This window comes from Ruditapes philippinarum, unplaced genomic scaffold (assembly GCF_026571515.1).
Source record: "Ruditapes philippinarum isolate M1 unplaced genomic scaffold, ASM2657151v2 ctg501_1_1_1_1, whole genome shotgun sequence".
Classification (NCBI taxonomy): domain Eukaryota; kingdom Metazoa; phylum Mollusca; class Bivalvia; order Venerida; family Veneridae; genus Ruditapes; species Ruditapes philippinarum.
This window is the reverse complement of record NW_026854871.1, coordinates 383,596-448,917: the sequence shown is the minus strand read 5'-3', so window position 1 is coordinate 448,917 and position 65,322 is coordinate 383,596. Positions and strand designations below refer to the sequence as shown.

Sequence of the window (65,322 nt, the reverse complement as noted above, 5' to 3'; positions counted from 1 at the left end):
ACCCTACAAGCTTATAAATTATGGTATAAACTATATGCCTTGAAAGAATAATTCAGTTAGTTATAGGATCAACACGAGTGTCTTTCCGTTATGAATTTATATAACTTTCGTAGAGATTCATTAGTGATTTTTGAAACTTTTTGTTGAAAATATTCTTTTAACTGCAAATTTTATGTATCTGTTTGAGAAATGGAAACCAGGTCATGATTGCTTTTACAAATGCATAAGACTTGACAGGTAGGCCCCCATTTTGCTCTCAAAGACATCTGTGAAGTTACAAGCAAATGTCTTTAGTGGTTGATGAGATATTATGTTGTACAAGAAGTTGCACTTAAAACTTTAACCAAATTGTTAAACACACACCGACACAAGGATGAGTAGAAAAGCCCAACTATCCTTCAAAATTCAAAAAGTAGAGCTAAAATTGGCATCCCTTACCTGGATATATGAAAAGAAACCCATCATCACAATAACAAGTTACAGGGTAAAAGCATTGCACCCTGCATGCTGATCTTTCCCACGAAAACTGTTTCAGCTTTTCTGCATCAGAAAAATGAAGGATTCTACCAAGCTCTACTATTTGTGGAGGTGCCAGCTGAAGAGGGTTCTTTTCATCTACATGCTTGAGTAGAAATCCACTAGCAGAGGTCCACTGAAATATCCAATTTAACTTTTATGAATATATTGATTTGATTAATCTCTTACAACATTCTCTTTCGTTAAGCTTAAAGCATTACTTTCAGAATGTGTTGATATACATTGAAACTTTTATTTTCAACTTGTTACGGTTAATGTCAAAGTTACTTATGAAAGTGTAGCACTCACAGTCCAGCAAACTTCTATAACAACTAATACATGTATGTTTTTTTAATATAACGCTTCTTGTAAACCATAAAAGAAGGCACATTGACCTAAATCAATTATCATCACATACAGGATTTAGCTCCATTGAGAAATGAGTTACCATTTTTTATGAATATATACATGTATCACAACTTATTAATCATAACTATACCACTTCAACCAAAAAGAAGACTCAATGACCAAAAATCACTTTAATATCACTCAAAGTTATACATGTACTCAGTACATAAAGAGTCAATGACTATTAGTGATGTTGAAATCTTTCAAGACTATAAGCTTAGTGCCTAAACACTGTGACTTTTCTCTGACAGAGTTAAAAATATTGCAATATAACTTAAAGCAGTAGGGATGTGATTGACATGGGGTTACATGTATATAAGGAGAAATTTAAACTACAATGTACTAATATCCAGTTATCGCTTATATAAGTTATTACATCAAATGTGAAGTAAATTGTACTGATCAATGTTTGACAACTTTTGAAGATAGTACGAGAGCTGTCTTCAGCATTATAAAAAGTCCCTTCAGTATTCATAATAGTAGAAATTTCCTTTTTATTACCTGTAGACCATATAAAAAAAATAGTTAAAAAAATAGTTGAGTTCTACCCATAAGTCCTATGACTTTATTCTTGTGAAAATAAATACTTCATTTTGTACTAATTAAGAACAAGTAGTGTTTCATTACTTCGAGCTCTGTGGTTTCTTTGGCACAATGTTCAGCATTAGGTGTGTAGTCAAGGACACACAAGTAAAACGCTGTGTCATATCTCCTTGCAGTTGTCTGTCCATGTTGTCCAGGGAGAATTGGTGTGAGCCAATTTGACCATTCATACAGTGACCATATGTCTGGTAAAAGATTAAGCTCTTTACACATAGCAATAAATTGTGATGCATCATTGTCTACCCTTTCTCTCCATGGTTTCAAAATTGTGTCAGACAGTACTGACGACTTTCCAGAAATAGGATGATCTATTCCAGTGATTTGTTGATTTCTAACATTATTTAGATCTCTAGCAATTAAAATACCAGACTCTTCAAACGTCTCTCTAATCGCACAAATTCTGAAAGCTAGTTCACTGTGTATTTTGGAAAATTCTTCTGGTCTAGTTCGACTGAACATATAAGCCCCTTTCCCACCACGTTCAAGGAAGCTTTGCATATTTTTCACAACATTCATTTCCAGCTTGGCTAAACAGTTCCAACCATTCAGGTGAAAAATCAGAGTCATGAGCAACACCCCCTGGAAAAACGTGCAATTTTGGCATAAATTTTGACTTGCCACTTCTCTTCAGCATTAGCACCTCAAAGTTCGCGGTCTGAAACGACGTGACAACTGGCACCCTGGCTTTAGCAACTAGCAGCAGAGTCGCAGCTTCTCTCCAATGCTTCAGGACATGTGACATTGTTTAAAAATATTGTTATATTCATTCAACAACAATTTCATTTCCTAATTCTTGAACTTCTGTAATCTAATTTCTGCAGACGCTTTTAATTAATTAAAATGCTACTGTTTTCTGTAAGCGTCACAAAGACGGTATGCCTAAAATACGAAAGTGAGATTTTTGACGAAAGTGAGCAAAAGTGAGCGAAAGTGACATTTAAAATAGTAATTATAGCATTTTAATAGACTTTTAAAACAAACTTCAGTTTGTAGACGTATATTATTAGAAAATAATTATATTTATTAACAGAAATAATCATAATGATGATTTAATCGCTACTAATTTGCATAATTTCTATACATAAGTTCTTATATCTTCCTTTCGCTCACATTGAAAAATACGAAAGTGACTTATAAAATATTAAATATTCTGTTTTAATTGAAATTTTTACTAAAATTACAATTTGTAGATGTATATTATCAGAACTTGATGATAATTACTTTTTAAAATAATCATTATGATGATTTAATCGCTATTTATTTGCATTATTTTTATACACAAGTTCAGATTTCTTCCTTCGCTCAGATTGAAAAAATACGAAAGTGACTTCAAAATATCAAATATAGCGATTAATTTAAATCTATATTAATATAACAGATTGTAGACGTATAGTTTTGGAATTTGATAATATCTATTTTTCAAAATAATCATTATGATGATTTAATCGCCATTTATTTGCATAATTTCTATACACAAGTTCAGAAATCTTCCTTTCGCTCACATTGAAAAATACTAAAGTGACATATAAAATATTAAATATACTGGTTAAGTTGATTTTTTTACTAAAATTGCTCTAAGTAGACGTATATTATCAGAAATTGATAATATTCATTTTCAAAAATAATCATTATATATATCGCTATTATTGAAAAATACGAAAGTGACTTATAAAACATTCAATATACCATTTATTTTGAATTTATATTAATATAACAGTTTGTAGACGCATAGTTTCAGAATTGAATAAAAAATACTTAAAAATCATTATGAGGTTTTAATATTCATGCATTTTCATTACTTCTATATATCTTACTTTCGCTCACTTTCGTATTTTCAATGTTAGGGAGAGGAAGCGAAAGTGATTTTAAAAATATCAAATATAGTGTTTAAATTGCATTTAATATTAATAATGCAGTTTGTAGACGTATATTATCAAAACAAGTATCTTTAATCAATATGATTTGATCTTCAGTTATTAGCATAATATATTTATACACAAGCTCAGACATTGATCTTCCTTTCGCTTACTGTGAGCCTGACGAAAGTGACTTACAGAATATCAAATATAGCGTTGAAATAGAATTTCATGATAATATTGCAGTTTGTAGACGTATGTTATAAGCTATAGTAACTATCATTTTTATAAAACTTAATATGTTAAGATGAAAAATGTAATTTATTATGTAAACTATAATTGGCAAAAAAACATGAATTATACAATGTCTGCGTTAGGGCTCTGATTTACAGTTCTCAATTTCTTACATCGTCTTTTTCGGGCAGTTTTTAATTTTTGATTAACGATGGTGTTACCTATCATTATAATATTCTTTTTATATATTATATTGTAATTATACTGTTTGATTCTAATCTAACAGTAATAGGTCTTGAATGTGTTTCTCATTATTATAATGTCTCTTGAAATTCTTAAATGGAATGGTCTTATGTAGGTTTTATGTAATGTTGTATATATGTTTAAAAATGCATGTATACGAATGAGACAAAATAAAGTATGAATATGTTTACGTGCAAACACGTGTTGTCATATCATTTTCGCATCCACTTTAATTGATAGTAATCACGACGGTGACCGCATGACGCTTTAATCCCAGTTAAGTATTATTATAATCCAATCATCGGTATGTAACTGATGACATTTGCCCGTTGTTTATTGAGTGGACAATTGAATTAACCTTCCTTCTGCACCACCATAGATATCTTGCACGGATTAAAGTGGCAGTTATTATGCTCACCCAGGTGTAGATGAGCGATGTACATGTTAATTTGAAAAATAATTTGGAATTTCCCATCATTGTTAAAATAATAAGTAAGTAAATTGTTTATTATAGTGACATTGTGCATTTATCATTTCACATACATTATAAGAATACATACAAAAACACCCGGCCCATTGGACCTATAAGTCACCTTATTATATATATACAAATATACAAACTGTGAACAGTACATATCTTTTAAAATGGAACATTTAAATGAGATTAAAGTTGCTGCTCGATCTGTAAATTACAGTATCACATTTCAGAAAATGGACAGTCAATATATCATCATGTTGTCACTATTGGCTCGTTAAAAGTCAATTACCTATTATACAGAAAATTTCTCCTTAACACATATGCTTTAACAAGAAATTTTATTATTTTGTTCTGGTGATTTTTAATGAGAAATACTAATTTTTCCGTGTTTGTCATGTTGTTATATACATCATTTATAATAATGTCATTAAATGTCATTGATCTTATATCATTATATACCGGGCACACAATTAAGAAATGAGTTTCATCTTCTATTAATCCTGATTGACACAAAGTACATTGTCTTTGATTTGGCGCTTCTCCTACATATCTTCCGGTTTCTACACGTAAGGGCAGAATACCACACCGAAATTGTGCATAGATTGAGCGTTCATTTCTTTTAAGATTTAATGACAAATAGCTTTCACCTGAAAATTGAGTCTTAAATGTTTTGTAAGTCCGTAATTTAGGGACCTTTTCATAGTCGATTGTCCATATATTTGCATAATACTCGAAAATTTTCAATTTAATATAATCCATATTCACTGTTAATTTATTGTCAAAGTGGTTGGATAAGTCTAACTTAGACATAATGGTTTTCACTTCACTGCACCAGTTACTTGTTGCGCTTGATTTATCGTAATTCATATTAAACACTCGTTTAGTAATCCTATCATCACTTAATTTAACCAGTCTATTCCAATATCGGACAATACAAATCCATCTTCTATAGGCGCACGGTATCCAACCTGTTTCTCCCAACAATGCTAATTTAGGTGTAAATCTGTGAACGCCTAAGAAGTAACGAATCGCACGATGTTGTACATTTTCCGCCGCTTGAAAATGTTTGAAACCCCAAACGGAAGCACAGTAATCCAAAATAGGAACAACACATGAGTAATATAATTTTTCAAATGTTTTAAATCCACAATGTTTTAGCCCATGTACTTTTGAAATAAGGCTGCCAAGAGCCCGTCCTGCGCTTTTTGAAAGTGTTTCACAATTGTAGTTAAAGTCGTGTTTTTCATGGAAAATAACACCAAGGTATTTATATTTGTCGACTGTTTCAAGATAATTAGCTCCGATTTTGAATTGATAATCACTGCGGTTCGTTCGTCCTTTCCGGAATAATAATATTTCACTATGAAAAAAGGAAATAAGTAATCCACGAAAATTTCTATAAATATCGTACTATATATATCGGTAAAGTTCAATCTTTTAATAAGTTAGGATTTTTTTTTATATTTTGTGCTAGTCATTTTCATCATCAGTTATAGGTCAATCACCATGAAAACATGAATAATAATGAAAATGACTCATTTATTTTTTTATTATAAAAACATTAATATCGTGAATATTGACATTGACTTTCGTCCGATTAAGTCACTTTTGTATTGTTCAATGTGGGCAAAAGTAAGATATCAGAACCGTATACAGCAATATTTTTTTATGAAAATGCATGGATATTAAATCATCATAATGATTTTTTTTTAATGATAATTTATTCATTTCTGAAAACATGCGTCTTTCAGCGCTATATTTGACATTTTTTAAGTCACTTTCGTATTTTTCAATGTGAGGGAAAGGAAGATCTTTTAACTTGTGTAAATGCGGTTAAATCATCATAATGATTATTTTTAAAAATAAATATAATTGACTTCTGATATTGTACGTCTACAAATTAATTGCAATTTTAGTAATAAATTCAATTTAAACAGTATATTTGATATTTTGTAAGCCACTTTCGTATTTTTCAATGCGAGCGAAAGGAAGATCTCTGTATATAACTTGTGTAAATAAATGGCGATTTAATCATCATAATGATTATCTTTGAAAGTAAATATTATCATTTTCTGATATTATACGTCCACTTTGTGCAATACTAGTAAATATAATTTCAATTTAAACGGTATATTTTATATTTTATAAGTCACTTTCGTATTTTTCAATGTAAGCGAAAGGAAGATATAAGAATTTGTGTATATAAATTATGCAAATAAAAACCGAATAAATCATCATTATGATTATTTTTTATAATAATTATAAGTCATTTCTAATAATATACGTCTACAAACTGCAATTATATTGTAAAAGTCTATTACAAGGTTACTATTAATATTTTAAAAGTCACTTTCGCTCACTTTCGTCAAAAATCTCACTTTCGTATTTTAGGCAAACCCTCACAAAGATACTGATTGGACTTCTGACGGGCGATCAAAGTCTACTTTCACTTTTATTAAATTGTATTTTTTCTTAAATCATGGCATCTGGGAGAGTTGAGTACGTATTCTGATATACATTTTTATCATTCCTATTCTTTTTTTGCGACTGTGTAAATTCATGTTTTTGTGAAAAACTTTTAAATGTAAGGATAAAGCATTTTATTTGGTATCATTTTTTTCGCCCCTAGACATTTCGTCCCTAGACATTTCGTTCATAGTAATTTCACCTCATAGTCAATAGCCAGACTGGAATAATTATATTATATACTATTATATTTAAGAAAATTGATATTAAGTGAGTATTTTTCTCGCTTTGTAATCAATAATTGTTTAAAAATGCAAGTATAAAAGACCCCTATGTATTTTTCAGGAGTAAAACTTGTATATAATACACTAGAGAAAACGGAATGAACCTTATATTTACTCCAGGTTTAGACCCCGGGGTCTTATCCAGGATATAGCCATTATTTACATGTAAATGCACCAATCAACTGGAATCATATATGACCCATACAACCTTAGAGAAATTTATAATGATTCGTTGCATTAACAAAACGCACCCACAAGGAGTCGCCGCACTTTAGTGACAAATTACCACAGATTGGTGACAAATCCCCCCTATTAAAACGATTTTTGTATTTTCTGATCGCAGATCAGTAAATACAAAGCTAACATCCACGGTCTAACACAAAATTTCCTAACAGACCTAACAATGCAAAGTAGTTCTCACTCAAAACTGCTTAAAAACCAGCAATTTAAAAGAGGGAACAATTTTTTGTTACAAGTATCCAACAAATTACTACGTATTCAGAGTTGAAAAGTAGCGTTGGCTTATAGAATTGTCAATAAATGCACACTCACAAATTACCCGGATGAATATAATTTTAATCAATGAAAATGCTATTTTTAGCGATGTTGATTACCGAATACTACGCAAATAAATCTGACTGTCGAGTAGTTGAATATATAGATTCTACATGTTGGACTGTTTGGGCGAGAATATTTTCGCTAAATTATTTACTTCAATTTTAAACAACAGGTTTACCCTGAACAAAATACCTCGAAATTAATAAGGATTACAAACCCGAAATGCAATGGAAATTCTAAATTTAGAATCACTTGATTTTATTCATACTTTGTTTGTATAACTTCTCCGTGGTGCAGGGATAACGCGCTCGTTTATTGTGTGAGAGGTCAGTAGTTCAAATCTCAGTCGAGTCAACATTTTTTAAAATTCTTTTTTAAGTGTCTTTGTTAAGGAAGTAGCCACGATATGAAAGGATAAAGTGTAGCTATCATAAAAAATGAACATAAATGATTATTTGATGCAACTCTAGTTATGTAAAATTCCGTATGTATCAAACTCTGGTTCCTGCAAGATGAATTATAGTACATAAAAATAAACTTATACAGGAAGACACATACAGATATACAATACGATTTAGATTGCAAAGATCAGAAAATACCACAGAGCTTGCAGCCCTTTGATTAATATTAAGAAATGGTAAGATTGCTGGTCTCTAAAGTTGGTTGAATCATCCATTAAGTGGGGCAAATTGTTTTGGGGTGAATTGCCAATGAAGTGAGTCATCAAATTATACTAAAGGGTAGTTCTGTGGAAAACAGGGTAATTGTAAGAATTTTTTTCATCTATCATTGGCAGTCAATGCTGTTTTCTTTTACAACGTAATACCGGGTTGTGATCACAGGCTTTCCATTTCATCTGTCTTGTAAATAATGGTAAAACTATTATAAAATCATACCCTGTTGTTTGTGTATATTGGGTAATTACCCCCTGTTTTGTGATCTATTGGGTTTTTTCTATTTTCTTAGAGTTATTTCTGTATTTTTTACCCTACCCCCTCTAACCAACCACAAGTTCATGTATTTTACCCAAAATTCCTGACCTACATTGTAGACTGTTGTAGGTTTTGTATGGTTATGAAAAAGCTACTTACTCCTAACTTTGCTTTATGGTTTATTGGCCTAAGAGATTTCCAAGCTGCCTGATATAATTTAAAGGTTATAACAGTCTGAAACAGTATGATCTGCCTGATGTAAGCATTAAGTAATAATTTACGTTATTACGCACCAGTTCAAATGTCAGTTTGCATAAATAAGAATTCATTTACTTTTTCTTACCCTTAGTTATTACTTCTATTGGGTTTTAAGACATTTTAATTGGGTAATAACGCAAATACACATGTTATCTGCAGCCCTGTCAAGAACAAAATTTCCAACAGGCAGCCACTATAACATGTAATATTCAAGGTATATAACTCTGAAGAGAACTTCCCCATATTTGCCTCTCTTATTTTTTTAAAATAAGACATGTGTCACGGTTCAGAACTGTTCACTATTAAGGGGAGAAGATGTGTAAGCGGCTTAGATAGCTCAGTTGGTGGAGCTGTGGAACAGTATTCCGAGGTTTCCAGGTTCGAGTCCCTGTCAGGCTGCACATTTTTCTCACCCTGTGACATTTGGCGCCCAACGGGGGACCATGACTGATAGCTCAGAGTTTAATTCACATTGCTCTGTAACTCTGTGAAATTCGAGGACGAATTTTATGATAGCAGGGGAGTAACAATAATGTCACGGTTTAGAACTGTTCACTATTAAGGGGAGAAGATGTGTAAGCGGCTTTTTCTTACCCTTAGTTATTATTTCTATTGGGTTTTAAGACATTTTAATTGGGTAATAACGCAAATACGCATGTTATCTGCAGCCCTGTCAAGAACAAAATTTCCAACAGGCAGCCACTATAACATGTAATATTCAAGGTATATAACTCTGAAGAGAACTTCCCCATATTTGCCTCTCTTATTTTTTTAAAATAAGACATGTGTCACGGTTCAGAACTGTTCACTATTAAGGGGAGAAGATGTGTAAGCGGCTTAGATAGCTCAGTTGGTGGAGCTGTGGAACAGTATTCCGAGGTTTCCAGGTTCGAGTCCCTGTCAGGCTGCACATTTTTCTCACCCTGTGACATTTGGCCCCAACGGGGGACCATGACTGATAGCTCAGAGTTTAATTCACATTGCTCTGTAACTCTGTGAAATTCGAGGACGAATTTTATTATAGCAGGGGAGTTACAATAATGTCACGGTTTAGAACTATTCACTATTAAGGGGAGAAGATGTGTAAGCGGCCGGATAGCTCAGTTGGTAGAGCCGCAGAACGATATTCCGAGGGTTCCGGGTTCAAGTCCCTGTCATGCTGCACATTTTTCTCACCCTGTGACACATGTTTTTCATATCTATGTATACAATGTACATGCAATCTAAATAGCACAGTAGATTTGTCTTTTAATCAATGTTTAAAATATTAAGTCAACTACCTTCATGGAAGATAGATAAAGTATCAAAGTTGAAAAATCATTATTTTAGTATTTAATGTCCTTTTTTTGTTAGAACAAAAACAAATTGTGCTTTAACAGCTATCCTATGATTACAAGTGAGTGAATATAAATGTTGATTAAGTGCTAAGATTCATTTCAGTTGGACCAAAATTTAATACAAATAAAAGTTCTTAGTTATACAAATTATTGTTTTATGTTATAATTAGGCCAGCGTATTGCAGAGGTAGCCACACATTGGTTGTTCCTATGCTGATGTTTAAGCAGAACAGGGAAAAACTGTGTGCACGACTGAGGCAAAACAAAGATGTGCCAAAGGGGGCAATGGTCCTATTACAAGGAGGGGAGGCTGACACAAGAAATTGCTCTGATCATGAACCCTTGTTCAGACAAGTAAAATGTTTTGATATTTGTTTTATTTCTAATCGGACAAACTGTTATAAAAGGTATTTTGATGACTTTCTGGCTTTACTGGAAAGGAAGAATAATGGACAACCACCAATCATTATTTCAGAAGGCATCGGGGTAGAACTGCCAAAGTTCAGGAAGCTTGATCCTAACATTGGTGGGATTTGAGCTCACATAAATTCCTATCATGTCTAGTGCTATGTTGAACTAATTTTGGGTGTCCGTGACTGAGTGGTTAAGGTTGCTGGCTTCAGACCACTTGCCCCTCATTTCTGTAGGTACGATTTCTGGCAGGGACTTTGGATTCTTTAGTATATACAAATTTATTTTTGCAAATTTTCTGATTGTGTTGGAAGCTATAAGCTTATTGAAAAAAAACTTCAAATCCTTTCCTTGAACCAACCAGTACTAAGCAATGAGTGTGGAGTTTCTTGCTCACAGAAACAACGGCTTGCCTCTGATGGTTTTTGAACCCATGAGGCTGTCCTGCTATCCATAGATTACTTAATGTCTGACATGTCTGTATCAAAGGCTATTGTCATCAGACTTGGTCAGGATGTTTTTCTAGGTAATTGCTCGAATGAGTTCGAACATGGGTCATCTTGGATGAAAAACTAGGTCAAAGGAGCTAAAAATAGAAAAAATCTTGTTCAAGCTCTAAGTGGCTATTGTTTTGATCAAAATATCCTGAAAATTGGTCTGAAAGTTTGTTCTGATGATTTCTAAGTCAAGTTCAAATATGGGTCACCTGGGGTCAAAACTAGGTCACAGGGCTCAGATATGGAAAAACCTTGTTAACACTGTAGAGGTCACATTTTCGACTCAACTGTCATGAAACTTGGTCAGGATGCTTGTCTTGGTAATTGCTCGGATGAGTTTGATGGGTCAGGTAAGAGATCAAGGGTCATCTTGGCCCTCTTGTTCTATTTTTTTGTGAAAAAGCCTGTGGCCCTTTAAATTATGGAAACTGTTAATGAATATAGTCCTATTTCATACTGTTAAAATTTAGCTATTTATTTAATGGAGGAAAAAATTAAAATATGTGTTGGAAAATGCCTTGATTCATGATAAATACCTTCTAAAACAATGTCCCATAGTTCAATGTCTCTGTTTCTCATGTTTTTAAGTCATTGGCAGTTTTGTTTATGACTGCAATTTGAAAACACAATATTTTTTGGCTTTGTGAATTGGGCCCTATTTTGACACTAAAACTGCAGAAAACCCCCCAAAAAAACACACACATAAAAAAGCCACTGACTGATATAAATGGACACTTTTTCAACAATGTATGTGTGTAATGGATTTTTCATTCAAGTATAACTAACAGTTTTGAGCATTAATTTTTACTTTGGAAATTATATGGTCTCTGATTTTTGCTTTATTTTAATAAAGAACTTTTAATCATTTTTTTGAAATATGTCATAGGTAATTTTATTTTATTTAGGGAATCATATGGTCCTACCCTTTAGGTCAAGTTTGTATGAGGTTGTTTTTCAAATTTAATCTATCCATTTATTTTTATTTTAAAGGAATCATTTTTTCACTGGATGTTTGGAGTTGAGGAACCTGATTTCTATGGGGTTCTTGAGGTAGATACAGGAAAAGCTATACTCTTCCCACCTAAACTACCTGATGCATATTCTGTTTGGATGGGCAAGTAAGTTATTACCTCAAATAAGAATTGAGCCGCGTCATGAGGAAACCAACATAATGGGTTTGCAAACAGCATGGATCCAGACCAGCCTGAGCATCCGAGCAGTCTGATCAGGATCCATGCTGTTCGCTATCAGTTTCTCTACTTTTAATAGGGTTTGTAAGCGAACAGCATGGATCCTGATCAGACTGCGCGGATGCGCAGGCTGGTCTGGATCCATGCTGGTCGCAAGCGCACTATGTTGGTTTTGTCATGACGTGGCTCAATTAAATTTTAGGTTGCTATAGGAAACCAAGGCATATAATATGCAACTGGTTAAAACAAACAAATGAACAGAAAATAACAGACTAAAGTCAACTAATATCACAATAAAAGAATACAATTATGACTAGCTAAATAAACAAAAAATAGGAGATCATATTGTTTCATTTCAACCAATGAATTTAATACTACAACTTTACATGTATTTAACATTGTAACAAATGGGAGAGGGAATGGATAATGAGAGGTTGTATCTAAATTGTAAAATAATGTTTTTACAAAAAAAGATAGTTTTAGTAAGAATGAAAAAAGAAGTTATAATCTTTAAATAGATACATGCTCATGGGTTATTTTTCCTTGCCTATACTCAAGCTTTTATTCAGAATAAAAGTTGAATAGTCTAACATGATATAGTACCTAAACTTATGACCTAATTATAAGCTTTCATACATAATGTTGAATAATTTCAGACTGTTAACGGAAGAAGATTTTAAAGTTCGCTATGAGGTAGATGAGACCTATTTTATACCAGAGGTAAGATATACGTTTACTTAATGATATACTGTGCTTTTAGATCATGGTATTTTACGCTTTGACGCAAGTAGGAAAACAAACAATTAACTACTTGTTTTGTAGCATTTGAAAACAAACGCACATTGTTTGATTTAAGAATAACCAAAAAGATACAAACAAAAAGAGGAAAATACCTTAACTTCCTTCTTCATTTATTACTTTAACTAAAAGTATTTGTTTAACAAATTAGCCGTGTCACGACAAAACCGACATGGTTTGCGACCAGCATTGATCCAGACCAGCCTGCGCATCTGCGCAGTCTGATCAGGATTCATGCTGTTCGCTATCAGTTTCTCTACTTGTTATAGGGTTTGTAAGCGAACAGCATGGATCCTGATCAGACTGCGTGGATGCGCAGGCTGGTCTGGATCCATGCTGGTCGCAAACCCATTATGTTGGTTTTGTCATGACGCGGCTCAAATGTTGTTATGTCTTTCTTTTCATAAAGATGTGCTTTATAATTACATCTGTTTAAATGGTTGAGACTATATACATGTATAACAGTTAAGTTGAATGAAATAAAATGGTATATATGCAATGAAGTTAGTCTGATGTACAAATATTTTTATATCAAACTTAGAGACTTTATTATATATTTCTTGTGAAATTGAGTCACTGTCATTTATGTAATCTAAACTGTGTATATAAAGAAATGATGTAATGATTTGTGATTGATATGTGTTTTTTTTTCTCCATTTTTTTTTTTCAGATCGCCAATGTGCTGAAAGAAAAATCTCCCTCTGTTTTGCTGACATTGGTATTTTGCTTATTATATTTTTATAATAGTTGAACACTTATATTACTAATGACTTACAACTCTTGATAGATGGTTCATTAAATTAGTTTTAACTTTTTTTTCTATTATGCCTTAGAAAATATTTTATTCTTTAAAAAAGGAAAATATGAAATTTTTAAATAAAATGTTTTAAATTATTTAAAAAGAAAAGAACAAGCAAAGTAACGATTTTTTCTAAACGAATGCATAAGAATCCCCAATACCATTAATGTTAATCTCTACAAAAGCCGATAATGATACATGGTTAAGTAATTATACAATACCGGTAGTTGAAATATTTGACGGCCTCCGTGGTCGAGGGGTTAGAGCCGATCATCATACTTCTAATATAGTTACCTCTCTGTTCGATCCCCGGGAGATGCTTTGGTAGTTTAGCACGGAGGAAGATAGTCTAGTACTGGTGTAACTCTCCAGGAACGATGGTTAGGTTAGGAAACTACCAGTCTATATGACTGAAATACTGTTGGGAACAAACAAACAAATGTACATATACATAGGGGAAGGCTTAATTTTCTGCGGTTTTTAAATCTGCGGTGTTGGATTAACCGCAAAAAAAGTAGAAATAAAGTTCCCGCAGAAAAAAGTACTTATAAGGTATATGGTGCAAAAAAGAAAACCACCATATTTTGGGTACCTTATTCATGGCCTTAAAAGAGTACCTGCTCTTATTTCCATAAATTATTTTTGTGCTCCCTTACCAAAATGACTTTAAGTGACTTATATGTTTCTTATATGCAACTTATACTTGACCTATAAGAGAACTATAAGTTACATATAAGTCACTTATAAATCACCTAAAAACCTGTCTAAGTCAGTTATAGGTATATGCTACATATAAGTCACTTTTGGCCATTTTTTATTCAACATATAAGTCACATACAAGTCACCTATAAGTGCCTTATACTGGTGAAGTTTGGAGTAACCAGTTTCTATGTTAGATATAAGTGAAAACTTTTGCAAGACTTTTTATTACTGAGCAAAGCTGAAAAAATTACTAAGTACAAAAACATGAGAAAAATTGATAAAATTTATTGAAGTTGATTTGTAATTCTTTGCTTTAACACAATGGGTATCAAAATACTCAGAATTTAAAATACTATAATCTTAGACCTTAATCACAAACAATTTAGATTTTTTTTTAAATGTTGCTTATTAATTTTTTATCACAGCTGGGGGTTTTTATATAAGATAAATAGGAAAAATGATTATCAATTAAGTATATTACCTGTAAAAAATTTTGGTACATATTCTGTGCGGAATTGGGACAGAAATGGCATTCAATCAGTGATTTCTAGGCTACCATGGACAGAAATGAAATTCCATGTCATTTCTTCTCACAAGGAAAATATTTCACATAAAAGTCACCCAAGGCATAATTCTACTCTTGTTTTTTTTCTAACTTGAAACAGACATTGAAATCTATATGTTTTTACCAACTGTACTTCTTACAGACCTAATTTCTGGGAAGTAAGATATTCTAACAAGAAAAAGAGGTGTATTTTTTTTAATATACAAGTTGGAGTGTTATTTTTAAGACATTTAGGCCTAGTGTATTTTAGATATTTAAACAATAAAAAAAACAGTGCTTGAAATAAACAGTTTATATTGCCTTTTTAATCTATATAAAATCAAGGAACCAATATGCCTGAAGATTGCTTATATTTTCTACATCCACTGATACACCACATAGATCAGAGGTCTGATAAAACTGGCCACCTGCCTTTGCCACCATATGTGCATGACTAATTTTTTGACTGGTCATTCCTACAAATCAGACTGTTCCATGTGATTATTTTGGGAAAGATAACATTTCCTATCCTGAATTTTGTAAAAAAGGACATTGCATTTTCTTTTTCAAAAATGTATAATGATTTTTAAACTTTACATATCTATTTAGTTATTTGATTTTTTTCACATTCAATGATTGTAAGACAGAACTGATGAGTGCTTTGATTTTTGGATATACCCTGTTTTACATAACATTGGACCTGCCCAGGTACACAGTTGTAAGTCCTGAAAACATTTAGGTTAGCGAGCTGGTGAGAAATCACAGAGAATCTACTTGATGTTTTAGGAATTTTAGAGATATTGTTTTGTTTAAGATGTTTAAGTATAGTTATGGTAAATAAGAATGACAAGAAGAATCACCTTGGACAAGAAGATATACAACAAAATCAGGTAAATACCTTTGAGTTACATTTATGCAGAATTGATACAGGTTATATATTAAACAATCAAAGTAAGATGGCAGCAAACTAAAATTTGTAACTTGAGAGATCAAGGCTGTTTTTATTTCTAAGCTTCATACATTAGATTTACTAATACAGTCATGTAATTGATTTTTTAAATCTAGATTTAATAGTCAAATTAATTGAATTTTTAGAACTAAATAGTACAATCAGTAGTTTTATGCAGCTGAATAAGACATGGTCATCATAATCATTTATCATTTTATTGTTGTTTTCAATGGATAAATCTGATATTACAATTTACATACATTGCAGGCTAGTGGGACCAGTTCTTACTTTGAGATGCCAGGTGAATAATGATATGCAGTATTGAGCCAGAAAAGGTATATTTTTTAATCTCTATACTTACTGCTCTAAATCTTTCACAGAAAAGAGCATAACAAATGTTGTTGCAAATAGTGCAGTTAATCAATTCTTATAGAGACTTTTAGCAATTCTTAAACAACACTGTTGACTTGTGCACTAAAATGAGATACTGTGTAACTTAGGAATTTTGTATATGCATAAGCATAAATAGCTAATATAGTTTGATGATATAAAAAATATGAAATATAACTGCATATACAATAGTACACAATTTATTCCACATCTTTTTTAATTAATTATGAATTCTATCTTTAAAGGTGAACACAGCCACATGAAGTTCTCCGAGGAAATAGAAGCAGAGCACTGAAACAGACATCAATAAAAGAAATAGTAGTTTGAATAATCAGAAACATTTGATCAAATTTATGATTTGAACAGTTCCTCACCGACAGACTTCCAGCAAAATAATTGTATAAATAAAGTGTTTGATTCCAAGAAAACCAGTAAAAAACAAAAGACTTGCTGCTAGAAATGAATATTGTTTTTGTTATAGTGAATGTAAGATGATTGAACTGAAGGATATGTATGTTGAATTTTGTATTTTTGCTCATTTATATGACTATGAATATAAATTAATAAACATTTTTGAAATTAAATTACTAAACTTTTATTTTATTTCAAGCTTTTTTGACATCAAGCAACATATATGTGACTTGTATGTGACTTATATGTTACTTATAAGTGACTTATATTAAGTCACTTATATGTAACTTATAAGTCACTTATATGTAACATATAAGTCACTTATATGTTACTTATAAGTTGAGCATATCTTTGACTTACATGTCACATATTTGTGACTTATATATAACTTATACTTCACTTATATGTCAAAATGCCAGACATATACTGCACTTACATCTAATTTGCATTTAAAATACATATACTTGACTTATAGGTGAATTGACTAAGTGAAGTATAATCTACATATAAAATAGCCTATAAGTGACTTATAAGTGAATTCCGTAAGGGCTGTGCTGTTAAATCTTCTTACAGAAGTTCATTTAGTTGGGTCTTAATTGTAAATGCTAAGATGATTAAAATATTGCAAAAGAATTGTGATTTAGTATCAAGGTTAACTCTCTCTTTCCATTATTATAAATAGTTGTTTTTCAAGACCAAGCCCCAAGTTTATAAAACCTTTTCCAGAGATCAAGCTTGAATCTCAGCATTTTAATTGGTCAATTCACATTCTGTGCCTGTTTCTGATCAATCAAATACCTGAGATCTGAGTTTGAGATTAGACTATTTCTTTATAACCTTGGCCCCAGTTTGATAATTTGATAAGTTGGTCTGACCAAACTTAATACTATTGACTCTGTAAATTTACCCTTGTCTATTTGAATCCTATAAATTCCACTTAAATGAACCAAATTGATTTACACAAGTATATTGAATTGCATAGATGAAGAATGTAATTATTCTTTTAATAGCATAAAGAAATACTATAACATAATATATGTATATTTTAAATTCTTTAATTGAGATTTGTAAAAGGCATCATTTATGTTATTATCACCAGTGAATTTAAATGCAAATGCCTGAGACTCGGTCAACTTTTGTTTTTGATAAGTTATGAAATGTTGGTATTGTCTTCTTTTGAAATGATTTTTACAAATTGGCACAATGATTTTTATGTTATAATGTCTGCAGAAAATTAATATTAACTTAATTTTCTTATAACATTATGACTATGTATATTGTAGTGTTCACCTGTGCTGTTCTACAGGAATTAGAAACTTTGACAGGAGAATTATAGCAACCCGAAAATGTTTTTAATATCTGTAGAACAGCTATGGATGAATACTAACATACTTAGTGACAAGCTTTATTTATTAATATTCACTGACGTGGTTCTATGAAGCTTTTTGAAAAATAGAAGGCTACTATGAACGGAATTTGATATTGTATCGACTTTAATTGACACAAAATTTTTAAGAAATACAGTGTTTTCATTGATTGACAAATAAAACTGGACACTAATTTTCATTATAAATGTAAAAAGCAGTTTATGTTTATCATTAAAGGTGTTTTGTTTATATTACAGCGAGGTTTGAATACTGATAGTGGTAAATACAGTAGAGAGGCCGCCTTTGATGGCATCAGCGAGTAAGTATCTGTTGTTATTTAAGTTTTACCCAGTGTTACGACATTCATTCTTTTCCATGATAGGTTTTTGAAAAAATGGACTTGCCATGTATTAAATTGAAACTGTCTGATTTTATTGTTTTTTGGATGTAAAATAATAATAAAAATAATAATACATGTTATAATAAAGTAATACATGTAGGCAGCTTACATTATAGTGTTTGGTAGATCTATGTGGCTTTTCAGGTTGATCAGGCTCTTGTGTGTCTGTTAAGGATAACTTGGCACTAGTTTGTCTTTCTGGCTATTGGTGTTCACTTAGTTTTAGTGAGTCTGTGTGACTGTTGAGGTTAACCAAGCATGAGTGAGTCTTTGTGACTGTTGAGGTTAACCTAGCTTTAGTAAGACTGTGTGACTGTAGAGGTTGATCTAGCTGGTAAGAGTGTGACTGTTGAGGTAAACCAAGCTTTGTTGAGTCTATGTGACTGTTGAGGTTAACCAAGCTTAAGTGAGTCTGTGTGACTGTTGAGTTAACCTAGCTTTAGAATGTCTGTGTGACTGTTGAGGTTAACCTAGCTTTGGTAAGACTGTGTGACTATTGAGGTTAACCTAGCTTTAATGAGTCTTTGTGACTGTTGAGGTTAACCTAGCTTTAGTGAGTCTGTGTGACTGTTGAGGTTATCCTAGCTGTATTGAGTCTGTGTGACTGTTGAGATTAACCTAGCTGTATTGAGTCTTTGCAACTATTGAGGTTAATCTAGCTTTATTGAGTCTTTGTGACTGTTGAGGTTAACCTAGCTGTATTGAGATGGTGTGACTGTTGAGGTTAACCTAGCTGTATTGAGTCTTTGTGACTGTTGAGGTTAACCTAGCTTTATTGAGTCTGTGTAACTGTTGAGATTAACCTAGCTGAATTGAGTCTTTGCAACTATTGAGGTTAACCTAGCTTTATTGAGTCTTTGTGACTGTTGAGGTTAACCTAGCTGTATTGAGATGGTGTGACTGTTGAGGTTAACCTAGCTTAAGTGTGTCTTTGTGACTGTTGAGGTTAACCTAGCTTTAGTGAGTCTGTGTGACTGTTGAGGTTAACATAATTTTAGTGAGTCTGTGTAACTGTTGAGGTTCATTTAGCTTTAGGGAGTCTTTGTGACTGTTGAGGTTAACCTAGCTTAAGTGTGTCTTTGTGACTGTTGAGGTTAACCTAGCTTAAGTATGTCTGTGTGACTGTTGAGGTTAACCTAGCTTTATTGAGTCTGTGTGACTGTTGAGATTAACCTAGCTGTATTGAGTCTTTGCAACTATTGAGGTTAACCTAGCTTTATTGAGTCTTTGTGACTGTTGAGGTTAACCTAGCTGTATTGAGATGGTGTGACTGTTGAGGTTAACCTATCTGTATTGAGTCTTTGTGACTGTTGAGGTTAACCTAGCTTTATTGAGTATGTGTGACTGTTGAGTTTAACCTAGCTTAAGTGTGTCTTTGTGACTGTTCAGGTTAACCTAGCTTTAGTGTGTCTGTGTGACTGTTGAGGTTAACCTAGCTTTAGTGAGTCTGTGTGACTGTTGAGGTTAACCTAGCTTTAGTGAGTCTGTGTGACTGTTGAGGTTAACCTAGCTTTAGTGTGTCTGTGTGACTGTTGAGGTTAACCTAGCTTTAGTGTGTCTGTGTGACTGTTGAGGTTAACCTAGCTTTGGTGTGTCTGTGTGACTGTTGAAGTTTATCTTACTTTAGTGAGTCTGTGTGACTGTTGAGGTTCATTTAGCTTTATTGTGTGTGTGTGACTGTTGAGATTAACTAAGTTTTATTGAGTCTGTGTGACTGGTGAAGTTTATCTAACTTTAGTGAGTCTGTGTGACTGTTGAGGTTAACATAGTTTTAGTGAGTCTGTGTGACTGTTGAGGTTCATTTAGCTTTAGGGAGTCTGTGTGACTGTTGAGGTTAATTGTTGCTTTTGATATATTTAAGAATTTCAATTATATTTTCTTGCAGGTTCAAAGTGAATAATGAAATCCTTCACCCAGAAATTTCTGAATGGTAAGTCTGGTTTTTGAGGTAATAGAAATCTTTAGTTAAAATTAAATGATAAAAAAGGAAAAATAATTGTGGAATTTTAATTTGTGTGATAATCCCTGTATTTATAGTTTTTTTCCTTTTTAAACAGTTGTTTGCAGATATCAAGCCGCTATGGAAGGGTTATATTGCAAACAACTATTTAAATACGGCCATATAACCTACCACGAATCTTGATACATTAAACTTCATATATTTAAGAAAAGAAATTAAATGATTTTATAAATCGATAGCAGCTGTGTATATAGGTTAAATAAAACATCATAATTATCCAATGAAAAGCAATGTGAGAAATGTGCAATATTATAGAAGCTTGTTTACAATTTACTCAAATCTTCTAGGCAAGTGTATTAGTATCATACTAATCATAATATATGTAGAATCTAATGGTGAATATCCATTGCCTCACTTATTGTGTTTAGGTATTCATATTTTCAAGTCCTAATTTATCAGACATAAGTGTAAGTAATTATTTTTGTCCAGTACATTTGCAGTTTTTGAAAAGAATTGTGATGCAAAACTTTTGGTGAATCAGCTTTAGTTAACTAATGTAATAAATCAGCAGTTTATAAAAATGATAATACTAAGTTGGTTAGTGTTCATTAGTAAGCATTTGAAAAATTAAATTGGCCACTCTTGACTAATTAAATTCTGTAAAAGCTTAATAATCTATGTAAGTTTTACAGTTTACTTTATCCATGTTTGTATCAATAATGATAAGGCTTGATTAAAATGACTGATTTGAGCGTAGCTGGTCATCAAATGATTAACACATAACACCATCCATTCATCATTTGCATTCCTTGTTTAGATAATGTATACAAGGTAAAACACACCTGCAGATAACAAAATGATAACCTTTTTCAGATAACAAAATGAATGCACTCAGATGACCCTAATTTGTGGTTAAATAGATAAACAACTGACTGGTCAAAGGGACATAATCTTTCAGTGTAGAGAATAAAATCAAACAAGATTGACAGAGTAGTCATTCTTGATAAATAACGTATTATGACTATTAATAACTGATTTTACTGTTGTGAATATTTTTAGTTGATTGAAGTGTAAATGAATACTTTCAGTCGTGTGTTCAAGTCCGATATGGAACTTGAGGTGTTGAGATACACAAACAGAATCAGTAGTGAGGCCCACAAGGAGGTATTTTTTCTTGTAACACAAACACAATTAAAGTTACTTTATTTAACAGATACAGCAGAATTTTTAAACATTTCCAGTTGTCATCATACAGTTGTATTAGGGTAAAAAAAGGTATTCACTTTAAACTTGAAATATTTGTTGACTATCAAGGGCAGGTAAGTCTGGTAAGAAAATTTGCGGCATAATGCCCACTTTCCATGTTGATTTTACCCCAAACTAAGAACAGTAGAGCTTGCTGTCTGTGGACAGGTTTTTTATTAAAGTATCAATTATGTATTTAAAATAATTCCTGTCAAAGGCATGAAATAAATTTACATGTTCAGTATATTAAATAGTTGTTTAATGTTTACCTAACTTATGGATAATGTTTTTATATTTGTGTAGGTGATGAGAAATGTGAAACCAGGGATGTATGAGTATCAAATGGAGAGGTATGGTATTATTTCATGTTGATTAGATGTCAAAATGACCTTGGTTCTGATGATTTTCATTTGAAAAATTATTCTTAAAGAGTTGCCTGTGATTATAAGTATGATAGTAATAATTATGCTGATGATGACTGGAGAAAGAGGAGATGATGATGACGATGATAATTGATAATGATGATGATTGAGATAGATGATAATTATGATGTTGATTATGCTGATGATGATTTAGAGGAGGAGATGATGATTGATGATGATTGAAAATGATGCTGATTATGATTATTGAAGATGATGATTTATAAAGATGATGATATAACATTTATGATCATAGTTATGATAATAATACATGCCACTGTTGATGATGACAGTAATCACAAATAATTTTGATTCTAGGTTAGGTGATAATAAGGCTGATGATTATAACATGTTACAATCACAATATAGTCTACCTGATTCCTTTAATGATATATTTCAGTTTGTTTATGAACAGTTGTTTTATGTTGGGTGGTTGTAGACAGTTAGCCTGGGGTAATGGTGTTTGCTGTAGGTATGTTCATTACAAATGTCAAATATAACGTACATTATATTACATTGCAGTATGTTTCACCACTATTGCTATTTCCAAGGTGGACTCAGGCATCTGTCATACACCTGTATATGTGGAAGGTAATTTTATACTTTAACCCGCATTGTTGCCCTCTTTTTATTTAAGTATGTAAAAATGAACTTATACAAAGTGTTTGTGAAGAAAAAGTCTTGAAAAAGATATTCTTGTTTGAAAAGAGATACATTGTATAATATATTTTAATAATCAAAACATTCTTGATTTCTTAGACTTTTCTTGTAAGAGAACAAAATGAAAGTGTTCTTTTGAACTGTTCTATAAATAGAAATTGTGTACAAGTAAGATATTTTGGCATACACATCTGTACAATACATGGGATTTAGGTTTGATGAATTTACTGTTTACAGTTTATTGTTTAATGTTTTAACATCTAAGGGTAAGCCTTGAAGTTTTTGTTTAGAAATGATATATTAAAGTGATATTAGTTAATAATTAATTTGATGTGATGATATATTTTATAGCGGTGATAATGGCTCAGTGTTGCATTATGGTCATGCAGGTGCCCCCAATAGTAAGCAATTACATAATGGGGATATGTGGTAAGTTCGTTTTTAACTAATTAAGAATGTCGGTGAATACATTGCCGGGCATCGGGGTACAATGTTAGGACTTTGGGATATGTGTGTGCATTAAGACATGTGGACTATTTTGTTGGCAAAGAGGATATGTTTTATATGGAAATTGTTAGGCATGAAAGATGTGTGTTGGTGAAGTGTTAGGCATTAGGAGAAACGTGTTACAGTATTTACTTATAGGCAGTGTATAGTATGGGTGATAATCGTATTTTTAGCTCAACTTTTCAAAGGATAGTGAGAGCTATTGTACTTACTCAAATAATGGTTCTGGTGACAGTGTCAAGTTTTTTAGCACAAATTCATATCTCCAAAACTACTGATGGAGATGGGTCGAAACTTTACAATTCCTTGTTCTCTATGATTATCTAACATGATAGGCACATAACTCTTAGTTACCTTTTACAGAGTTATGCCCCTTTTCTTACTGTCAAGCACTGAGAATAGTTGAGCAAGCTGTCTTATGAACAGCTCTTATTTATTATCTTACAGAAGTTTGATGATTTTAATCAGATTAAAGTTTTTGCTTGAAATAATGCATACAAAGAAGGACCTTTGGCTTTTCTTCAGCAATGCAGCTGGAAAGTCATCATATGACTTAAACAGTGTGGTGATAACTTGTAACACTTTATATATTAATAATATTTATAAGTATATTATTACTTATAGCGATTTTTTTTAAGGATTATATGGCCCTATATCAATGGTTGTTTTGGAAATATAACCTGAGCCTCAAGAGGAGGGTTATGTTGCAAATAACTATTTATATGCGGCCATATAACCTGTCAGGAATATCTCAAAGAGACCAATTTAATGCATGTGTTGTAATATACAATGAATGTTGAAAGTGAATGATTATTTTTTCTTTTACATTTTATAAAAAGTTTGTTAGACATGGGCGGAGAGTACTACTGCTATGCCTCGGATATAACTTGTTCCTATCCATGTAATGGCAAGTTTACAGAAAAACAGAAGGGGATTTACAATGCTGTACTGAAGAGTAGCAGGGCTGTCATGGCTGCTGTCAAACCAGGTATGTGGTGCAAACTTGAAAAATAACATGGCTCTCATTTAATATTAGTTTGAAGAGTATCAGATCTATTAATGCTGCTACAAAACAAGGTATGTTATGTAGCAAGCCTGCAAGGTTACTGCCAAACTAGGTACTTAATGTAGTAAGCCTGTCAAGGCTGCTACCAAACAAGGTATGTAATGTAGTAAGCCTGTCAAGGCTGCTACCAAACAAGGTATATAATGTAGCAAGCCTGTCAAGGCTACTGCCAAACAAGGTATGTAATGTAGCAAGCCTGTCAAGGCTGCTACCAAACAAGGTATGTAATGTAGCAAGCCTGTCAAGGCTGCTACCAAACAAGGTATGTAATGTAGCAAGCCTGTCAAGGCTGCTGCCAAACAAGGTATGTAATGTAGCAAGCCTGTCAAGGCTACTGCCAAACAAGGTATGTAATGTAGCAAGCCTGTCAAGGCTACTGCCAAACAAGGTATGTAATGTAGCAAGCCTGTCAAGGCTGCTACCAAACAAGGTATGTAATGTAGCAAGCCTGTCAAGGCTGCTGCCAAACAAGGTATGTAATGTAGCAAGCCTGTCAAGGCTGCTACCAAACAAGGTATATAATGTAGCAAGCCTGTCAAGGCTACTGCCAAACAAGGTATGTAATGTAGCAAGCCTGTCAAGGCTGCTACCAAACTAGGAATGTAATGTAGCTAGCCTTTCAAGGCTGCTACCAAACAAGGTATGTAATGTAGCAAGCCTTTCAAGGGTACTGTCAAACAAGATATATAATGTAGCAAGCCTGTCATGGCTACTGTCAAACCAGGTATGTGATGCAAACTTATAAAGTAGCATTGCTTTCATTTTGTGTTAGTGAATTTGTATCAAATCTTTCAAGATTGCTATACAAAACATGTGATAGTATTTGGCTTTAACATAAAAAAATAGCCGGGCAGTCATTGCTTTTAATTATTCATTGCAAGTAATTTATTCCCTGATGCAGAACTTTAACAAAGGTTGAATTTATACTATTCAATTTAGGTATATGCTCAAATATAATATAAATCAAAATCATGATCACTTATCAGAATATGATCTATAATTAATTGGATGAACTCTTTGAAACAGAAGGAACTAATCATGAAATAGTTCTACACTTTCACTGTTTAATGTCATTAGATTAGTCAACTATTAGGGCAGTTTTAATTTGAAAACATATGATAAAGTTTTGACAGATTTCATATACATGTACATACATAAGTCATCTTTATTGACGTGTGACCTATTCTCACACAGTACAACGATTTACAAACACAGAAGAAAAATATGTCATTAACGATTAGGAGACTTGTTTATAAAGCAGGTTTTATTATATTGTTACAAAAGGAACTGTTCTCTATCACTTAAATACTTTTAGGGGGCATGGAACATACTCAAGTTTTAGCTCCAGTGTTTTTTTTTTAACAATGAAGGCATGTTCTGAATTTTAATTGCTATCAAGACGTTAGATTTAGGAGTAATGAATGCAAACTGTTATTTTTAGCTTGACTATTCGATAAGAATAAGTAGAGCTATTGTAGTCACCCGAGCTACCACTTATGTTAAAGTTTTTTGTAATAGTTCAAATATTTTCAAAGTCCATTGACATATGGCTTTGAAACTTTGCACACTTGTTCACCATCATTACCCCAACCTGTATACAGGAGGAGGTAACTGTATCAAGCATTTTGACAGAATTATGCCCCTTTTTGACTTAGAATTTACATTAAAGTTTTTGTAATAGTTCAAATATTTTCAAAGTCCATTGACATATGGCTTTGAAACTTTGCAAACATGTTCACCATCATTACCCCAACCTGTAGACAGGAGGAGGTAACTGTATCAAGCATTTTGACAGAATTATGCCCCTTTTTCGACTTAGAATTTACGTTAAAGTTTTTGTAATAGTTCAAATATTTTCAAAGTCCATTGACATATGGCTTTGAAACTTTGCACACTTGTTCACCATCATTACCCCAACCTGTAGACAGGAGGAGGTAACTGTATCAAGCATTTTGACAGAATTATGCCCCTTTTTCAACTTAGAATTTACGTTAAAGTTTTTGTAATAGTTCAAATATTTTCAAAGTCCATTGACATATGGCTTTGAAACTTTGCACACTTGTTTATCATCATTACCCCAACCTGTATACAGGAGGAGGTAACTGTATCAAGCATTTTTTTTTTACTATCAAGCACTAAGAATAGTCGAGCGTTGCTGTCCTACCGACAGCTCTTGTTTTAATGTTTGTCATAAAGCCTTGAATAATACAGAACGGCAGGTTAACTGCTTGTGTTAAAGTTTATGGAATTTTATAATGCTGCATGTTTGTAATGTAGCTTTTCATTTGATAATCATGACGTTTATATAGTTTTATACCCTGCTGCTGTCAATTTATGAAGAAATCTCTCTTTCCTGAGATGCTTGCTGTATTATAAATTTGTTACAAATATTTCTGACAGATCATATTGCCGTATATAAATGGTTGAATGCAATATAACCCTTATCTAGGGGCTTGGTTTATATTTCCAAACAATCGTTTACATACATGTAGGGCCATATAACCTGTCAAGAATCTTTATAACTAATAGTGTAAAGGTTCTTGAAATATTTTGTCTGAATCATCATATCTTAAGAGAAGCATGTGTAACCATACGTACATACTACTACTACATGCAAAGTCATTACTATTTATTTTGGAAAACATCCAATTCCTGTCTTCAATTTTCATAAGGGGACATGCATTTGTGTCTTCTATATGAACTTTTAAATTTAGGAGTATTTTGAGCGGACATTCATTTTTGTTTTCTATATATATATTCTATATATAACATGAATTTTTATGTATATCTTGGGTAGACATTTATTTGCGTATTCTATATTAACATGTAATTTTAGGAGTATCTTGGGTAGACATTTATTTGTGTATTCTATATACAACATGTAATTTTAGGAGTATCTTGGGTAGACATTTATTTTTAGCTCGACTTTTCTATGAAAAGGGGAGCTATCCTACTCGCCCCGGCGTCGGCGTCGGCGTCACACCTTGGTTAAGTTTTTCGTACCACCCCACTTTATTTCAGAAGTATTACAAGTATGGCTTTGAAACTTACCATACTTGTTCACCATCATAACCTCCATCTACAGACAAGAGTACATAACTCTGTCAAGGTTTTTGACAGAATTATGGCCCTTTTTTGACTTAGAAAGTGTATTGAGCTTGGTTAAGTTTTTTGTACCACCTCACTTTATTTCAAAACCATTGGAGGTATTGCTTGAAACTGACCATACTTGTTTACCATCACGACCTTCATCAACAGACAAGAGGACATAACTGTCAAGGTTTTTGACAGAATTATGCCCCTTTTTGACTTAGAAAATACATTGAATATGGGTAAAATCCACTTATTGCCTTAACCCTTTGAGATATTGCTTTGAAACTTTTAATGCTATTTCACATCATTACCCCCATCTGTACGCAAGAGAAGGTAACTCTGTCAAGGATTTGTTTTAAAAATTAAGGCCTTTTATCGACTTAGAATCTTGGTTAAGTTTTTAGTACCAGTCCACTTTTTGACTGAACTGTTTGAGATATTAATTTGAAAGTTGGAATACTTGTTTACAATCATGGTTCCCAAACATGTCCAGGAGAAGGTAATTCTGTCAAAGATTTTATTTGAATTATGGCCCTTAACTGTCAATGTTTTGACTTAAACATTTCAAACTTTGCTGCAGTGTTCAAGGGTATCACACAATTCAGTAAAATAATTCTTCACTAAATATCTTAATGCTCATGGCCATTGTTCACTTTAAAAATACAGAGATTCTTGTATTGCCTTTTACTGCAAAAACTTTTTTTATTGGCAAGCAATAAAAAAGTCGAGCGCGCTGTCTTACGGACAGCTCTTGTTGTATTTTATACATAACGAGCAATTTTAGGAGTATTTTGGGTAGACATTTATTTGTGTATTCTATATATAACATGTAATTTTAAGAGTATCTTATGTAAACATTTATTTGTGTATCTTATATACAATGTATAATGAAATTTAAGGAGTATCTTGTCTAAACATTTATTTGTGTATTCTATATTTAATATGTAATTTTAGGAGTATCTTGGGTAGACATGCATTTGCTGGCTGATCGTGTACAACAAAGGGGATGTTAGTCAAGTTTGGGTTTGGGTAAAAGGTGCCCATTGATAAAAGGATAAAGGTGAGACTTGGTCCAGTGTTTATGCAAAGGGTTGGGCCTTTTTGGGAATAAATTACACATGTGTTGGGGAATCTAAAGGAAAAATTTTTAGGGGAAAATTTGGGTATCATGTTTTTTGGGGTTTTAAAAAATTAGGGGAATTTTTTTTGTTTTCTGTAAGTTTGGGAAATATTTTTCCCGGGGGAACCCCAGTTTGCAATTTTTAAACGAGTGGTTTTGACCCGTAAGGGAGTAGCTGGTGTTACGAAAAAAAGGTTTTCAACCCTTACTTTGTAAAAAAAATTTAAATTTTCTTTTTATTTCATGCTTTTTAAGTATTTTTTTACTGATTTTGCCATGTAACATTGCGCATTCTCCTTTATAAGGTCCATCCTGACGTCACATCATCAATTTTGAAATATACTATATAGTTTTGTTAAATTTTTCTAATTTTGTTTCATTTTTAATATGATGTATGATGATATCGACATTCTTTTATTAAAAAAGCAAAATTTACATATGACGGCATTTATTTTTGCCTGTTATTCCGTTTAGTTATGATATTCTTTTCATCTGCATTCATATAATTATAGTCCTGCTACAGTGAAAATTATACTTTATAAATTTCACTTAAAGGTTTATCAGAATATAATCATCTGATATATTACAGTAAAACACTAGAAAGCATGAAATAAAAACTGTATCTAATGATTTTCTCTTTTCAGAAAATAAATTTATATCTTATTTTGTTTTCATAATGGAATGATTGATTGTGAAATGAGTTGTAACATAGAATAGTTTATATTAAACAAAATGATTATTGTACATAAACATAATAAATTGTTACACAACAAAAATATTACTATTCTAAGTCAAGCAATTATTTTGTGCATGGTCCATTTGCTCTTAAGGAAATGAACAAACATATTTTTTTCACATATGATATTTTGGAAGTATTCTTTTTCAAAATTCAGGCAATAATTTTTTAAAATAGGAAGCTTATATATAGCTTGATACACTTCAAGCTAATCTTAATCTGTAAACTACTGAATTTGTATATAGACTTAATTACTTTGACTTTGGAACTCTCTTTTCTTACCTTAACAAAATCCATTAAATTCTTGAATGCAGAAGTCAGTTCAGACTGCAAGGCTTGCCCTATACATGTGTAGTTGCGATATTGGCCAATCAATATGTGATTATTGTTCAAAGGGTTAAATCAATCTAAACATGATATTCATATAGAATGAAGTAGTTGTTGGTAGTCTGGTAGAAAGGCAACCATTTAACAATTATTGATATGTAGTTACCCTATTTTTTTGATGGGGCATATGTGATTAAAATGATTCCCTCAAAATAAAAGATTTTTGAAGAGCCTACAACTTAATTATTCTATCCTGTACTTTAAAAATTAGAATTAAAGGTAGATACTTGGACATTAGAATACATAAGTAATGTTCTTGAAACTGGTTGTCAAATGATTGCAATGTTAAATTAATATGAGCCGCATCACAACAAAACCCAACATAATGGGTTTGCGACCAGCATGGATCCAGACCAGCCTGCGCATCCGTGCAGTCTGATCAGGATTTATGCTGTTCGCTTACAAACCCTATAACAAGGAGAGAAACTGATAGCGAACAGCATGGATCCTGATCAGACTGCGCGTATGCGCAGGCTGGTCTGGATCCATGCTGGTCGCAAACGCACTATTTGGTTTTTGTCATGACGCCGGCTAATTATAGATCTGTTTTTTTAAAATGGGGAAAGCGAGAATAGATACCCGGGGAGAACTTAAAAAATTAGAGCCCTAAAACAGGTGTTCCAAAATTGGGAAACCTGTTTTTCTTTTTTAAATTTTGTAAGTTAATTTTTTTCTTTTTTGGCCCTTTTTTTTTTTTGCTTGGAAAGGGCTTCAAGAAAATTTGAGGGGTTCCATTGTTCAGGTAATAAGGGAAACAATTTTAGTTGAATTTTTTAAAAAAAAAGTTTATAAAAAAAATGAAAATTCTTTTTTTATTGTTTGTAAAATTTTTTCTTTTTTATTGTCCCCCCTTATTTTTGGCTTTTAAAGTTTAAAAATTTTGCCCTTCCGTCTTTTTCTCTTTTTTTGACGAAAATAAAAAAGTATTTGACCTAAAGCATAAATTTTACAAATATTGGGATCGCAGGGGAAAGTTGTGCACCTGGTTATTTTCATCTGGATATTTTTAGTATTTTTTAGAGTTATTGCCCTTGACTTAGTAAAATTTTTGCAATTTTCAACTTGTGTCGCATGTAACTAAAAAAGTATTTGACCTAGAGTCATGAAACTTTACAGGAATGTTGATCAGCATGTGTAGTTGTGCACCTGAATATTTTCGTCTGAATTTATTTAGTATTTTTAGAGTTATTGCCCTTGACTTAGTAAAATTTTGCACTTTTCAACTTGTGTCGCATTTAACTCAAAAAGTATTTGACATAGAGTCATGAAACTTTACAGGAATATTGATCAGCATGTGTAGTTGTGCACTGGGTATTTTCGTTTGGATTTATTTAGTATCTTTAGAGTTATTGCCCTTGACTTAGAAATTTTTTGCAATTTTCAACTTGTGTCACATATAACTCAAAAAGGATTTGACATAGAGTCATTAAACCTTATGGGAAGGTTGCTCAGCATATTTAGTTTTGCACTTGGGGTTTCGCTTGTGGATTTATCCAGTATTTGTAGAGTTATTTCCCTTGACCGTTTCATTATGTTGTTATTTGTTCCTTGAGTGCTTGAGTTAGAATCAACCAACTTTACAGGAATAATGATCAACATCACTAAATAACAGGAATAATGATTCACAACACTGTGAAGCTATGCATCTGGGACTTTGCATGTGGATTTTTTTCAGTTTTGTTAAGAGTTATTGCCCTTGACTTACAGTAGTATAGATTTACAATTTTCAACTTGTTCATGCATAGCTCAAAAAGTATTTCACTTGTAGGCCTGAAAGTTTACAAGAATGTTGGTCAGCATGTGTACTTATGCACCTTGGGGTTTGCTTGTGGATTTATTCAGTATTTGTAAAGTTCTTGCCCTTTACTTAGTAAAAGATTTTTAGTTTTCGAAAAATATTTGACCTAGAGTCATAAGATTGACGGAACAGTGGCACGGTGGGGGCACCCTTGTCCTATGGACACATTTCTAGTTATACTGTATCATGTTTTTACCAACATCGCACTTGTAATAGTGTTGTATATATTCTGTATTATGTGGCACTAAAAGGTGTGGGCAAACAAAACAAAAAAACATGTGAAAAGTGTTGTGATTCTTTATGTTTATGTGACTTTGTGTGAATAGTTGACTTAAAGTATATTTTGAAGAAATTAAATTGAATATTTAGAATAATACAAAATTGTCACTGTCTGATATAAGAGGGCAATGGGCTTATTTTTTAGTTTTATAGCATAGCATTAAAATTTTGTTCATTGAAAGTGTTTTAAGGTAGAACACCCCTAATGGGCACTATAAGGAACTGTAAAATTGACAACATAGGACAGTTATATGCCTTAAATGTCACCTGTATGCAAAATTTAAACATAATGTACCATGTGGTTTATGATTTATGGACATTTTTCTGAACTAAAACTTTGCCTTTTGAAGGGCTTTTTTCAGAAATGAGGAAACTCTAAATAATCTATAATATCATCATTATGAAAAAAAGTTTTCCTATTGCTCATTGTTAAGAAACAAATAATGACATTAAGGTAACAAATTAAACAAGCAAAATGATTGTTTTTAAACGAAATGTTTTAATATGTATAAAAATGTAACCCTACCCCACCCACTTTTAACACTTATTTGTCAATTTCCCTATGTAAAAAGCCTTATTTAAAATATCCCTAAATTTTTCCACAATGAGGGGCTGTTTTCAAAGTTTGCCTAAATTTTTTTGAATAAATATTGGTTGGTCTTGCAAAATATAAAATACTTTTACCATGCAGTTTTTATTTTATTTAACTTTGAAAATATCAAGTATCATATTTGCTATTAAATTTGGCATTATTTAGTAAATAAATACCTACAATAATTATATAATTAAAATCAAACACTTTTTTCTTCCATTAGGGATTTGAGAGATTAATAAAAAATATTAAAAAGAAAAAAAAGAAAGAAAAAAACTTGCCCCATTATTAGGTTTGAACCGACGCCCCTCAGTTTCAATACACTTTAAAGTGATTCTAGCCTATTTGAATACTCTTCAAAGTAGAGATAAATATAAATATAAATTTGATTGGCATGCCTAATAATATTATACAAGGAATAATTTATTTTTATAAGTAAAACATAATGTCATTTTTAGCTCACCTGTCACAAAGTGACAGGATGAGCTTTTGTGATCGCTTTTCGTCTGGCGTCCGTCCGTAAACTTTTACTTTAAATGTCATCTCCTCATAAACCACTAAGCCAATTTCATCCAAACTTCACAGGAATGTTCCTTTGGTGGTCACCTTTAAAAATTGTTCAAAGAATTTAATTCCATGCAGAACTCTGGTTGCCATGGCAACCGAAAGAAAAAACTTATATCTTCTTTTAAAAAACCCTAAGAGCTGGAGCTTAGATATTTGGCATGAAACATCTTCTAGTGAGTGTCTACCAAGTTTGTTCAAATAAAATCCCTGGGGTCAAAATTGGCCCCGCCCCAGGGCGTCATTATTTTTTCCCTATATGCATAATTTATAGTAAAAACTTAAAAAATCTTCTTTTAAAGAACCAAAAGATCTAGAGCTAAGATATTCAGCATGAAACATCTTCTAATGAGTGTCTACCAAGTTTGTTCAAATAAAAGCCCGGGGGTCAAAATTGGCCCGCCCCAGGGGGTCATTGATTTTCCCTATATGGATATAGTAAACACTTAAAAAATCTTCTTTTAAAGAACTCAAAGAGCTAGACTAAGATATTTAGAATGAAACATGTTCTAATGGGTGTCTACCAAGTTTGTTCAAATAAAAGCCCTGGGGTCAAAATTGGCCCCGTCCCGGGGGTCATTGAATTTCCTTATATGTGTATATCAAAAACATAAAAAAAATTTTCTTTGAAAAAACCCAAATACATGTAGCTAGAGTTTAGATATTAAGCATGAAACATCTTCTAGTAAGTGTCTACAAAATTTGTTCAAATAAAAGCCCTGGGGTCAAAACTGGCACCGCCCCAGGGGTGTCCTTGTTTTTAACTATATGTGTATAGTAAAAACTTAAAAAATCTTCTTTTAAAAAACCCAATGAGCTAGAGCTTAGATGTTTAGTATAAAACATCTTCTTATGGGTGTCTACCAAGTTTGTTCAAATAAAAGCCCTCGGGTGATAATTGGCCCTGCCGGGGAGGGGGGGATCATTGTTTTTCATTATATGTGTGTAGTAAAAACTTAACATCGTGAAACATCTTCTAATGAGTGTCTTCCAAGTTTGTTCAAATAAAAGTCCTGGTCTTTAAACTGGCCCCGCTCCGGGGGCCTATATACAGGTGAGTGACCTCAGGGCCATCATGGCCCTCTTGTTTTTATGAAATTGTCTGTCTATCTGTTATGAAAATAACTACTTGATAACCCTATGTTTTGTATTTGTACAGTTGTTAGACGAGGCCTTAGCAAATGCTGACCAAGCCAGATTCATGTGTAGGGAGGTGATTGATCAATACAGAGGTTTTGGTGGGGTAAGATAGGCTTTACATCCATGTTATTGCATTTAAGTGGTCATATACAGATAGAGTGTTAACCTCTACTGTGCTAGAGGTCACTTTTTCAATTTTAAGTCTTATTTAGCACTTATCATGAAAAGGATAGTTTTAGGACTTCAGAGAACACTTCAGTATAGTATGACTTTATTCAGTGAAGTTGTACTGTAAAGTTAAGTATTTTGTGAACATTCTTACATGTAATTCTGTGTAAATTAAGTACATGTACTGTTTTTGAGGAAGCTTGAATTACGCTTTGGTTTTTTATGCAAGTTGTTATTTTCAAATCTGCTGAAGGAAATGGGTTGAACCCTCATAAATTTGTTCTCTGTATTTTCCAACATGATGGGTACAGGTGCTTATAACTATAAGTTAACTTTTTACAAAGTTATGCCCGTTGTCTTACATTAAAGCACTGAACATAGTCAAGCATGTTATTACACATACAGCAATTATTATTCTTGCATTATCAAAGCTGGACATTCACAGCTTTTCCAAAGTGCAAAAATTAAAATTTCAAAATTGATTTTAGGTTTTAATTATATATTGTCTATAGGTACGAATTGAAGATGACATTGTGGTGACCGAGGATGGAATGGAGTGTCTAACTGTAGTGCCACGTACGGTGGAGGAAATAGAACAGCTGATGGCTGAAGGTGAAGGTTGTCGAGTGACCTTGCCACAAGAAGCAGGAAAACCAGCGCTGTAGTCATGTGATATATAAGTGATAGTGTAATAAACAAACAATGAATGCTAACTTTATTCATGTTCTAATATGAATATATATATATATTTAAATACACACAAATTTAATTATTTAATTATTATTTAGTTAAAGCTACATTTAATAAATATGTAAAAATATTTTGCTGTCGGCCTAAAAACAAGCATTCTACAGTTCCATTAACCTTTTTAAAAGTATTGTTGTAAATCTCCTCAAATATTGTTCATAAAAATGGATTTTAAACGGAAAACCCAACGGAAACACTAAAGTTCGTATACAAATTTTAACATGCAATTGAAGACTATAATCAGCTCATGTATGCGCGACTTCAGAGGGTTATAGTTGCTATCCGGAACACAGCAAATATAAGATTTTCTTGTGCAAACACATTTTAACCGTTTTAGCTTCACGGTGCACTAGGCCTGATGCTCAGAAAAAGTAATCATCTCATAAAAAAGATTAAATTTGTATGAAAACGTCTGTTACAATGTGGAAATATACCGTTAAATTAGGACCGCTACTTATAGTAATGTTTGTTGATATAATATTGATGTACAGATTATCCGAAGGCGGAGTTTCTCATGCAAACAGAAATTGTACTTCGATTTCGCCACAATGAGGTTGTCCATTTTTTATGCTTATAAAACTCATTTTGGTTGTCTGGACACCAAAATAAGATCTGGAGTCGTTATGAAACCCAATTTATTAATGAAATGTCGCTATTTCTGTTTTTGTGAAATTTATTAAATGTAGCTTTAAGTAGTGTTTAACACAGTATATAATTAGATGAAAAGGAAGAATACAAAGAAACTACACGTCAACACCGGATAAATGTGAACAAAATTTCAATAAAGATCTACAGGTTTCCAACCTATCTGGTCCTTCATCAGGATAAAATTTACAAAAAATAAATCAATCTAAAGTATAAAAATTGTGTAAGATGGTAAGTCACGTGATATATAAAAATAATAACAAAATTAATAAAGTTTTCTAAAAATAGATAGAGTTTTGGAAAGTTGCCAGTAAAGTTATGAAGATGTGCGAAGTTTCTTAGCCTTTGTTAAATTGTTGTTTGGAAGGTGCCATATACACTGTAGATGTTGATGGTCAGTTCATTTTCACTATTATACATTAAGTGTTCTTCCTTGCAAATTGTTGATGATGATGATGAGCTATTACTTGGTGATTAGGTGCTGTCTGTTTGTTGATATTCTTCTGTTTGTGGTGTTGGGCTTAACGGTAAAACTGGTCTGGAACTATATAATTGTGTAGACTACATATTTGAAATAACATATAAAGTGAAATATATATTGTGGCGGGGGCAGGGGGGGGCTTGTTTACCCTAGGCATCGGAAAGATTACTTAAGAAAGATATACATGTATAGGACACATCCAATTAAGTTTCATTTGTGATTATGTATTTTCGAGAAATTTTAATCGTTGTCAAATGTGTGCAATAAAAAGCTAAACATACTTTACTAAGAAGTTTGACATGTAAAGCTTATACATTTCTATTAATTTAAGTTAACAGTAAACATGTTGTACAATGATTTTAAAGTTTTTTTTTTTTAGTTTTTTTTTTTTTTTTACATACATCAAATATGTTTCAAGCTGTCTCCAGATTGTAATGGTATATTTATGCTTAAATGGACAAATTATTTAATTTTCTTATAAGGTCTTGTTAAAGTAAGATTTAAAAATTTAACATGTTAAATTCAATTTTGTTCAGAAATTCTAAGCAGTTTTCATATCACAGAATCATTTATTTCTAGTCAAAAATAACTTTGTACAATATGAAAAAAATGTATAAATGTGGTTAAGTTTTTGTATGTAAGCTGGTATCTCCATAACTACTGAAGGGAATAGATTGAAACTTCACACACTTGTTCTCTGTGATTATCTAAGATGATTGGCACAAGTCCCATAACTCTGATTTGCTTTTTTTCATAATTATGCCCCTTTTTCGACTTAGAAATTCTTGGTTAAGTTTTTGTATGTAAGCTGGTATCTCCATAACTACTGAAGGGAATGGATTGAAACTTCACACACTTGTTCTCTGTGATTATCTAAGATGATTGGCACAAGTCCCATAATTCTGATTTGCTTTTTTTCATAATTATGCCCCTTTTTCGACTTAGAAATTCTTGGTTAAGTTTTTGTATGTAAGCTGGTATCTCCATAACTACTGAAGGGAATGGATTGAAACTTCACACACTTGTTCTCTGTGATTATCTAAGATGATTGGCACAAGTCCCATAACTCTGATTTGCTTTTTTTCATAATTATGCCCCTTTTTCGACTTAGAAATTCTTGGTTAAGTTTTTGTATGTAAGCTGGTATCTCCATAACTACTGAAGGGAATGGATTGAAACTTCACACACTTGTTTTTCTGTGATTATCTAAGATGATTGGCACAAGTCCCATAATTCTGATTTGCTTTTTTTCATAATTATGCCCCTTTTTCGACTTAGAAATTCTTGGTTAAGTTTTTGTATGTAAGCTGGTATCTCCATAACTACTGAAGGGAATGGATAGTAACTTCATATACATGTTCACTGTGATAATCTAATATGATTGGCATAAGTCCCATAACTCTGATTTGCTTTTTTTCATAATTATGCCCCTTTTTCGACTTAGAAATTCTTGGTTAAGTTTTTGCATGTAAGCTGGTATCTCCATATCTACTGAAGGGAATGGATTGAAACTTCACACACTAGTTCTCTGTGATTATCTAAGATGATTAGTACAAGTCCCATAACTCTGATTTGCTTCTTTGCATAATTATGCCCCTTTTTCGACTCATGAATTCTTGGTTAAGTTTTTGCATGTAAGCTTGTATCTCCATACTTACTGAAGGGAATGTATTGAAACTTGAAGAGTTTGTACCTTTTCGGACAATTTTATGTATTCTTATAGGTAAGCATTATTGTACTCAATGAAACACCCTTGTGACAAATTTTCGAATAGTCGAGCGTTACTGTCCTCCGACAGTTCTTGTTGTAACAATATTATAAATTGATAAGGACCATGAAACTTAAAGCACCTTTCAGCTTTTATTTCTTGTTGGAAAAACATTTCTGTTTTGTTTCAAACCACGTTTACATGTTTCAAACTAAGTATTTCAGTAATTTAATCTTAGAAAAGGGCATCATATCACTGTTAAGCCTTCTTCAAACCAGCATTCCAAGAGCTTTTTATAAAGCGTCAGTGACATGATAGGAAAACAAATCTCCTGCTTTACTAATTCACATATAGAGAGTGGTCAGGTAGATAAGAGGTATCCATTGGTTTCGTTTCCTTATTGTTTATGTATTTTATCAACGTCAAAATTCATTTTCCACCATAATACATTTGATGTGACAATGATATGAAATGATTTATCTAAAAATAACATATTTAACCTTTAGAAAAGCTGAAGGCTGCTTTAACTTTTGTCTCTCTCCGCTTGAATATTGATATTTGGATGCTAAATCATGTATGATTACAGTGATTGTTGTATAACGAAATAGTAGAATTAACTAACCAACAAAATAGTGTATACATATAGATATTGATATGTATATCTGACATAATACAAGCTATTCTTATTGGTGACATTTGGGGGAGTTATAAGATGTTGTTTCTTTTATAATAAATATAATAGTTTCAAGAAGATGTTCATTATTGCAATTGGTGCATATACAGTATATTAAATAATTTGTGATATTAATTGATCCTAATAAAATCATTTGTATTTTCACCAATGATTTGCTATAGATGTCTGTAAAGTATATCTGTTATGAATGATAGCTTATAATGCTTTTCAAGTCAAAGATATTATATTCATATACACCTATGTTTTATTATATATAGCTATTTACATTTTTGATTCCTTTTGCTATGATATACTGGTTAAAAATAAGCTGTTTAAGATTGTTTTTATATCTTTACTGATACTTTTCTTTTATTTAATTATTTTGTGCTCATAATTTCTAAATTGGTAATATGTTTGATTAAAGATGTGTTTTAATAAAATTATTTCACATTGGTTTTGAAGCTGAATACATGTATTTGTAAAATGACTTTTTATAACACAAATGATTTTACTTGATGTTATAATGATACACTGTCAAATAAATAACCCTTTTTTCATATTATAATATTTGTATATCTAAATATTTAAGATATTAAATACATCCATATAAAAAAAGTATTTTGTTTGAAATTTGGTCATTTGAAGAATAATGAGCCCTCTAACCCACTCCTGTCTGTGTTGACAACACTCCAATAAGGTATTTTAACTATTGCTTTTATTTGCTTTAAATTCCTTAGATCATAATTTTAGGACATCGTCAAAGACACATTACTCTACACTGTGTCATTAATTTCATTTAAATTTATCCCATTGCTTCCACTCTTAATGCTTTACTTGTCTTCAAGGTTAAAGTGCACTGACCAACACCTATAACTATTGTATGGATTCTTACTAAATTGTACTTCTAAGTAAACTTTCAAGATTCCAGATTCAAGTTTTGCTTGCATTATTACCATTATCTCATCGCCCACAGGATATTGACTTGAAATATCACATAGGGATTTGACGGGAAAAATATAATATGCCCTCACAACAAGTCTCGTTTTTTTCATAAATGAGTTTTACTTAACTCCCCTTTGTAATTTGATATCTTTCATGTACAAAATTTATCTCGATTACCATTCGTTTTTAACCGTTGACCAATTCTAGCATACAGTTAAAGTAAATCACATCCCTCTTTGACTATGTCATTTTAAGCTTGACTATTATACTTACATAATAAGGAGAGTTGTTCTGCTCGCCCAGGTTTCTACATCTGCATCACGCTTTTGGTATAACACCACGCTTTTTTTGTTCTTTGAGGTATAGCTTTCAAGAAATATTTGTTTTATAACCATCATAATTATCTACTTCGTAAATAAAATCAAAGCACAGAAGGCGCTGAATTTGTTTGGGTCTCAGAATGTAAGAAAGGTGCAGGTTGTGAGATTATATGTATAGTGCCAACAATGCTTTCCAGCGTTTTAATTGTAGTAAATTGGCTATAAGACTAATTGCAACACTGATATTCAATCCAATGTTTATTTGACTTTAACAATTTGAAAAAAAATGAGTTACCTTTACTGGGATTTGAACTCCAGACCTCTCGCTTCCTAAGCGAGCCCGAAAACCCTTCAGCCACGGTGAATTTATATGTGAACGGGCTGAAGAAAACCATACTATTCTAAATTAGGGCTTGTAACGACTTTAACTGTTGTTTAACACAGATGTAAATAATCCTGGAGCTTACTATAAGCATTTATATTTATAAAGAATCAAAGGGCTGCAAGTTCTGTGGTATTTTCTGATCTTTGCAATCTAAATCGTACTGTATATCTGTATGCATTTTCCTGTATAGGTTTATTTTTATGTATTATAATTCATTTTGCAAGGCACCAGAGTTTGATACATACGGAATTCTGCATAACTAGAGTTGCATCAAAAAATCATTTATGTTCATTTTTTACGACAGCCACACTTTATCCTTGCATATCATGGCTACTTCCTTAACAAAAACACTTAAAAAAGAATTTAACAAAAAAAAAAAGTTTCCTCGACTGGGATTCGAACTCGAGACCTCTCACTCACTAAGCGAGCGCGTTACCACTGTACCACGGAGAAGTTATACACAGAAAGTCTGAATAATATCAAGTCATTCTAAATTTAGAACTTCCATTGCATTTCGGGTTTGTAATCCTTATTAATTTCGAGGTATTTTGTTCAGGGTAAACCTATTGTTTAAAATTGAAGTAAATATTTTAGCGAAAATCCTCTCGCCCAAACAGTCCGACATGTAGAATCTATATATTCCACTACTCGGTTTGTGTAGTATTCGGTAATAAATAGTATTTTCATTGATAAAATCATATTCATCCGCGTAATTTGTGATTGTGCATTTATTGACAATTCTATAATCCAACGCTATTGTTTAACTTTAAATGCGTTGTAATTTGTTGGATACTTGTAACAAAATAAAATATTTCTTTCTTTTAAATCGCTAGTTTTAAGCTGTTTTGAGAACTACTTGTTGTTAGGTTTGTCGTAAACTTCTGTGTCAGAGATTGAATGTCCGCGTTGTATTTAGTTATTTTCGTTCAGAAAATACAATAAAACAATATTAGAAATCTTCGACCATTCGGGAATTACTTTGCTTGAAAATTGATGCGCCTGTCTTTGACCATCTTTACGCAGTGATCTCCCCTGAATTTTTCGGCTTTAGTGTACGTACAAAAGGGAAGTAACCGTTTCAAAAAAGTGGACTACTTTCGGCATTTGCAATTAACAACATTAGACTCTGAAATTTCGCTACCATTATTTGTTTGGTCTGACGACCCAAACAAATAAAAACTAGACAAAACCAAAATTATTTCAGGTTGTAAACTTGAGTTATTTTTACGATAACGAGCCATGTCTAACATAGAAATTGAAAATGATCTAACATCTGTTCAAGTTTGTACAACAAAATATGGACCAATTGCAAGCAATTGAAGTTTAGAGGCAGGTTGCTAGTGACCACTGGTCTTTGAACATACTACATTGTTGTGGACGAAATTAATTCTATCGTAGCAAGAGACGTAAAAAAAACTTTTTTAGAAATAGAATAATCTGATTAAGTTGTAATTTATTCAACTCAAAGGGACCGCCGCTGTCATCAACTGGTCTCAGTGATGTATATTCGGGCGAAGATTGTTATAATGTTATTACTTGCCGCTCACCGATAGAGTCCAGCGAGGGCGTGAAATACACTCTGTTCAGGAAGTTGTTCAGCTTATTATTGTAATGTAAACATTTACAGGACTTTAATTTTGGCCAATAAAGGAAAAGAAATCGAAAATAATATTTTTTTATCTCCGATATATATTATTTTTCTCCATTCAAATTTAAAATTTAAAAATCGTTACTCTCTGACGTACATTTATAGTACACATGTGACATAAAGTCACGTTTTGTACTCGTTTGAAATTTGATGAACGTTACCCTACTTTTATGCCAGTCATATTGTCAATTAAATCATTTTTTAACAGTTTATAACATTATAATCGGGAAATACATGTATATGAATGTAAATAGTTGTCATGTTGATTTCTTTTGTAAAATAATGATTGCGCTGTTTATTTGACATTGAACTTGACCTGGAATACACTTATTTTGCCGCCTGCGTCATAAATAGCCCATTATGATTTTACCATTGTAAATTTATTATTTTATTTTAACTTATTTGTTGATATTATAATAAATTCGCGCAGTCTGATCAGGATCCATGCTGTTCGCTTACCAACCCTACTATAAGTAGAGAAACTGATAGCGAACAGCATGGATCCTGATCAGACTGCGCGAATGCGCAGGCTGGTCTGGATCCATGCTGGTCGCAAACATATTAAGACCGCCTCCGTGGTCGAGGACTTCTAATCCAGTTACCTCTCTGGCGTGGGTTCGATCCCCGGGAGATGCTTTGGTAGTTTAGCGCGGAGGAAGGTAGTCTAGTACTGGTGTAACTCTCCAGGAACGATAGTTAGAAAACTACTCGCCTTATATGACTGAAATACAGTTGGGAAAAGGCGTAAAATGAAACAAACAAACAAACAAACAAAACAAAAGAAACATATTTCCAGATTAAGTATTTTCATGTATTTTAAGCTCACCTAAATGGTGAGCAATTATGACCGCCACCTGTCCGTCCTGTGGCGTCTGTCGTCAATATTTCCCAAAAACATGTATGAAACCAGTGACTGGATATTAACCAAACTTCATAGGTATGATCCTTTAGTAATTTATCAAAGTTGTACGTTGAAGTGATTGCGGACAGGTTGCGAATGTAGGTTATAAGGCCAGACAATATTTCTTGTCTGAAAGACTTTGGTATGTGGTATTTAACATCTACATGTACAAAATTTGTTTGATTTACATTTCTAGGATCAAAATAGGCCATACGGGTCATGGGTGTTCCTTTAAAGTTAAGTAAATAATATAAATTATGAAATATCCAAGGACTAGAACTTAGATATTGGCATCATCTCATTATTTAAATAATTGTCTTTTGGTCAAAATAGGTGCTGCCCCGGTGGTCAAAGGCTTTTACATTGTATGTATATAGTAAAACCTTAAAAAATCTTCTTTCTCAGAAAACACAAGGACTAGAGCGTAGATATGTCTCATGTAGCATCACTCTAGTGCACTTTATACAGGGTTATTGAAATTATGGCTTGGGGTTTACAGTGGTACTGAACGAGTGGTCATGGGGTGCTCTTATATATTTATTATTATAGTACAAATAAAAGAAACTTCTTTTCTGGGACCCCAAGTGCTAGAGTTATGATATTTAGCATAAAACATTATCTAATGGATCAATTTTAAGATTGTTTAAACTCCTGCGTTTTAGAAACACCAAGGATTAGAGCTTAAATATTTTGCACAAAAAATTATCTGATGTATCTCTACTAAAATTGTTCAACTTAATGGCCCTAGGCCCTAGGCTCAAAATTGGCGTTGCTCCGGGGCCATGGGTTTATGGTAAAGCCTTAGAATTTTCTTTAGAGATTGTAATACAAATAAGTAATCGGATGGGGGTGAGGAAGCAATGCTCCACTTCTTTTAAGAATAATAGTAACAAATTTTATATAAAGCGAAAACATGATACATTGTGCACTCAACCGTTTCGAATAACTCATAAACAGATATTTCATAATATGTAACTAAACAACAAAATAACCAAATTTACCATGTTTCTCACAGGAATATTATATCATGATTAAAATTATTGATCGTTGGCAATATTAGCAAAATAATTGTAAGAGTACCAGAGACCTTGTATCAAATGTTTTGATACTATTTCACGATGATTGTCCTAAAACAGCATAATATTTTAGTTTGTGTATGTCATTAACGCTGCCAAATCCCCTGCCGAAAAGGAGAAAAGTTATAAAAAGACGATAGCTATTCCTACAAACTGAAATTGAAATGTACATCAAAGGGCAATAACCAAAGGAGTACATTTTATTGTCATTTTTTTATCATCTGCATTCCCTCGTACAATAATAAAGTGCAGATAGTTTTGTAAATTGCATAATACTATTCTCTTGACCTGACTCCAGCTTTTTACTACTTCTTGTTTTCTTTTTATTGTTCCCCAGGGATCGCCTATTTGATATTTTTAATAAAATTGATGTTCTGTTCTGTTATATTCTGATTTATTTGATGGCGTTAATTGACGAGAAAAGTTTTAATCTGAGTGTTACTAACTGTTAAGTGACAATCATTTAGTCACGTTCTTGTCTATTTGTGTTTAATTATGTAATTCGATATTCTGTGTTTGAATACGTCTACGCTTGCCCCCTTAATTAATATTTTGTTGCCTATTTGGGTGAGGTTGCTATTTGACCTTTATTTTCAAATCTTATATACATGTTTAAATATGTTTTAGAACATTCTTCACATTTATATACTGCTTGTGTATGCCTAACATTTCATGTTATAAATATCAAATATGAGAAGAAGAAACAACCAGTCGTAACGACGCTTTCGACAAAATTTAGCCTCACGGTATCACCGGAAAGGCGACCAGCGGGGCACTCAATAACAAGTAGGAGATGGCACAAATTATTGTAACGCATATTTTTTTTTATATTTGCAACCGGAGAATGCTACATGTATAACAATTATATATACAACTGGTTTATGTTATCGTTTAGTACATACTTCTTCAATAATCGCCTTTAAAAGTCATTTTATTATCCCTGTTACTATAAAAATTTAATTCACATTGTTATAGACTCATACTATGAACTTGACCTTATATAATCGAAATGAACTAGTTTTTTCAAATCCGATGTTTCAACAAAAATTAAACTTTAATATGCAAACAAGGTACAATATTTCAAACAGCGTCACTTATATCTAGACAAATAAAGTTAAAGACATCAAAAATAATTACATAAAAAGCTTTTTGTATCTCAATAGTTTTATTGACTAACCTTACCTAAATATGTTAAATAACAAGAGCATCGCATGCGGTTTAAACGCTCGTCTGTTAAAGGCAACGATTATTAATAACCAACTTTAATAAATATTCTAAGTTAAAAAAATACACAAGTTCTAAAAATATTGCTTTCAAAGGCATTTGGTTGTATGTTTCATGTTGATATATTTCACAGTTTTGTAATCAAGAAAACAATTAGAAATCTTGACGTCAAAAAGGGGATTTGTTCCAAAATACAGTTTTAAGAAAAAAGCCCGTTGTCTAACAATTTAGCCTTGTTATGATGAGCAAGTACTTTAAGTTTCACGTTGATACCTTTCTCATTTTTAAAGATTAAAAATTCTAAATAAAAAGGCGAATAACTCATATTGATATTGCTTTCCGAACAATACCAAACTTACAATTGTGGATTGTCATGATAATGAAGTATTCCAATGTTTCTGTTGATATCTTTCGTACTTTTGCATCATTCTACTATATAAGCAATTTTGACCAAAAGAAAGTTTAAAGGGACATAACTAAAAAAAATTAACTTTCAAAATAATGTACCTTGTCAAACAACTAAGCCTTGTCAAGTTTAAAAAGTGTTCCATGTTTCATTTTGATATCTTTCATAGTTGTAAAACATATTACTAAATGGACAGTTTTGACAAAAAACCCTAGTTAAAAATGGGCATAACACCAAATATATTGCTTTTAGAATTATGCCGAATGGCCATTTTTTACAACAGCACTTTGTTATGATACGCAGCAAGTATTCTGAGTTTCGTGTTTATATCTTTTAAAACATTTTGACTAATATGCAACATTAAAATTTTGTATGACGAAGACGATGACGCAGCGATTATAATAACAGCTCGTTTTTTTCTTCTTCGAAATAGACGCCATTTATGGGATACATGTGAACAAAAAATCACGTTTCCAGATTTTCAAAATATACTCGTTTTCGTCATAAATTGTTATATCATAATTCTATTTTGATATTAAATGAATGTTAAACTACTTTTACGACATTCAAATTGTCAGTAAGTCGTATGTCAGTAACAGTTTATCACATTATAATCGGAACATATATGAATTAAGATAGCTATTAAGTTTCTGTAGACTATCAAAGTACTTAGTATAATTGGTATGTTTTAACAGACTTGATCTTGACATTGAACTTGACTTAAAATACGCTTATTTTGCCTCCTGTGTCTTATATAGCGCATTATGATTAAATATTGTAAAATTATATTTTATATAGAAATAAAAATAAATTTGTTGATATAATAATGCTAGTTATCTATTTGACGTTTATTTATTCATTTTAAACCATTACAGGATACATGGATGGCAGGAGGCACATGTAATTACAAAAATAGATTTAATAAATTTATAAAGTTAATTTACTGGCATGCGAGCAGTTCCCGTACAAAAATCGTAGTTACTTAAACATTATTTTTTATTACGCTCACTCACCAAAATTTGAATGTTACACATCACAAGTCGGCTCGTCACACAAATCATGGAAATTCCATCATGTTCTAAACATAGAATAACCCTTAGTTATGAGGCCTCATATGGGGTACCGAAATTATCCATTATTTTGTATGAAGAGAAGTAGTTCCCGTACATAAAATTTAACCCATTATAATTATACAAATTTGTTATAACGGACCTATTTTTCAATTATAATTGTTGAACAGACCATTTTCTAAGAGATAAATAGATGTAATTCTGGAAATAGAGCGTAGACTAAACGCTGGTATCTATTATACCCGGTACCGTTACCCCAACGCATTCTCATACAATGGCATGCTTGAATGCATGATATTTTACGCATCAAAGCCATAAAATTATTTAATATAGTAATATTGATCAAAATTCTGATAATTAAACAAGTTTTCATCACATTGCCTACTTATCTGTAAACAGGTGGTATTAGTGGAAAACCCTTTAACAGGCCTCACGTGTAAATATTTTAGCGCATGCGCGCAAGGACGGAATCCCCCAGAGAAAAACAAGGTCACGTTTTGACAACGCACAGGTGAAAGTGATTTAAAATGAGACTTTTATACGTACTGCCGAACTGACACTTAGATTTTGTCTCTTTTATGCATCTGCTTGATTTGAAATGAATTTTTGAAGATTGCAAGTAAAAATCAAGCGTTTAAATGAAAAATACGGGTACTGCTTCTGTACGGGAACTGCTCGCATGCCAGTACCCAGTATACGAATAGTATGAATAAAGTGAATACCTCGATAATTGCCGAGAAAGTAGCATTACAGTTAACTTTACAAAACGTTGATTCTAATACCATTTTGTAAGTATAAATGATTTAATCATTTCTCGTTTGCGATAGATGGCGGTTCGATCATCAAGCAGGTCATACCATAGACCACAGGAAATACAGTTATATTATAGTTGCTACGTGGATGACATTAAGCTTAAGGAGTTAGATTTGAGTGAAAGATGGACAAATCAACATGTCAATTTTTTATATTACGGTGTGATATTATATAATTTTAGTTCATTTTCACGCTCTGACGCGTCGCTTTTTAGCTGTATCATAAAAGCACCACTTAGCACTTAGATAGAATCTTCAGCAATATTCATTGAAATAAAATCATTTCATACTTCATTACATTTAACTCCAGTGCCCTGATTTAATTTCAATGTTCATAGTTTACTGTCTATAAATTGTTATTTTTAAAAAAATATTCATCCTGTGTTATTTTTTTAAAAAGAATCTCAATGGAAGCATTGTTTAAATTCCATTATTTTTATAAGGTATCACCTAAGATAATCTCAGATAATCACTTATCCTTGCTCTAAAATTTGCTTACTCTAAAATTTGCTTACTCTAAAATTCGCACATGTTATAAACTGCCATAATACATTATTAAGTACATGATAAGCAAATATGGTCGATAAGAAGAAGTACTAAGCGGTTTTGATTATCATTTGTCTTTGATTGATTGGTTTTCAACATATCTGTTTCCATATTTACTTGATTATTCATTAATAATGTTTCTTCGTTAATATCATTACTCTTTAATTTCAGCTGATTTAAAGACATAACTCATTTACAATTTAAATATTAAAGAACTACGTCTGACATCTACAAAATACGCACGTAGTTTGATATCATAGTACATGTCTATCAACTCTTTGATATGCATTCTAGTTTTATTTCATGTCCAATAGTATGTTTTTCCCCATATAACTATAAGAATAATTCAAATTATCAGCAAATAGGACAGTCAAATAACGTGTTTTTTTATCCATTAGTGCCATAATTAAGACAGGGCGAAAGACAAATATTGATTCAAATTCTAAAAATAATTCCTCTAATGACATGTGACATGAAGTTTTGTAAGCCAAAGAAAAAAAAACTTATTTGTTTTGGCCATAATTGTTCTTCACAGGAAAAACATTGTCGCACTTTGTCACTCGATGAATTCCAGTTCTATGCATTAAAATCACCACTTTTTGCCGCTATTCCATTGTAAGATTTGTATAATCTAATTGTTTTGATATAGGTGTATTAAAAGGGCAATAAATAAATAAATAAATGAATAAATAAATAAATAAATAAATAAATAAATAAATAAATAAATAAATAAATAAATAAATAAATGTCAAAGGAAGTCTGATAACTACACAACCATAATTAAACAACTACTTTAGATATATAGACGTTTATTGCCTGGAAATTTACAGTATGAGCATTTTAGTAAACTCTTAACATATGTTATATTTTTATTTGTTTTTATCCAACAATTTTGTATATTAGGATTGTCATAGGAAGTATCGTATAATGGAATAATAATAAGACACAAGGGAACACATTTAAACAACCCTAAAGTATTAATTTTCAGAAATCTAATAAAACATGATAATCTTTTAATGTGATAGTGAATAAAATATATAATGGACTCAGTAATATCAAATAGTGTAACCCTTGTGTGCCATTATTGACATGTTTCTAAAGGACGATTCTGTCTCATTTTTACATTAATCTAGTTTTGAAATTTAGAACTAGTAGTTTCTTACTAATTTGTTGAAAAAATAAACGTTATTTTACACGTATCGAATGTGTCATACATCATTCATGTGATCTAAATTTCGTTACATGATATGATGTGGTGTTTAATCACTTTTAGAAACAAGATGACCAGAATGGCGTTACCAGGAGAGATATCACTTTAAGTGATAGGATGGTTGAGCCAACATTATTTTGTCCAAAGCTTTTAATACCATAAAAAACCCATGCCCAACTTTTGAAATAAAAATATCAACTAACACATTTATCGAATATTACTGGAAAATAATAGAGACCAAACAAAGTGTCGCAGTGAATATTTCAAGGAGAATATGTCAGTTATTTAATTATTGATACAATTTTGCTAAAAAAATGCAGGAATTATTTTTTTAAATTTTTAACCCATTACTTGAATAAGTGAGGATTTTGTGAAAAATGGCTGTTTTCATTGAAAAGTTTCCCGTTACAAGTTCAAATTGCTATAAACTGTAAAAACTGCTTCAATACTAATAAAACTTGCAACAAATGTTGACTGGACCATTGCCTTTGTTACGACATGCTCAGTCTTAAATTTTCTGTTACCATGGCAACGAGGGGACATCTCATTTTAGCCTCTCACAAGTTCAAAATTTTCTTGGCGATGAGGGGGACTACCGCCCCCCTTTAACCCCCCCACAAACAGAAGGGGGCACATCACTCTGTTATAGTTTCACTCATAACATGAATTTGATCCTTAAAAATGAAATGAACTTGTTTTTTTTCCACATGCGAAATTTCAATTAAAAAACAAACTTTCATAAGAAAACAAGGTGTTATATTTAAAATAAAACCACACACCAGGCGCAATTTTTAGCTCGACTATTCGATAAGAATAAGTAGAGCTATTGTAGTCACCCGAGCGTCGGCGTTGGCGTCCGCATCGGCGTAACCACTTATGTTAAAGTTTTTGTAATACCTCAAATATTTTCAAAGTCCTTTGAAACTTTGCACACTTGTTCACCATCATAACCCCAAGCTGTAGACAGGGGGAGGTAACTGTATCAAGCATTTTGACAGAATTATGCCCCATTTTCGACTTAGAATTTACGTTAAAGTTTTTGTAATACCTCAAATATTTTCAAAGTCCATTGACATATGGCTTTGAAACTTTGCTAACTTGTTGACCATCATGACCCTAACCTGTAGACAGGGGGGGGGGGGGGGTAACTGTATCAAGCATTTTTACCCCAACCTGTAGACAGGAGGGGGTAACTGTTTCAAGCATTTTGACAGAATTATGCCCCTTTTTCGACTTAGAATTTACGTTAAAGTTTTTGTAATACCTCAAAAAAAAGTCCATTGACATATGGCTTTGAAACAAGATGAAATTTTATACTCTTTGAGAGCATAATAGGACTCTCTCCAAGGCTATAACTGTAACATGGATTTAAAGAAAAAAAAATTCCCTTTTGTTAACTTAGGAAATTTTACATTATCAAGGCTTTCTTACTATCAAGCACTTAGAATAGTCGAGCGTTGCTGTCCTACCGACAGCTCTTGTTTTCTCATAATTTTATTTTCAATTTTTAATTTTATCTTAGTTCAATGGGATAAATAAAATAAACATAACAATTCACTTAATTATCAACAGACTGTTATGTAAAATTGAAAACTTCATAACAGTACCATTACATAGCCATAATTGTATAACAAAATATGGTAAACACGGTAAAATCCAATCATAATTATATTAGTTGTTAATCATAAAATTTCTACACGCTTCACATATTGTCTCTTTCAAACAGATAGGGCAGTGAAGTGCATGGCATGACATGATATATGCACATCTTAAAAAAGAGAACTTACAGATCATATGACTCTCAATATAGTTCAACTTATATTTTATCAATTCTCTATTTTACTAGCATGTTAGAATGGAACATAGCTATTTTTTTCTTAAATACAGTTAATCGTTTAAATGCTTTGTAATTAATCACTCAGGCCACGAACCGTGCATTTTTCTACAACAAAGCACTCAAAATTGATATATGTATTTCCTAAATATAACACAGAACTGCCATATAATATAAAATATAATTGTAAAATTATAAATTCCGTAATACACGCACGGTTTATTAAATTGTTAGACACAATAAATGTACATGATAAGCAAATATGATCGATAAGAAGAGATACTAAGCGGTTTTGATTATCATTTGTCTTTGAATGATTGGTTTTTAAACATATATGTTTCCATATTTACTTGATTATTCATTAATAATGTTTCTTCGTTAATATCATTACTCTTTAATTTCAGCTGGTTTAAAGACATAGTTCATTTACAATTTAAATATTAACGTGCTACGTCTGACGTCTACAAAATACGCACAGTGATTGATATCATAGCACATGTCTATCAACTCTTTGATATGCATTCTAGTTTTATTTCATGTCCAATAGTATGTTTTTCCCCATATAACTATAAGAATAATTCAAATTATCAGCAAATAGGACAGTCAAATAACGTGTTTTTTTTATCCATTAGTGCCATAATTAAGACAGGGCAAAAGACAAATATTGATTCAAATTCTAAAAATAATTCATCTAATGACATGTGACATGAAGATTTGTAAGCCAAAGAAAAAAAACTTATTTGTTTTGGCCATAATTGTTCTTCACAGGAAAAACATTGTCGCACTTTGTCACTCGATGAATTCCAGTTCTATGCATTAAAATCACCACTTTTTGCCGCTATTCCATTGTAAGATTTGTATAATCTAATTGTTTTGATATAGGTGTATAAAAAAGGAAAATAAATAAATAAATAAATAAATAAATAAATAAATAAATAAATGTCAAAGGAAGTCTGATAACTACACAACCATAATTAAACAACTACTTTAGATATATAGACGTTTATTGCCTGGAAATTTACAGTATGAGCATTTTTAGTAAACTCTTAACATATGTTATATTTTTATTTGTTTTTATCCAACAATTTTGTATATTAGGATTGTCACAGGAAGTATCGTATAATGGAATAATAATAAGACACAAGGGAACACATTTAAACAACCCTAAAGTATTAATTTTCAGAAATCTAATAAAGCATGATAATCTTTTAATGTGATAGTGAATAAAATATATAATGGACTCAGTAATATCAAATAGTATAACCCTTGTGTGCCATTATTGACATGTTTCTAAAGGACGATTCTGTCTCATTTTTACATTAATCTAGTTTTGAAATTTAGAACTAGTAGTTTCTTACTAATTTGTTGAAATAAAAGTTATTTTACACGTATCGAATGTGTCATACAACATTCATGTGATATATTATGCGTTACATGATATAATAGGGTGTTTAATCACTTTAGGAACATGAAGACTAGAATGGCTTTACCAAGAGAGAGATATCTCTTTCAGTGATAGGATGGTTGATCAAACATTATTTTGTCCGTAGCTTTAAATACCATAAAAAACCAAAGCCGATTGTTTGGAATAAAAATGTCAAGTTGTCAACTAACACATTGATCGAATATTACTGGAAAATAATAGAGACCAAACAAAGTGTCGCAGTGAATATTTCAAGGAGAATATGTCAGTTATTTAATTATTGATACAATTTTGCAGATTTTGCAATTTTTTAGAATGCAGGAATTATTTTTTTAAATTTTTAACCCATTACTTGAATAAATGAGGATTTTGTGAAAAATGGCTGTTTTCATTGAAAAGTTTCCCGTTACAAGTTCAAATTGCTATAAACTGTAAAAACTGCTTCAATACTAATAAAACTTGGCACAAATGTTGACTGGACCATTGCCTTTGTTACGACATGCTCAGTCTTAAATTTCCTGTTACCATGGCAACGAGGGGACATCTCATTTTAGCCTCTCACAAGTTCAAAATTTTCTTGGCGATGAGGGGGACTACCGCCCCCCTTTAACCCCCCACAAACAGAAGGGGGCACATCACTCTGTTATAGTTTCACTCATAGCATGAATTTGATCCTTAAAAATGAAATTAACTTGTTTTTTTCCACATGCGAAATTTCAATTAAAAAACAAACTTTCATAAGAAAACAAGGTGTTATATTTAAAATTAAACCACACACCAGGCGCAATTTTTAGCTCGACTATTCGATAAGAATTAGTAGAGCTATTGTAGTCACCCGAGCGTCGGCGTTGGCGTCCGCGTCGGCGTAACCACTTATGTTAAAGTTTTTGTAATACCTCAAATATTTTCAAAGTCCTTTGAAACTTTGCACACTTGTTCACCATCATAACCCCAAGCTGTAGACAGGGGGAGGTAACTGTATCAAGCATTTTGACAGAATTATGCCCCATTTTCGACTTAGAAAATTTACGTTAAAGTTTTTGTAATACCTCAAATATTTTCAAAGTCCATTGACATATGGCTTTGAAACTTTGCTAACTTGTTGACAATCATGACCCTAACCTGTAGACGGGGGGGGGGGGGTTAACTGTATCAAGCATTTTTACCCCAACCTGTAGACAGGAGGGGGTAACTGTTTCAAGCATTTTGACAGAATTATGCCCCTTTTTCGACTTAGAATTTACGTTAAAGTTTTTGTAATACCTCAAAAAAAGTCCATTGACATATGGCTTTGAAACAAGATGAAATTTTATACTCTTTGAGAGCAGAATAGGACTCTCTCCAAGGCTATAACTGTAACATGGATTTAAAGAAAAAAAATCCCTTTTGTTAACTTAGGAAATTTTACATTATCAAGGCTTTCTTACTATCAAGCACTTAGAATAGTCGAGCGTTGCTGTCCTACCGACAGCTCTTGTTTTCTCATAATTTTATTTTCAATTTTTAATTTTATCTTAGTTCAATGGGATAAATAAAATAAACATAACAATTCACTTAATTATCAACAGACTGTTATGTAAAATTGAAAAACTTCATAACAGTACCATTACATAGCCATAATTGTATAACAAAATATGGTAAACACGGTAAAATCCAATCATAATTATATTAGTTGTTTATCATAAAATTTCTACACGCTTCACATATTGTCTCTTTCAAACAGATAGGGCAGTGAAGTGCATGGCATGACATGATATATGCACATCTTAAAAAAGAGAACTTACAGATCATATGAATCTCAATATAGTTCAACTTATATTTTATCAATTCTCTATTTTACTAGCATGTTAGAATGGAACATAGCTATTTTTTTTCTTAAATACACAGTTAATCGTTTAAATGCTTTGTAATTAATCACTCAGGCCACAAACCGTACATTTTTCTACAACAAAGCACTCAAAATTGATATATGTATTTCCTAAATATAACACAGAACTGCCATATAATATAAAATATAATTGTAAAATTATAAATTCCGTAATACACGCACGGTTTATTAAATTGTTAGACACAATAAATGTACATGACAAGCAAATATGATCGATAAGAAGAGATACTAAGCGGTTTTGATTATCATTTGTCTTTGATTGATTGGTTTTTCAACATATCTGTTTCCATATTTACTTGATTATTCATTAATAATGTTTCTTCGTTAATATCATTACTCTTTAACTTCAGCTGGTTTAAAGACATAGTTCATTTACAATTTAAATATTAACGTGCTACGTCTGACGTCTACAAAATACGCACAGTGATTGATATCATAGTACATGTCTATTAACTCCTATGATATGCACTCTAGTTTTATTTCATGTCCAATAGTACGTTTTTCCCCATACAACTATAAGAATAATTCAAATTATAAGCAAATGGGACAGTCAAATAGGTCTAACGTGTTTTTATATATTAGTGCCATAATTAAGACAGGGCAAAAGACAAATATTGATTCAAATTCTAAAAATAATTCCTCTAATGACATGTGACATGAAGTTTTGTAAGCCAAAGAAAAAAAACTTATTTGTTTTGGCCATACTTGTTCTTCACAGGAAAAACATTGTCGCACTTTGTCACTCGATGTATTCTAGTTCTATGCATCAAAATCACCACGTTTTGCCGCTATTCCATTGTAAGATTTGTATAATCTAATTGTTTTGATATAGGTGTATTAAAAGGGCAATAATTAAATAATAAATGAATAAATAAATAAATAAATAAATAAATAAATAAATAAATAAATAAATAAAGAAGTCTTATAACTACACAACCATAATTAAACAACTACTTGAGAAATATAGACGTTTATTGCCTGGAAATCTACAGTACGAGCATTTTTAGTAAACTCTTAACATATGTTATATTTTTATTTGTTTTTATCCAACAATTTTGTATATTAGGATTGTCATAGGAAGTATCGTATAATGGAATAATAATAAGACACAAGGGAACACATTTAAACAACCCTAAAGTATTAATTTTCAGGAATCTAATAAAACATAATGATCTTTTAATGTGATAGTGAATAAAATATATAATGGACTCAGTAATATCAAATAGTGTAACCCTTGTGTGCCATTATTGACATATTTCTAAAGGACGATTCTGTCTCATTTTTACATTAATCTAGTTTTGAAATTTAGCACTAGTAGTTTCTCACAAATTTGTTGAAAAAAAAAAAACTTTATTTCACGATGCAAATGTGTCATACAACATTTGTGATATTTTATGCTTTTACATGTTTATAATAGGGTTTTTAAATTTTCATTTTGGGAAACATGAAGACAAGAAGGGCCCTTTACCAAGGGGGGGGGGGGGGGGGGGGGGGGGGGGGGGGAATTTTCTCTTTCATTTATAGGATGGTGATAAAACATTTTTTTGTCCGAGTTTTAAATCCCATAAAAAACCTAAGCGATTTTTTTGGAATAAAAATGTCAATTTAAACACTTTTGATCAATTTTATTTTACAGAAATTATAGAGCCCAAACCCCGGAGTGTCGAGTTATCTTTTTAAAAAATGCCCCCTTATTAAATTTTTGATACCTTTTCGTTTAAAAATTTTGTAATTATTCAAATAAAATGTTTAAAGAAAATAAAGAATTTTATGATGGAACATGTCTGCGTGCTTTTGGTCTTCCACTGAGAGAATTGAAAATGCTGAATCATTCACTTTATCTAATCTTAAGTCAAGTTAAGTTTTTGACATGATGTTGACTTCTTCCTTTAATTATCAATGCACAAATTTTCTAAATAAGACATTAATTTTACATATTGTAATTTCATTTTTTTAAAATTTTACTTTTGATTAATATCTTACAAAACTATTTTCTCTTTAATTAATTAAAAAAACTCAATGCTTGATGCTTTCCCTTTTTAGCCTGCCTTTTAAGACCTTTCACCAAACATCATAAGGTTTTTGAAAAAACAATGGAATTTTAGTTTCCCCTTTTTTCGAAAAAAAAAATAAAATTTTTCCCAACAGTTTTTTTAAATTCTCAATCGTTTCCCTTCCATCCCCTTGAGAAACCCCTTTAGAAAAAACCTTAAAAATTTGCCCCAACCCCAATTTGATTTCACTCTGAAAAACCCTTTGACCTTCAGGGTTAAAAATATTTGAATTTTTCTTGATTTTGCTGAGCAATTGACTGTAACATTTTTATTTATAAATGGATTGTCTTCATACTTGGACACTATACCTCTAAGGACAAGTCCATAATGAAGATTTTAACTAGAAATGTGTTCATAGGGCACGGGTGCCTCTCTCTCAACTGTTGTTTTTTACAATCTTATGACTCTAGGTGAAATATCGTTTGGCTAAATGTGCCACAGTTTGAAAAATAATAATCTTTTACTAAGTCAAGGGCAATAACTTTAGTAATACTGAATAAATCCACAAGCGGAACTCCAGGTGAAGGTTCATGACTCTAGGTTAAATAATTTTTGAGTTATGCACAACACAAATTGAAAATGGCAAATGTTCACTAAGTCAAGGGCAATAACTCTTACAAAAAAGAAAAAAATCCACAAGGGAAACCCCAGGTCCACAACTTCACATGCTGATCAACATTCCTGAAAAATTCATGACTCTAGGTTAAATACTTGTGAGCTACGTGTCACTCAAGTTGAAAATTGCAAATTTTTTACTAAGTCAATGGCAATAACTCTGACAAAAAAGAAAATCCACAAGAGAAACCCAAGGTGCACAACTACACATGCTGGGCAACATTCATGTAAAGTTTCGTGACTCTAGGTTAAATATTTTTTGAGCTACGTGCGACCAATTTGAATTTTCAATTTTTTACTTAGTCAAGGGCAATAACTCTACAAGTACTAAAACCATCCACAAGAAAATACCCAGGTGCACAACTACACATGCTGATCAACATTCCTGTAAAGTTTCATTACTCTAGGTCAAATATTTTTTGAGCTACGTACGACACAAAATGAGAACGGACGGACGGACAAGGGTAAATTTAAATGCCCCCTTCATAGTGGGGTACAAAAATTGATAATGGCCTTAACCTATCAATGACCTTTACTTTGACGGTGAAATTATTAACTTTTGCTTGATTTTTGCAATAATTGGTTATAACTTTTATGAATGGAATGCCTTCATACTTGACCAAATCTACCTTATACTGCAATATTCTTTCTTCAATGTGTTTGACCTTAGTCGAGCGTGTTCCCCACCTTCTGATGGCTTTTAATACTCTTTGCACTTAAAATGTTACGGATATTAACCTTATTCTAAGCAATTTGTGTAAGCAATTTCGAAGATTAAATTCTGTATCCTCCTACAATTTTCTGCCAAAAAGTAAATACCTTTACCTACACAACATGAACCTGGTATATTACTAAGTAAACGTTATTAAATGTCAGAATACATGTAATTATATAAATATGTCTTTGCGATTAAAGGGACGCCATTGAGGTTTTTGGACATGGCGGGACTGGACATATTGTTTAGTTCTTAATTCCATTTCATGAAAATCCTTACCCAACACTTGTATTCAAAGTTTCAGATCAACATTGTTAAAAATAGCTATGTTAAGCTTACGTAAGTACGACAGAACAAACATTAACAAGGAAACACGGAACGGTGACTTTCAATGAGACAGCTCCAGGCTCATATCAATTGAAACTACATCGTGTCGATTCCTGTTTTATATACTTATTTAGCGTTTTATCGTTTCTGTTGCCTACTTTAGGAATATTCTCTAGGAGTAATTTGTATACAAATCTAAGAATAATTCAAATTTTTCACAAAATAAACAGATTTGATAGATTTGAATGTATAACACACCCATTGATACAGTTAGTAAGAGAAAAGTCAGTAGTTGTCTTTTGAGAGAAGTTAATATAAATCCTAAAACCATTTCGTTAATCTGAACCGACACGAAATTTTCTGAGCAGAAAGAAACGGATTTACTATTTGTATTTCTCTTATGGATTTTCAGAAGAAAGTTCCTTTTCAACCATCTTTGAAACCGGCCGTGGAATATGGATAACATTTTCATGATCTTTGAATTTTGAAAAATATTCCCGACAATTTTTAGCAAGAATTAGATTACTTTTTTAAATTTGAAAGAGTAATATTAACTTCTTGAATATTGTAAGTTCACGGAGGAACAACTTCCACTTTTTGAAGAATATATTTTGGGTCTACGGGTATTTTAAAGATCCTGTATGTTTTGTGATTGATATTGTTACTGTGTGTATACATGTACCACACTTGCAAAAAAATTATATATGTATATAATTATGCAAATAAAACAATTTTCAAACATCGAAGAATATGTAAAATGTGTGCTGCAAACATTTGTGCACATTATATTTAATCAATAAATTATATGCATTCATTGGCGACGCCGGTGAGCGGCGTCGTCTCTTATGGAATGCTTTTTATTTTGGCCTATGGAAGGAGCTGTTATTATTAGCAGTTGATGTCATGTTGTGTTAATTAGTTTTATTTTGATTCGTAAAAATCAAGTAAATAAATATGTTCTTATATTTGTATTTAATAACTTCATGTAAAAAGCATGTGCATTGTGATATTATTTTCACGAAATTGCAGACTCAGTTTAATAGCCCGTCCCTTAGCTTTATTGGCAATACTAAAACCCGGATTTCGAATATCGTTGTGGTCTACATTGATGCCGTATTCTTTTTCATTCATTTATATATTTTCAAAAGTTTCCTACAAGAAGAACGTTCACCTGCAAATGAGTATTAGGATAGGAATGGAACTGTTGTAAACGATTATCCTATTGATTTTATCCATATTACGTTAATCTATTGCACAGAATGATTGTTTTTACAAAGTGTACCAGTAAGCTATTCGATTTTCTGCAATTACTGCTGTCACATGACCATCTAACTTTTTATGAATACTTTATACTATTACTCTGCAGGGTCTAATAAAACTGAGCCTGCAACATTTCATAATTTTGCTGTTTAAGGTGTTATTTTGGGTTTCAGGTTTTCTCTTTAAGGGGAAGTAACTCATGTTTACTAAATTATTTAATCTTTTCTGTCTAACTTAGCTATTACTTACTATTTTTTGTATAAAATTTACCAGTTGTAAGGTCATCAAAAGCATAGAGGCCCTGAGGAGTGAATATTGATAGATTTTTATTTTACAGGCTTATAGACTGTATTTTTCTAGTTTGTTCAGTTAGTACATACCTACAGGTATTCTGCTACAGGAATCTTCTAATCACTATGTGAAACTAATTATTATTTTCTTTGTGTTTGTATATAAATTGTTAATAAAATAACCTTTGGTAAAAATGAAAGGCAGAAAATTAAAGCTATGCATATAGGTGCTCATGTCCATATATTAAAGAGAAAGGATAACATCCTGAAGTTATCAATTTTAAACACTTGATATTTATGCAGTTAGCTATATAGTAAAGTCTAATGGAAGGTTAAAAGAGGGACAGTATTTGTTACTGTAAGAGATATGCATTTAATGTTTAGACACTCACACAACTCAATCTTTATTATATGATATAGACTACAGTTTGTATTTGAGATTTTTTTTTACTTTTATACTCTTCATTATAGTTTTCTTTCTACAAGATTATGAATTCCATCCAAGTACCAATGTTAATAGGATGTTATAAATATTTTTAATGGAAACTTAACTGGGAATTATTAATGTAATGAGCATACATGTGTATCTTAGTATATGGATATAATGTGTATTTCTGTATTTAAAGACTAACAGTTATGATGGATGAGACTTGCATTTAAATTTATAAATGATAATACATGTATTGATTAGTCTACAGGTTATAGGTGTTTATACCCAGTGTTAATTGGCTAATAATAGTATCTATAATAGAATTTATACATTATAGTTTTCTTTCTACTAGATTTTGAATTCCATCCATTAGTACCAATGTTAAACAGTTAACGTTAGGATTTCATATTTATGTAATAGAAACTGGGAATTATTAATGTTATGTGCATATATGTATATCTTAGTATATTGATATGATAAGACTTTTAATATTTCTGTATTTAAAGAGTTACAGTTATGACATTATTATTAAAGGGATGAGACTTTCATTAAAGTTATAAATGATAATACATGTATTGATTGAAAATGTCCTTAAACTTGGATCAAGCAATATTTTTAAAGTCTCAAAAAATCATATTCTGAATAGTTATTCAATTTTTTTTTCTAACATGTGCATAGTTTGAAAAGGACAGGTTCTGTCTTATCTATTTGTAATGGAGAGACACCGGTCTCAACCTCCAGGTCTCCAGAGTCAACCCAACAACAGACTTTTCATAGAGTAGATTGTTACTTGCCCTTGAATAAATTTGTGCACTAAATTTTATAGTGGGTGCTTTGTGCCACATGAAATCCAACAAAGTACAAAAAGTAACCGGGCGCCAGATGAAAACATTAAAATACAATCTACCACAAAGTGGTTCGTTTGTTGCATTTTCATGTTTTCGCCCGGTGCCCCTGATACAAAATACAAATCAGCCTTCATAAAATTTCTTATCATAGAAAAAGGTTAGTTTTTTATCTGTACAAAAAAAAATAGATATTGTACATGTATCAGCACAGTTATGTTCACTTTCAAATTGACCTGTTATAAATAATGCCACAACCAATAACTGTCTAAGCCCTTTTTAGTAAAAATAATTTTACAATATATAAATTGTTATTTTGAAAAGACTATGAGTATGTAAGGTTTTTTATCTTATTTGTTTAATTAAGAATTAATCTACTTGTTGATTTAAAAATCTAAAAGTATCTGTCACGGTTTAGAACTGTTCACTATTTAGGGGAGAAAATGTGTAAGCGGCCAGATAGCTCATCGCTACAGCCGCGGTACATTATTCTGTCGGTCACAGGTTCGAGTTCTGGTCAAGCTGAAAGTTTTTCTCATCCTGTGACTGCATATAACCCTGAGTTTAATTCAATATGCTCTGTAAACATCAGAAATTTAAGGACACAAATCAATATAGTGAGAAATATGTTGTGGGTTATAACTGTTTCATTATTAAAGAGAAAATGTGTAGCCGGCCTGATAGCTCAGTTGGTCTTCTGACAGTCATGGGTTCGAGTCATGGTTAGGCAGTTTCAGTCAGGGTTAAGAAGTGTTTTTTCAACTGACACATGTTTGATTCATGTAACAGATTGTTTTAAAAAGAAATGGACAAAGGCAGTATTGCATGATACTTTTAGATCTACAAAAGGCATTTGATACAGTTGATCACACTATACTGCACATGAAGAAGTTCTTCTTCTTCTCTCCTTCTTCATGAAACTTCTTGCATCTGCCATAGGTAATGACATTCTTACATGGTTCAAGTCTTATTTCTGATAGACAGCAGCTGGTGGATGTGGCTGTTACTCATTCTACTACTACTCTGAGTACCTATGGTGTACCCCTGAGGTTCATTTTAGGTCCTCTTTTATGTCTAATATATGTCAATGACATGTCTGCAACCCTAAGCAATAAGCTTTTATTATATGCTGATGACTCAGTGGTAAAATAAATCTGAAGAAATTCTCTCTTATGGCATGAGTCTTATAAGATTGGTTAATTGACTATAAATTGTCTTTGCATCTTGGCAAGACAGAGTCTTTTCTTTTGGATTCAACTTTCAACTTAAACAGGGTCCTAGCCTCCAGGACACATGTAATGGTACTGCTATAAAGTACACATCTTTTGTTAAGTATTTAGGTGCAAAACTTGATCAAATTTTTTGGCGTCGCCTTTGATGCTTTGCATCAATGCTTTTCTTGTTTCTTATTGGAAAATTTGACTTAGAATTTATAGAAAATAAAATTTCTAATTACCTCCCTTTATTTACATGAAATGTTAAATTCGGTAATATCTTTATAAATAATGCTTATTGGAACTTACAATATTGACAAATCTTAATTTGAGCATCATATTTATGAAATAGAACTTTAAAAAAGAATGTGTTACAGGATCTTAAGGTGTTTCTAAACTATATTTTACACGAGACCAAATTGTTAAATTTCCTTTGGTTTGTTAAAAATTATCGCTGTAATTTGGTTTAAAATAACTTTTCTTCCAGCAGGACTTCGATGATTCTCTAGCTGCATATTAAATACAAAGCTTTTTTTCGTAGATAAAGGGGAAGGTCTTTCCGCTTCAGCATAGAGAATGTTCGAAATGCGCCTAAAGCCAAAACAAAGGCCTTGGTGATGTATTGTATCGAGCATTTGTTAATTGTTTTAATACGAGTATATTATTTAAAAAAAGATGTACAAAATATATATGTTTATATAAAGAAGTTTTTATTGTTCAATCATGTTGAAACTATTTCACTTTTTTGACCTTGGAAATTCCAATTCGTGTATGCCGATAAAAAGCTAAAAGCAACTAAAATATATCTTGTTTTATTTACTTTTTCCACCAATTGCAAATGATACATGTCCTTGGACTCTCAACATTAAACACGTATTGTAAAAATGGTAATAAAATATTAATTATTTACCGAAATACTAAACGATATGATCGCTAATAAGATCATAATGGGTTCTACAGTATCAAATAATGAGACCTCTGTGTATCATTGTTAACATGTATGTAACACTTATAATTATTTCTCTTTATACATAAATCTAGCTCAGCAATTAAATGGACAAAAGAAAAACAACTAGAAGCGTGTGACTTATATGTAGGTATTATTCACTTATATTTGTAACACAACATAAGCGTGGCCCGGCGTGGTTAATTGTTCTTTATAATTTAAGAAAAAGATTATTAAGGATCATAATAGCCCACCATGATATAAATATAACCTTAGCTTGCAAGGTAAGCTTGTTCAAATGTTATATATTTACTAAATTCCTGACTGATAAAGGAAATGTTTATTTTGAAACATGTCGTTCGATTTCATATAACACGTTTTTCTGTGATAGTAATAATAATATAAACAATAAACGGTTTGATGAAAGTTGTAAACAAAAATATATTGCTTATAAAAATTCAGTATCGCAATTCAATGCTAACAAAACTGCTGAAAATAAAAGAGATATTATATTGCAAAAAGAAAGATTATAAGTACCATTGTAGAAAAGTAAAAAGGAATTTTAATAGAAAACAAGCAACAACTTTAAAAGAAATGAGGAATAAAAAAGCCAAAAGATTTTTGGAGATTATTTAGTAAGAAAAAGGCAAATTGTTTAGATGATAGTATTGAAATGGAAGAATTTTTTAATCATTTTAAGAACCTTACATCCGAGTTTCAATAGAAGAAGATGTTGAATAGAAACTTTTTTAAATAAACTATGATAATTGTGAAAACATAAATTCTACATTTGATGAGTTAGATGCACCGTTTACTGTTACTGAAAATAAGAAATGCAGTTAAACTTTTGGGGACGAATAAAGCTTGTTCGTTCGATCATATTATGTACGAATACTTCAAAGAGGGAATCGATATTTTAGATAAACCTTTGGGAAATTTTATTTAACTATATTTTAGATAAACAATGTTTTCCTAAATCATGGTCAAGCGGCATGATAATACCTGTTTTCAAAAAGGGCGATTCAAGTTTACCTACAAACTACAGAGGTATTACTTTGATAAGTTGTTTTGCTAAATTATTTACAGTAATAATAAATGAACGTTTGAAAAAATGGGCACTTGTAAATTATATTCTCACTGATGCACAGTTTGGTTTTAAATCTAATTACAGTACAGTTGATGCTAGTTTTCTCTTACATTCTTTTATTGAAAGACAGCTTAAACAAAAAAAGAAATTATATTGTTGTTTTGTAGACTTAATGAAATGCTTTGATTCAATATATAGAAATGCCCTTTGGGTCAAATTAATAAAGAATGGTGTAAATGGAAGAATTTTTAATGTTATTAGATCTTTGTATAATGAGGTTAAATTATGTGTTCGACATATTGATACATTGTCAGATTTCTTTCAATTGTGATGTCGGTCTATTACAAGGGGAGATAATTTCGCCCATTTTGTTCTCACTATTCGTAAATGATATAGAGGTGTTTTTACAAAATGACAGTAATTCATGTTTAACATTAGATCAGTTATCTATCTACCTATTACTATTTGCTGACGACGCCGTACTTTTTTCAGAGACGGCAGACGGGCTACAACAATCATTAAATAATTTAAAAGATTATTGTCAGAAGTGGAAATTAAAAGTGAATGTTGAAAAAACAAAGGTTGTTATTTTCAAAAAAGTTGTTTCATGTTTTAATTATTTAGGTATTGTTTTTTCCAGCGGTGGATCTTTTATGAATGCAACTAAAACATTAGCAGACAAAGCTTTAAAAGCAATGGGGTCCCTTTTTGCCATAACGAGAGATTTAGAAGTGCCTGTAAATATTATGCTAAATCTTTTTGATTCTTATGTAGCATCTATATTGAATTATTCGACTGAAGTTTGGGGTTTTATTAAAGCAGAACATATTGAAAGAGTACATAGAAAATTCATGAAATGGTTATTAAATGTTAAAAATGTCTACTACGAGTTCTGCTGTTTATGGTGAATTGGGTAGATTTCCCTTTATATATAGATAGAGAAATAAGGATTGTTAAGTATTTTTTAAAGTTACATGATGAAAAAAACAATAATTGTATTTTATCAAGTACCATAAGTAAATTAAGACAGGATGCTGAAGATAAATAATGTTGTCAATTGGGCTTCAAAAGTAAGAGGATTTATTTACAAAATGCTGGTTTTAATGATGTTTGGTTGTTTCCTTCTTCAGTAGATATAAATAAGTTTTACAGTAATTTTTCGTACACGACTTCAGGATATATATGTTAATAACTGGAGACAGGATATCTCATCCAGATCTTCACTTTTTATTATT

The 65,322-nt window shown here is 31.6% G+C and overlaps 2 protein-coding genes and 1 long non-coding RNA gene across 3 annotated transcripts in view; 2 read left to right on the top strand and 1 right to left on the bottom strand.

The window, feature by feature from the left end:
• LOC132741378 (acyl-coenzyme A diphosphatase NUDT19-like) overlaps window positions 1–2,377 on the bottom strand; it is a 4,770-nt gene extending 2,393 nt beyond the window's left edge. The window contains 3 exon segments of the mRNA XM_060729528.1: window positions 439–652; window positions 1,552–2,035; window positions 2,037–2,377. Coding sequence (XP_060585511.1) covers window positions 439–652; window positions 1,552–2,035; window positions 2,037–2,269 — 931 coding nt within the window. The 5' untranslated portion in view covers window positions 2,270–2,377.
• A 4,355-nt stretch (window positions 2,378–6,732) lies between these two features.
• Window positions 6,733–37,416, top strand: LOC132741375 (xaa-Pro dipeptidase-like). Its single transcript, XM_060729526.1, has 15 exons — window positions 6,733–6,837; window positions 10,344–10,527; window positions 12,072–12,199; window positions 12,928–12,991; window positions 13,740–13,787; window positions 18,489–18,550; window positions 20,517–20,561; window positions 21,680–21,755; window positions 22,140–22,186; window positions 22,778–22,846; window positions 23,267–23,344; window positions 24,262–24,410; window positions 28,536–28,589; window positions 34,170–34,300; window positions 34,878–37,416. Exons 1-15 carry the CDS (start codon window positions 6,818–6,820, stop codon window positions 35,028–35,030), a joined length of 1,308 nt encoding a protein of 435 aa, XP_060585509.1. The 5' UTR covers window positions 6,733–6,817; the 3' UTR covers window positions 35,031–37,416.
• Window positions 15,876–16,953, top strand: LOC132741372 (uncharacterized). Its single transcript, XR_009627272.1, has 3 exons — window positions 15,876–16,004; window positions 16,331–16,398; window positions 16,699–16,953. It is a non-coding gene; the product is annotated as an uncharacterized LOC132741372 (long non-coding RNA).
• Window positions 37,417–65,322: the final 27,906 nt, after the last annotated feature.

Coding starts and splice junctions, on each gene's coding strand:
- LOC132741375 (XM_060729526.1), top strand. CDS start 6,818: ATGGCATCTGGGAGAGTTGA. Junction 12,200..12,927: donor TATTCTGTTTGGATGGGCAA/GTAAGTTATTAC, acceptor GAATAATTTCAG/ACTGTTAACGGAAGAAGATT. Junction 34,301..34,877: donor AATACAGAGGTTTTGGTGGG/GTAAGATAGGCT, acceptor TATTGTCTATAG/GTACGAATTGAAGATGACAT.